General features: G+C 45.8%; 1 protein-coding gene and 1 pseudogene across 1 annotated transcript; one reads left to right on the forward strand and one right to left on the reverse strand.

Moving 5' to 3' along the window:
* Positions 1-6,585: 6,585 nt before the first annotated feature.
* On the reverse strand, positions 6,586-37,101 carry CDRT4 (CMT1A duplicated region transcript 4). The gene is made up of 4 exons (XM_023188082.1): positions 36,950-37,101; positions 22,598-22,686; positions 8,655-8,732; positions 6,586-7,098 (listed from the first exon to the last, which is right to left on the reverse strand). Exons 3-4 carry the CDS (start codon positions 8,683-8,685, stop codon positions 6,671-6,673), a joined length of 459 nt encoding a protein of 152 aa, XP_023043850.1. The 5' UTR covers positions 8,686-8,732; positions 22,598-22,686; positions 36,950-37,101; the 3' UTR covers positions 6,586-6,670.
* On the forward strand, positions 12,128-12,736 carry LOC111523463 (annotated as a pseudogene).
* Positions 37,102-72,089: the final 34,988 nt, after the last annotated feature.

The following is a 72,089-nucleotide window of genomic DNA, read 5'->3' on the forward strand; positions in this document are numbered from 1 at the left end:
GCATCACCACTGCAATGCGATCATGCGCTTGTCTAACGCTCCACTGCTGGGACATAAGCCTGATTGCGTCTCCTGTGTCCACGGCTGGGGCCCTGGCACTAAGCCTGGCACAGGCAGCACGGGGTGCATATTTGTTGAGTGCCTGTTGGCATGCTGCAAACATGGGAACAAGGAACAAGTTAGGTCTGGGAAATTACATCCCTTCTGATGAAGGCTAAAGAAAAGGAAATCTACTTGGAATTCCATCAGATAGGTATGGATTGGTCATTTAAAAGAATAGAATCACTATATGTTAAGTTTTTTTGAACTTGTGCCTCCCGTTCCTTCTCTCTCTCTAATATCCCATAAAGAAGAGTATATGAAAGGAACCTACTGAAGAGTTCACTCAAATCATACTCTTGGGACTAGACGGAACCTCCGTAGCCTTCATAGCAGAGCTGCCTACTCAGTGTTTCAAACTTTACAAAAGCCAAGTGGTTTTTCCAGCCTCTGGACATGATGAAAGAAACCACCTCTTCCCAGTGCATTTTAGATTGGGTGCTAAGACTTGTTCTCACAAATCACTTGCTCAATAAATACTTGAGCACCAACTCTGTGCCAGGGCATTGCAGGGCTCTGGAAATATGACGGCAAACACAGCTGACCTCGCCCAGGTCTCGGGACCTTCAGCCTCACCTTCCTACCTCTGCTGGTCCAGGGACCCACAGTAAATCGGCCACACGAAGAGGGGTCTCCAGCAGGGCTGCTTCACAATTGAGGAGCCATGGCTGAAGCTGGGGTCAGCAGCCACTGGACAAACTCATCTGCTCTACTTGAGGACACGAGCAGGGTTGTCATGGATAACACCAGTGAAGAGGAGATCTGAATTTCGGGGAAGCAGCCTGCACTTGGAGTTGAGAGGCCCAAGTTCCAATCTCAAAGAGGCTCTCCTCCTTCCATAATTATCTAATCAACTAGTGAGCATGGGCCTAAGTCTGTGGGAGCTTAGACAAGCTCCAAAATGCAAAACTGTGAGCAGAGAGCTTGGCACACTGAGGGCCGCCTGTCTTCCTTCCAGAAGTTAGTACTTCTGGGACTAACTTTGCTCGCCATAAAATCCCTCCCCATTGGCAGACACACAGAAACAACCCTAAGGGCCAGGTTTTTAACTTGCCTGAAATCCTGTGGCTTCTCACATCCTTTTGTCTACCAAAAATAATGGAATGCTCTGGGTGACGGACCAATTGAATCTAGAAAGGACGTGAATTGATACCATGAGCTTTGCTGGGCCCCCAATAATAGAAGCTTCTAAGAAAGGCCATAGATGGGGTTGGAATTTCCACTGGCCCTGGAATATAGGGCCTGGGAGAAAAGACAAGGCCTCGGCACCAAGTCGAAGGTCCTTTCCATGCCATCTGCTGCCCTGAGCAGTGTGCTAACAAGAGTGGGTACCTGTATATTCTGGCCTGCCTCATAAAGAAATGAGATCATCATCAAGCTCAAGGCAGAACATATAGGGTGGCTTCAAGCCCCACCTAACATGAGGTATTTCTTCATCTCCATCTGGCCCTGCCCAGCATGCCCCCATGTTCCCACATACATCCTCAGAGCTGGGGACAGGCCCAGCCTAGCCATGCCCTACAGATCTAGGACACCGTTGTGGTGTTTGCAAGCACCACAGTCGCTGGCTGAAGTCTTGGGGTTCCTGGTGAGAGACAGAGGGAAGGGGATGTGGGAATGTGTAGTGAAAGAAAAAGACAGAGGTTTTCCTGGTTGCTTGACAAACATAAGCCCACCCCTTAGCTTCAGCCCAGGCTCTGACAACATCAGATCACAGTAAACCTCAGGTCCCTGTTTACTCCCCTTCCCCGGCTCTACCTCCCCTGGTTTCTCAACGTGTCTACTCTTATCTGGCACTGATAATGTGTGGGCTCTGAAAATATGCCCTTTGGTCTAAAAGTGTGGGGATTCCAAAAAGCCTCCAAGAATGAATGACTCAATCGAGGCTGAAAAGAGCCACATCGTCCAGATACGTACATTTGCTGGGACCCAGCTCGCAAAGCACTTTAACAATCTTTTCGCAACCGCTGTCCACATGGAGTGAGGCTGCAGGGCTGCCATTCCTACTCCTAGATTCTTGTCTTCCTGGATGCATCGTCAGTCCCTGGTTGGGATTCTAGCACCGAGAGCTGCGCTGCTCCACGTAACTCCTCCACTGCCTCTGAAGACCCCCTTTAGGACCCAAGGATCAAAATCCCTACCTCAGGGTGCCCATCTTGTTCTGCCTGTTCTATTAAAAAAAAAAAAAAAAAAAAAGAAAAAAAAAAAAAGACTAAGGGACTGATCCTACTGCTCTAGTCTCATTCCAAAGGGGTTCCTAGACTTGCTGTTGATAAAGTCGACAACGGCTCTTTGTTTAGGTCTCACCCAACCTCCTATTCCAGTTAGAGGGCCCCTAGGCCACCCCAAATATCTGTGGCTTGCCCACATCTGCACTGTGCCTTTGTTTATGAGTTACCTCCTTGAAGACTTTCCTGCAGCCTCTTTTGTTTGGTTGGTTGGTTGTTGTTTTTTTTGTTTGTTTGTTTGTTTTGTTTTGTTTGACAGTTTCGCTCTTGTTGCCCAGGCTCTAGAGTGCAATGACACTATCTTGGCTCACTGCAACCTCCACCTCCCTGCTGAGTAGCTGGGATTACAGGCGCCCACCACCATGCCTGGCTAATTTTTTCTGTATTTTAGCAGAGATGGGGTTTCACCATGTTGGCCAGGCTGGTCTCGAACTCCTCACCTCAGGTGATTCACCCACCTCGGCCTCCCAAAATGCTGGAATTACAGGCATGAGCCACCACGCCCAGCCTCCTGCAGCGTCTTACCTGTCACGCAGACTAATATCCTTTAAGACATGCTCCCAGCCCATGGCTAGAAAGGCTGCAGAATGTGGAACTATTTGATGTCCTAATAGCCCCTGCCAACATGAAAATGACCAGCAGGCTCTGTCATGCTGCCGAGGTTAAACTTCAACTGTTTAAACGCCAACCGTGGAATCTGCAAATGGGTAAATACCATACTCTGTACAGGGAGCCAAAGAATCCGCTCGAAGCAGCTGCTCAATATGTGTCAGACGGGGCCTTAGTTACAGAGCAACACAGACGAACTAACAAAATACATATTCTGATGTTTCATGAACCTGCTACGTCAGGGAGACTAATTGAAACAGCTTTCCTGCCAAGCAGAAAATTCCATATGGAGAAGAGATAAATAAAAAGAGGCTGCGGGCTGTGGAACATCAGAGGAAGGCAGGTCCCTCTGAGAGATGTAAGTTAAATATGTTTAGCGTAATCTGAGATACCCCGGGGCCGCTCCAGCTTGGACAGACAGATGAGGTTACATTAGGAATAACCTGCATTCCACTCCATGGCCTGGCTGCTCGTGATGAAGCCTTAGCAAGGGCTCCATGTCTATTTCTGGCAGTGCCAAGGATGTCTCTTGGTTTCTCATGAACAAAGCTGGTCCTGTCAAGCACCCACTGGGTCTACCAGACCTGGCTGTTTCTTGTCCATATCCAGAGTGGTGGGACCTGCTTGTCGATGCATTGTGAAGTCAAGACCTCTCCCCACTTTGTATGTGTACCCCAGGGCTTTCAAGGATTTTTAGTGAAAGGGCCGCTTGAGAGTTTGAATCATTGATCACCACCCACATGGCACTCAAAAAGAGCTGAACCAAGGGACACATCTGAACATCAGACATGGCAAGTCATCCTCCTCCCCCAGGATCATCCTCCTCCCCCAGTGACCAAGGCTTCATTACTGAATCCAGCTGCTTCTTCTCTGGCGGAATTCACGTAGTCATGGCTGGTTAAGTCTCAGTGTTAGCCAGATCTGCGAGTCCCAGCTCGGGCTTGAGCAGAGTTCCCCATTAAAAGGAATTAGACTCTTTTTCTTTGTTAAATTGCCTTAGGAGGTAATGCTTCTGGACCACAGTCATGGAACACAGACAATTTCTATCACAACATCATATGTTAATGATATCCTAGGCTCATGCTTGTGTTGTTATAATAGACTGAGAATTAATTTAAACAATGATATCTATAGAAAAATTATTTTGCTGGGGGCGGTGGCTCACGCCTGTAATCCCAACACTTTGGGAGACCAAGGCGGGCAGATCACCTGAGGTCAGGAGTTCAAGACCAGCCTGACCAACATGGGGAAATCCCATCTCTACTAAAAATATAAAAATTAGCTGGGTGTGGTGGCGGACGCCTGTAATTCCAGCTACTCAGGAGGCTGAGGCAAGAGAATTGCTTGAACCTGGGTAGTGGAGGTTGCAATGAGCAGAGGTTGTGCCATTGCCCTCCTGCCTGGGCGACAGAGCGAGACTGTGTCTCAAAAAAAAAAAAAGAAAAATCATTTTAATTTCTAGAGTACATACTTTTGTAAAAACTATTAAATGTTTAGAAATTTAAAAAAAAACTGTGCAACCTTCAGTAAATTACCATACCACTCTGCCCTTCAAGGTATTAAAAGAAATAACCCCAAATTCCAATAATCTCTAACACTCAATGAGTCTCTATAATCTATACTTTCCCAAATATAACCTAGAAATGAACAACCATAAAAGAACAAAAGAGATTTAAAAAAGTACTGGAGAAATTTATCGCCTGCCTCCATGTCTATAAACGTTCCATGAGGCCGGGCGCGGTGGCTCAAGCCTGTAATCCCAGCGCTTTGGGAGGCTGAGACAGGTGGATCACGAGGTCAGGAGATCGAGACCATCCTGGCGAACACGGTGAAACCCCGTCTCTACTAAAAAATACAAAAAACTAGCCGGGCGAGGTGACGGGCACCTGTAGTCCCAGCTACTCGGGAGGCTGAGGCAGGAGAATGGCGTAAACCCGGGAGGCGGAGCTTGCAGTGAGCTGAGATCCGGCCACTGCACTCCAGCCTGGGCGACAGAGCAAGACTCTGTCTCAAAAAAATAAAAAATAAATAAATAAAAACGTTCCATGGACACAAAATACAATCATTCAAATTCCTTGGAAACCACCTATATTTTTGCAAGAATTCATTCTGACCAACAGTTGGGAACCAAGAACAGGTCTAGAGCTCCTAATTTAGGCAGCTGTCCCAACACAAAAGCAGAGGAGCCAGAGGTGAGTTCTCCAATGCTGCACCTGTGTCTGCAAACGTTTACACAAGACCCTTGAATGGAGAACATGCCTTGTAGGGCAAATTTGACTTTTCCCAATGACACTTCTATAAGTTACTACATCTCTGTGAAGGATGCTGGATTAGTATTAACTGTCTTGCAAATACACATACAGAAACTCAGGTAAGGTCAGCCTTACTCAGTAGATAAACCCCAAACACGAAACCAACTGGGTCAGCCTGTCATAACTGGATCCCTCTTGCATGTAAAGACAAAGGTTGTCTTCTTGGAGATGGAAAAGAGTTCAGCATAGCTCGCTTTGGGGCCAACTCAGAGCATGGGTGAACCAAGCCTAGCTGTCCTCTAACAAATAACAGCAGGAGTCCCACCAGGAGCTCCTCCCCCAAGCACTCGGCTCCACAAGGCAAACCTCAGAGAATTACAGGGGAAAAGAGCTCTCCATTTATCAGTAGGGGGCACCCTGGTCCCCACCGCCACTTTGTTTGCCCTCCAAGGGAAAAACCTCTCAATACCAGGTCCAGGAGCAGCTGGATGGGATCACTCAGAACCCAGCCAAGAGCTAATTTTCTCTTGGCTTCAAAATCCATCCTATGCTTGGAGATGCTGGGGCTGGGATTCTACAAACCACATTCTGGCTTCGTGCCCTGATAGGCTCTGCCCTCAGGGGGCGCTAGCAGGAATCTGCAAGAATAAGGAGGAAGTAGGAAGTGGCTCCTTGTTCACTTCCTGTTTGCTTCCTGTTCACTTTCTATCAGCTTCCTGTCCCTGCCAGACAGGTTGCTAACCCTAGCAGCACTTTTTCTTCACCCGGGCAGTGGCAACTTCTCCCAGAAACGTTTCAATGCAGTTTTTGGTTTTTCCAACACTCACAAAAGCAGCCTCAGTGGGGGTCCCCTCAGAGACACCAACAAAACAGCTCCCCAATTCAAAGGCGGGGGCACCATTCCCACAGGGGCTCTCCTCAGAGCTCAGAGATACCAGCTGCGTTGAGCAGCATCCCCACTCCCCCACCTCAGAAGTCTGAGATTCAGCCCCGTGTCCCTTCTCCAAGCAACTACCTTTCAATGAGTCCAGCATCTTCCTCTTGTTCCCAAGCCTCAAGTGTGATGCCTGATTCCTGTGGTGCTACCTCCATGCATACCTTTGTATTCCCTTCCTGCCCTTTACTGTCACCTGGCTAATAATTCTTTATATTATCTCTAATAAAATAGCTGGTGTGATTTCTATCTCCTGCCTGGACCCAGACAAATCACCCACATTTTGGTCCTGAGCATCTGTGGCAGAGACTAGAGCCGGGGACTGGCCAACCCCACCGGAGAGCAGTGTGGGAGGGCACACAGTCACTCACCCACCTACAGCTCACATTCTAATCTGGTTTCTCTCAGCCAAGCTCTGCATGAGCAAGAGCAAGTTCAGATTTAAAGGACACCATGAAATGAGTGGTAAATGGAGCTTAATTGCTGTATGTTCTTGGGGGATGGCTGCAGGGACCCCTGGCAAACATTTGCATGTTTCTCCTTGTTGGTCAGTAGCGAACTGTAGAGAGCATCCTCATCACAGGCTTTCGGGCAAAGATGATCTTGTTATAGTTTTCAGCTGGACAGTCTCTGGAATCCGTATGTAAGCGTGTGGGGTCTGGGATCATGGCAGGAGCCATGGCCGATACCGAATAAGCGCCCCACATTGATAACGTGGATTCTGACAGCGTGTCCCTGAATACAGCTTTGCCGGAAGACTTGGACGACTTTCTCCTTTTCGGCTGAATGACGCTGGAAGATTTATTCTGCCTAGGCACCCAAGGGCTTTCCTCGAGGGCACGCATGCATTCCAGTTCTCTAGTTTTGCTTTTCTCAGTGAGTCTTTTCACTGTCTGGGAGGTATAGGTGACATAGGCTGGCCAGGGGTCGTGTTTTTCAAGCAGCTTCTGGGGAAGTCCAGTGTTTTCTGTGAGTCCTACCAGCAAAGAGAAATGCAGGCCATTTAGAGGCAGTCACATGCAATAGCTCGATTCTTCAAAAAATGGGAAGGCATCGGAACCAGATTTTGAAGTCCTCCCTATTTTGCACCCCTGGTATTCAGTCAGAATAAAATCCAATTCAAAGTCGGGGAACAGAATGACATCCTAGAAAGTATATCAATTAAACAATGACAGAATGGTAAGGAGCAAGAGACAGAATCAAACAGACCTGATTGATTTTAAATATTTGCATAACCTCAAATTGTTTTACCCCTGAACTTCTATTTTTTCACCAATAAAAGTGGTTAATCGAAGGCCTGAGAACTAAAGAAAGTAATATATTTCAAGGGCTTGGAACAGTACAGCTTAGTGCTTAAAAGCATGGGTTCTGTACTTACCTGCTTCAGATTCCTACTCTACCTTTTTCGTAGCTGTGAACCTTGAACAAGTTTCTTAACCTTACTAAACTTCAAGTGCCTCATCTGTAAAATGGTGATTAGAACAAGACAAAGTTCATGGAACTTTCTTGTGGATTAAAGATAATTTACGTAAAGCTTTTAGCACAGTACATGACATAATCAGTAAATGGTACCTAAAACTTTTGGCTATGTCTCCCAGCCCAAACTATTTCATTTAATCCTAGTTACACCTTATAAGGTAGGTATTCTCCCCATTTAATAGAGGACGAAACTGAGGCTGACTAGCTTGCACGACTAACAAGTGGTGGGTTTGAACTCAAGCTTAACAAGGCTCAAAAAAAAAAACAAAGCTTTTCACTATGGTTGCTGGCCAGAAGTTTGGGGTGTTTGCCAAGAGGAGTAGGTGTTGCTAGAAATTCAGTCCATTAGTTTATCAAGCAGCCTGTTCCTTTACAGATCCAAAATCATGGGCATGTCAGTCCTTCTGATCTTTCATTTGCAACGTCACTCTATTTAGCAGAAATGATTCAATTTCTCTCCTGCAGCTGCTAGCTTCCTCTCTGTTCTTATGTGGTGCATTCTTTCCCTAATTCTATATTTCTTTGGTCAGTTCAACTGGAGTTTTGCAGGGAGGGGAGTTAAAAGAGTCATCTTGCCATCTCCAAACTGAATGCAGTTTTAAAAAAATGCCGTAAGTGGGGATAATCAAGTGAAGTGTAGGTTGTATTCCCACACTACCTCCTGCGTGTCCAGGAGCTGGAGCTTGTCTGGGGCAGAGCTGTCAGTAAAGAATGTGCTGTAGAAGGATTCCATCTCTCTGTAAAAGTCATGTGTGACATTACCTCTCACTAGAAAAGTCCCGGCAAGGGGTCCAAGCACAGACTGTTCACCTTTGCCTCCTCCAAACAAATGTAAAGATCTTGTGGGATAGGTCATTTGCATGAATCTGGCAGAGTCCAAACTCAAACGCCTGGAGCAAAATGAGCAGCAACCCCCCTTCCATCTCCTGAACATGCTTTGTTCTCTGCCAGCATAACAAGAGTGGCCGCCCAGTGGCCTCTTCCCACTGCAAATCCTCCAACCCTAGACAGCCCCAGGGCAGGAGCTTCCATTGGTAACGTTCCCAACCCTACCTTCCTCTTTCTTCATCCTTCTTGCATCCATCTTCTTTTTAATATTTACTGATTTCTTAACATCACAGGTCCAGATTCCTATGGGAAAATACGCTTGTTAGCTAGAGCCTCCTCAGACTGGCCTGAGTTTAGGAAAGCGATGAGTAGCCACCCTGGTGGGGGAGGTCCTAAGTCCTATATGGTCTCTGCATGAGGCTAAGGCGACTTCATCCCCTGAGAAGAGGACATGTTTTCTGTGGAGCTGGAGACAGGCCAGGTGAGCCCCGCAAAGGCCTGCAGGCATGGCCTTGCTCAAGAGCTGTAGGCTGTCATGACAGTCTCTGGGTTTTCTGCTTTCCAGTCTCCTAGCTTTAAAGGAGAGAGGCTGGCTAGGCTGGGGGCTGCGTGGAGGCTGGTTCACAGAGGGGAAGTGGGGGAAAAAAGGCCCCATTTCAAAACCTTGCTGTCTCCTCTACCAGAGTCTGAGAGTGGTCACATTACTACAAGCATGACATCCAACCTGCACTTCTCAGTCTGGAATCAGGGAGAGAAGGTAGCAGAGATGGGCAGCTGCCAGGAGTCAGCTGCCAGGGCCCCAAGCCCAGGCTGCAACATGGAAGTCTAATGCTCTATGCGGCCATACAGGGGGGAAAATCCAATGGAAACCGTGGTGTAGCAGTTCTCAATCTTGAGGCTGCATCCACCTGGAGAGATTGTTAAAGCCCAGATTGCTGGGCCCACCTCTAGAGTTGCTGATTTAGCAACCACTGTTTTAAACCAAAACGGGGAAAGAAAAAAAAAGAAAAACTACTGGAGATTTGTAAGGTTATATTATTAACTACCTAGAGACAAGAAATGGGTCCAGGAGATCTTTTTGGTTCCTTTCCAGCTCTAAGACACATGCACATACCTAAGAGTTCATTACATTTCTATATTCAATTTTGCCGTCTCTGCGGCATTTAAGCACTTAAAAATGCCATGAAGCATTTCCACGATCACCTGCAAATGCCCATTGAGAAAGAGTCTCAGATGATTCTAAACAGCTCCCAGATGATGCTGGTGCTTTTTGGTCTGGAGGCCACACTTTGAGAACCATGGGTCGAAGGCAGTGCTTCTCAAATTTTAGCAAGTACTAGAATCACCTGGAGACCTTGCGCAACCACAGATACCCAGGTCCCACCTTAGAGATTCTCATTCGGTAGGTCTGTTTTGAGGACCTGAGAATTTGCATCTCTCACTAACTCCTAAATGATACTGATGTTGCTGGTCTGTGGTTCATACTCTGAGTGGCCCCGGTTTAGACTGAGTAGTGAGTGTTAAGCCTTTTTTATCAGCTCTCACATACATGAGGGCTGACTCCTTTCTGCATGGAACACTCCTCTGACATAAGCACTTCGCAGGTTTTTCATCCTCCTTTTTCCCTAATCAAGGAACTATTCTGGAATGCTAGTGAGTGTGTCATTGACAGGGGCAACTTTAAATTCCACTATTTTTATAGAGTAAATTACTCACACATTTCAGCATTTTATTATAGCACATCTAACAAAGGATGGCATCCCGGAGATTCATTCATACTCCAAAAAAAAAAAAAAAAAGGCATTTTTTGGTCAAACCTATTTACAGACAGATCTTACGGAGTCCCTGCTGTGGGTATCAATGGCAATCTTCCACAACAGTGCAGTTCTAGAAGAATTCACAATGTCATTATTCTGAGACTAGGGAAGAAATAATGCTCAAATAGTCATCTAACCTACAGAAACTTTCATGTCATCATTTTTTTTTTAATTGTAAGGTAAAGCATCTTAGTTTTCCTTCTAAGACCTACCATAGGGCCTCAGAATTTAAAGTCACCCATTCCAAGTCCCCCATAACACAGAGCATGACATGCAAGTGGCCACTCAACTTGGGCCTCTCTCTACCTCTAGTGGAAATAGAACTCTTTACTTATCTTCCACATTTTAGCATTGTCAGAAATTTCTTGGCTGGGCGCAGTGGCTCATGCCTGTAATCCCAGCACTTTGGGAGACCGAGGAGGGTGGATCACCTGAGGTCGGGAGTTGGAGATCAACCTGGCTAACATGGTGAAACCCTGTCTCTACTAAATATATAAAATTAGCTGGGCATGGTGGTGCACGCCTGTAATCCCAGCTACTCGGGAGGCTGAGGCAGAAGAATCACTTGAACCCGGGAGGGGGAGGTTGCAGTGAGCTGGAATCACATCACTGCACTCCAGCCTGGGCAATGGACTGAGACTCCGTCTCCAAAAAGAAAAAAAAGAAAGAAATTTCTTCATCTTCTCATATGTAAACTAGGATGCCAGATGGTGGAAATATGTTTCAGCTGGCAGTATTTGGGAGCTTTGGGAGTCATTCCTTTCATCATTGCTTCTAAGTTCCTAGTTGATGAACCCTGAAGCCTGAGGAAAGCACAGTCTTGGTCAAACATCAGTTTCTAGACTTGTGTGCATCCGTGTGACCCACCACCCTGCTCAGAGCCTCTGGCCAGGACTCACCTGACCCCTACAGCTGTGCCGTGTGACTGATAGGACGTGTCTACAAATGGTGGGTTTTTCTCATACCTGCTGAAGCAGGGACTAGGAAACCATAGAAAGAACCAAGGGAGGGAGTGTTTGAGACTGCCTCAAAACTCATGGGAAGGACTTGTTTGTTTGAAAATAACAGGAGACAAATAGTTGACATTAAGTCTGAAGAGAAGCTGTGGGCTTTTATAATTTCCTTCAATTCCAGCACAAAGGTTCCATTTTGTGTCCCTGTAAATGAAATGCAAACCAGCAGTCTATAGACAGAAACAGCATTGACGGGAGGGGCAGGAGGCAGAGTGTTGAAGCGGCTTTCTTGTTTTTCCTGCAGACACAAAGCCCATGTTTAGACCACTGGGCTTTCAGGGCCAGCTCCCCACTCCCCCCACTCAATCTCTCATCCCACCATTTTTCAGAATCTAGTCTGATAGACTGCATTTGGCCTAGATCATTCAATTACCTGGAACGCAAAACAATCCATCTTGATCACCTTCCTTAACTTCTTAGGACCTCAGTTGTCACTTACAAAATGAGGATGAGGATGAACTGCTGTCCCACAGAGATACAGTTCTGTAATGTTTTCTTTTTTTTTTTTTTTTTTTTGTTTGTTTGTTTTAGAGACAGGGCCTCACTCTGTCACACTGGCTGGAGTATAGTGGCACGATCGTAGCTCACTGCAGCCTTCAACTCCTGGGCTCAAGCAATCCTCCTGCCTTCACCTCCTGGGTAGCTGGGACTACAGGAACACACCACCATACTTGGATAATTTTTTTTTTAAAATAGAGACAGGGGTCTTGCTATTTTGCCCAGTCTGATCTCAAGCTCCTGGGCTCAAGTGATCCTCCCACCTCTGCCTCCCAAAGTGCCAGGATTATAGGTGTGAATCATAACACCTACCCCACAGTTGCTTTAAAAATATCTGGCAATTGCTTTCTTTGCCACATCTACTGCAAGAATGAAAACCATTCTCAGCAATCAGACTGCCAACATTCTAGAAAATGTTGACATTACTTTGAAGGGACGCACAGTTATCGTGAAGAGCCGCAGAGGGACTTCAATCACATCAATGTAGAACTCAGTCTTCTTGGAAAGAAAACAAAAAAGGCTCCAGGTTGACAGATCGTGGGGTAACAGAAAGGAACTGGCTACCGTTCGGACTATTTGTACTCGTGGACAGAACATGATCAAGGGTGTTACACTGGCCTTCCATTACAAGTTGAGGTCTGTGTATGGTCACTTCCCCATCAATGTCGTTATCCAGGAGAATGGGTCTCCTGTTGAAATCTGAAATTTCTCGGGTGCAAAACACATCCGCAGGGCTCGGATGAGACCAGGTGTTGCTTGTTCAGTATCTCAAGCCCAGAAAGATGAATTAATCCTTGAAGGCAACGACATTGAGCTTGTTTCAAATTCAGCGGCTTTCATTCAGCAAGCCAAAACAGTTAAAAACAAGGGTATCAGGAAATTTTTGGATGGTATTTATGTCTCTGAAAAAGGAACTGTTCAGCAGGCTGATGAGCAAGATCTAAGAGATGTCCAGCTACAGAAACAAGATGCCGGATGATTCCTAAGACCTGCTTGTGATATTAAAAGATGTAATAAAAGACCAATTGATTTGGAAAAAAATAATGTCTGGAAATTAAAATGCTTGTAAACCAGTGGTCCCCAAACTTTGCAGCACATTGGAATCACTAGGGATCTTGGAAAAATACAAATGTAGGCACCCACTCCCAACATCATGATTTGACTGGAATGGGATGCAGTACAGGCATTGGAATTAAAAGTTTCCCAGACAATTTCTCTGTGCAGCAAAATTTGGGAAATGTTGTTCTAGAATCTAAAACAAAAAACCACTGAAGATTTATAAAATATTATTATTAACTACTTAGAAACAGAAAACGAACCAGGTGCGGTGGCTCACACCTGTAATCCCAGAACTTTAGGAGGCCAAGGTGAGTGGATCACTTGAAGCCAGGAGTTCGAGACCAGCCTGGACAGCATGGTGAAACACTGTCTCTACTAAAAATACAAAAATTAGCCAAGCACGGTGGCAGGCGCCTGTAGTCCTAGCTGCTCGGCAGTCTGAGGCAGCAGAATTGCTTGATTCCAGGAGAAGGAGGTTGCGGTGAGCCGATATCACCCCACTGCACTCTAGCCTGGGTGAGAGAGAGAGAGAGAGAGAACGGGTCCAGAAGGTCTTTTCAGCCCCTTTGCAGTCCTAAGACACATGCTTTCCCTCAAGAATCCCTGATTACAGTTAGCAGTGCATCTCAGGAGCCTTTAAACATTTAAAAGGGTCACGGAGTATTTCCACAACCACCACCTGACAATACCAAAATTGACTTAGATCAAAGAAGAAGAAGCAGTGGCTTTAAAGTCCAGAGCTAAGGAAACTGTGGTCGCCATGGGATTCTCATGCAAATCTAATGATCTCACCCTCTCTGGCCACAAGCTGCATCCTTATCTCAGGAAACCATCTTGCAAAAGGATTTTACGGGTTCCAGGCAGGATTGATGGATTAGTGCTCTGGCACAAATCGACCCCACTCAGACTTTTTACCCCACTAATGCTGTGAAAGTAGTGCCATTTACATAGTCATGACAAGTGGATTATTATCTCAATCTAGTGTTTCCTAAACCGTGTCCCACAGAATGCAAGAATCTCTCTTCAAGATGTTAATAGGTATTACTTAAAGAAAAAGAAGGGGCCCATGGCAAAAGCTGCCCTGTAAAGCCATATAGATTGTTTAACCCAGGAGTCGCCACATCTTGTAAATTGTGCAAGATTTCAGGCCTGTCCTCAGTCAACTAAGTTAGAAAAAAAAATGCCATGTTAAAAAAATTCCTTTGGGGCAGGATTTTCAGAGTCTGTTGTATGTTAATTTGTTCCGTAATTCTCCAAAAGGAAGACTGAATATGCAGCATCCCCTAATCTCATTTGACCAAGGAATCACTCATTCATTCATTCATTCATTTATTGTGTGAGGCGTCTCATGGAGCTAGAAACCAGTGACACGTTTGTGGCGATTGTGAAACAGTGTTCTTCTCCTACCCTTGTTTTCGAATTGCAAGCCTCAGAGAACGTTGTGGAGTAAGAGGATAGAATGATGAACTGCTCGGGGTATAGTTGGGTCTTCAATGAATCACCTCCTCTGAAATCAGCCTCAGAGTCCCCAAAACTGTCCCTATGCAGAAGAACAAACTCCACTAGAAACGAGACCTGTGTTCCGTCTGTTCAGCCTCTTTCCTCTCTTCTCTGCTCCAATCTGCAAGGCTTCTTTTGTTTGTCTCACCTCTCACTTTTCTCCCTGAGCCATCCCTAGGTGTCTTGCCTGGCCCCAGAAGGAGAATCACATTTTCTCAAACAGGAACCTGATGCAAAGCCTCGTTTCACCTCTGCATTTTATCCTCTTTAACCTTCCATCTCCTCCCTGCCCTCAGCTTTTTTCTTTTTTTTTTTTTCCTACCCTCTGGCCACTCCTCATTTATTTTTGGCTAAAGAGGAGGCTGCCACTAAAGCCAGAAGTGTCTTGAAAGGCTCATCTCTGAGATCTGGAAAGATGCTCCTGGGCAAAGATCCACTTAGCAGAACGTGCGGTTTCCGTGCTGATCTCCACCCGAATGGGCTGACAGGAGACCCACAGAACTGCGCATCTCACAGGATCAGCACAGGCACTGACTCCCTGAACTTCAAACTGAGAAACACGGGGAAATAGTGAGTGCACACCTACGGATTCTCAGTGGCGCCCCCTTCTGACTCTCTCCACTTCTTCACCCTGCCCCTATCCCATGGAAATTCACCATGGCCCCACCTCTACCAAATGGGCTCTGCGGGGTGCACACAAGAAGATGACCATTTCTTGTGCCTTTAGTGACACAGACAATGGGGAGCCTTGGGAATCCTAGAAATGTTAAGACAAAGGGGAATAGGAGGGGGGAGGGGCGAGTCGTTCCTTCGGGAAAGAAGGCATCTCTCTCTTTCTCCCTGTGCAATAATTTGCTAGACACCATCTCTTCCTCCCTAGCGCCCCTCCCCAGAAACGACCACACACACAAAGAAGAGGAGAAACAAGCCCATGACCGCACTATCTTTAAAAAGTCATGCTGCATACGGCGGGCCATTTGGTAGTGTTAGCATGTTCTTATACAGACCGTGCCTCTTTCTGGGGGATCAACTGTCTCTAACCACATCAGGGTGGGGAGGTGGGAGTCTAATCAGAATTGTTCATCTTCTAACACAGACTTGGCATTACTGATTCATCACTTATGATGGGAAGGAGGGGATATGTTGCTTCTTGATAATGCTTCTATACTTTATTTTCTGTATCGATTATACGTGTACATTGAGGGCATTTTATTGTCCAATGGTGAAAACAGTTCAAGTACCTATGGCCATTCAACATATATTCATTCATGCACAAATGCACACTTGTACACATTCAAAAAACCTGTCCTGAGCTCCAAACATTACTCTTCTGAGAGGCACAGGTCCTGCACTCACCCAGAACCCACTGTGGATTTTCTGCATTTGCCTTACTTTGGGATCTACCCTTCTCAGTGTCAGGGGTCCACAATCCAGGTTTCCCATGCTGATAAATCCAGACGAATCCTTGCCATCTGTGTTATGAGAAACAAAAGCAGAGGCCTCCCAGTACATAGGACAATACATGTTCCATCAACCACTCTGCAGTCAGGTACTGACTAAGCATCTCATACACCAGGCAGGCACTGAGCCTTGTTTCAAGGAGCTCATAGCCCCGTGAGGAAGACAGACCACCAGTTTCCTAACTCAACCTGGGTGGGGGGGTGGTATCAAGAAGCAGGTTCAAGAAGAGAAAATGTTTGTGCTAAATCTCAAAGGGCAAAGGAAATGATGGGCAGTGGGCATGGTTTAAATGCCAACCTCAGTGTTTCCAAATCCTGAGTGAAATGCTTCCTCATTCAAGATCCATGTTCTCCTTCCAGCATGCAGATAAAATAGGCAGTTTCCAAACAGTGTGTTTTCTGCATGTGAATTATAATGCTGAATTGGCTGAAGAAACACTTTACAAATTCACTGCAAGAAAGAAGCATTAGGCATTGTATACCTATCAGGTACAACCATGAATCTGAATTTTATATTTATCCAAGGAATATTCAATTATAAATATTAAACTCCCACTTTAAGATGACATTGGAAGGCCCAGTGAGCATAAAACACATGTGGCCATTATCTATTGATCTATTATCTACAGATCTAGTTCCAAATTTAAAAATCAAATTTCCAAAACAAGCCAGGCAGGAATAATCAGAGGAGAGATTTTCAGCCTTTTTCTTCCATGGACATTTTTGGGGTAGGCTTGTACACTGGCAGGCTGGACACATAGGAAAGATATGGAGAAGCAGGCAGCAAGAAATAGCCCTACAACCTCATATTTAGGAAAACAAACATGAAAGGCTTTAAGTAATTTGTGCCCAGAGACCCTCTCTCTGCCTGACGGCTCCTGAGCAGTGTGACCATTAAAATGTGTGGCCTCACAATGTCTAATCAATCAGAAAAAGGAAGTCCTGCTCCGTTGAAACAATAGGGACATTGTGAACCTGGAGAACACTTCAGGGAAACAGCCAGGCATTTCCCAGGACTGCGCTCAATCCATGGGCCAGGCCACCCCTTTTGAAATGCTCAAAGCACTAGGAATCAAGGCCAGTGTTTGTCTTGAAGAAGATGACTTGTATTTGAGATTTTACCTAGAAGAAAAGAAAGTAGCTGCCTCCTACATGATTCAGTTATTCCATCAGCCTATTGTCAGCTTGTACTCAGTGGCACACAGTTCCCCAGTGCATGTCAGAATGTGAGAAAATGCATGCATCACCCATTGCACCCAACTCTTGAGTAATAAGCATTCCCCAAAATCTTGTCTCCCCATTCTCAGCTCCCATCACCAAGACTCTCCCCCTACACACATACATACACATTCACACACTTATGTATCTGCACGCACACATGTACATACACATGTTTACTTGCATGCACATGTGTGCACATGCATGCATACACACATACACACACACACTCAGCTCTCAACGCCCCATCACTCCCCATGCTAGCCAAGCTCTCATACCTTTACCCCTTGGCACATTCTGTTCTTTTGCCCTGAATTCTCTTCCCAGTCTCCACTTCTTTTTTTTTTTTTTTTGAGACGGAACGAGATCACTCTGTCACCCAGACTGGAGTGCAGTGGTGCCATCTCGGCTCACGGCAAGCTCCGCCTCCCAGGTTCACGACATTCTCCTGCCTCAGCCTCCCCAGTAGCTGGGACTACAGGCACCCTCCACCATGCCCAGCTAATTTTTTTGTATTTTTAGCAGAGACATGGCTTCACCATGTTAGCCAGGATGGTCTCAATCTCCTGACCTCATGATCCACCCGCCTCGGCCTCCCAAAGTGCTGGGATTACAAGCGTGAGCCAACACACCCGGCCCCAGTCTCCACTTTTAAGGAACTGCACATCCTCCAAATACCCCGGACCATAGCATGACCATGCAGAAAACACTTTCCTAACCCTTCCAGGGAGGGAATCACTCATGCGCTCTCAGAGAAAGGTGAGAGTGACTGTATTATAAATAGTGTGTGTCACAATTATGTTGACAAATTGCCAGAAAGCAAAAAGGTGTGGGGCTTTACTTCGTGCCTTGGGTAAACTGATGAAATTGCATTCAAAATCTGAAAAGCGGAGGATAAGAAGCTGAAATATAGAGACACACACACCCTTTCTCCTCTCTCCCTTCTGCCGCAGACACCCCTGGGACTTTCTGCCAAGAGCACTCTGTCAGGTCATCATCAGGGGATGTGCTGTCTCTCCTGGGCCTTTGCGGACCTCTCAAGGAAGGGTTGTTCCGGAGCCTGGAGGCAGTCACTTTCCCTACCCACAACTGCCATCCTCAAACCATTTCTCCTCCCCTGAAGCTTGTGCCCGGGCTACATCACCACCTCACCTGCCTGGTTGCTACCAGCTTCTGAGCACTGTCCTCTGCCCCTCAGTCCCTGGCAACTTGAGCCCCAGGCACGCTGTCCTCCTCTGCGCTGTTACCCTGTCATCACTGTGGCTTCTTCGTCATCTCCTGAATGATCCATGCAAACCTCCAGCCCAGCAGTCCTCGACCTGCTCACTTCCAATCACCAGGTCTTCCTCTCAGTCGCCACCACCCCTGCCTCTGTGATCAGCCCACTGTTCTTATCGTCCCCAATAACCACACTACGTCCAAAATCTAAGCTGCAAGCATCTCACTCTTACTCTTCCCTCCTCCATCTCTCCAGCTCACTCCCCAAGCAGTTCCCAGTCCAGCAATTCCTGGATTTCAATTCACTCACCCCACCTTCCCCTTAGTGTCCCCTTTGTGTCCCAGCTTCCTGCTTTATCTTGTTGATACCCCACAGCTCCTCCTTATGGTCCCTTGCAAACACCCTTAACCCCGTATCCCTCTCCCATGTGCCGGGCAAACACATATTTGCATGGCAAAGCCTTAATACCAGTTCAGTCCACCTGTGGGGCTCTTTTGGGTGCCGTCATCTCAGCAACTAAACATAATGGGAGGAAAATGCCACCGTGCCGATTGGTCCCACGTGGAATAACAGCTAATATTTCTATGGCATGTGGTGCGACCAGGGCACAGGCTAAGCGTCTTACCTATAGTAACTAATTAAATCCTCACAAAACCCATATGCATTAGGTACTATTGTATTAATCTCATTTGACAGGCAAGGAAACTGGAGACTGTAGGGACATTAAGCAGTCTGTCCAAGGTCACACAACGATAAAGTGACAAAAAAAAAAAAAAACAGGATTTGCCCTCAGGCAGTCCAGCTGCAGAATCCTTTTCTTTATAATTCCACACACTTGCTCCTCAATCTCCAACTCAATCAACAGAGCTAGTCCAACCAACACTTCCCCCTTCCTACTCTTTTAACTCTTCCACTCCCCAAGCAACTCTTTCTTTTTTTAATATTATATTTATTTTAGATTCAGGGGTCCGTGTACCTGTTTGTTACATGGGTATATCGTGTCATGGTGAGCTTGGGCTCCTAGTGAACCCATCACCAAAAATATTGAACATTGTACCAAACAGGTAATTGTTCAACCCTCACCCTCCTCTCATCCTCCTCCCTTTCGGAGTCCACGGTGTCTATTGTCTTCACTTTTACGTCCATGTGTACACATAGTTTACCTCCCACTCGTAAGTGACAACATGTGATATTTTATTTTCTGCTTCTGGGTTAGTTTACTTAGAATAATGGCCTCCAGCTCCATCTATATTGTTGCAAAGGACAGTCTTTCATTCTTTTTTATGGCTGCATAGTATTCCATGGCATATATATGCCACATTTTTCTTATCCAGTCAACCATTGGTGGAGATTTAGGTTGATTCCATGATTTTGTTATTATGAACAGTGCTGGGATAAACATATGAGTGCAGGTGTCTTTTTGATAAAATGATTTCTATTCCTTTGGGTAGATTCCCAGTAGTGGGATTGCTGTGTCCAATGGTAGTTCTATGTTTAGTTCTTTAAGAAATTTTCATATTTTTTTCAATAGAAGTTAAATATTTTATATCCCCATCAAGCAACTATTTCAAACCTCCTCTTCACCTCCTTCTCCTTCCATTGTAGGTTAATGGCTTTGTCTTGCCCTGCTTTGAGAAAAATCCAAGAATCCATCAAGAACTCCCTCATCTCCCGCCATCACTTGTACCAACTCTCCACCATATGCTCCCCTGCACTTTGCCTTCCTTCCTGCTACAATGAATGAAGCATCCCTTTTCCTGTCAAAGAACACCTCTCCACTTGCAACCCAGGCCTCTCTCCCTCCACCTTCCAAAATGCAATGGTCATGGATAGAGTTGAGCACTCACTCTCACATTCTTGAAATGTTCTCCTACCTGGTTTCCATGACGCCACAGGAGTAGAACCCCACCATCACTGAGCAAGCTCCTTCTCAGTCTCCATTGAGGATTTCTGGGTCCCCTTCTTTTTTTTTTTTTTTAATCTCCACATATCCCCAAAGTGATGGGAAACCAGTTTTGTGGCTTTATATCTCATCAATTTGCCAAATCTAACTAGACTGACTTCTTTCCCACAGTCCAAATATATATATCCAACTGCCAATATACTACATCTTTATTTGTATATCTAATAAGCTCTCAAACTTTTCATGGTTCAAACAAACTCTTGACCTTACTCCATAAAATGCTCCTTTCTGGTCTCTTCCATCTCAGAAAGAGGCATCATCATTCATCGAATTGCCCAATTCAAACATCTAACATCTCTTGCTTCTTCATTCAATATCTCCAGCCCATTATCCTCCCCAAAGCCACCATGATTTAACTTCTCTACGCCACCAGCCTCCTCTAAGACGTCAACGTCTGTTAACTGAACTACAGAACACCTGCTACTGGTCTCCCTGCTTCCACTCTTGTTCTCCTATGATATGATTTGGCTGTGTCCCCACCTAAATCTCATCTTGAATTGTGCCTCCCATAATCCCCACGTGTTATGGGAGGGACCTGGTGTGGGGTAACTAAATCATGGGGGTGGGTTTTTTCCATGCTGTTCTTGTGACAGTGAATAAGTCTTACAAGATCTGATGGTTTTATACAGGGCAGTTCCCCTGCACATGCTGTCTTGCCTGCTGCCATGTAAGACATGCTTTGCTTCTCCTTCACCTTCCGCCATGATTGTGGAGACCTCCCCAGCCATGTGGAACTGTGAATCCATTAAACTTCCTTCCTTTATAAATTACCCAGTCTCAGGTATTTCTTCATAGCAGTATGAAAATGGAATGATACACCCTACAACTCCTTCTCCAAAGAGGATCCAGAGTGATTATTTTTAAACATGATCAGATTAAATCATCCCCCTGCCTAACATTCTCATGGCTCCCCCTCCATTTAGAAGCCAATGCAGTTCCTTATGTTGGCCTGCAAACCCTCTTTGATCTGGCCCCTGCCTCCCCTCCCAGCCTTAGCTAGAGCGGCTCCCCACATCACCCACTGTGCCCAGCCACACTGGCCTTGCCACTCTTCTTTAAAAACATCAAGCTTGTTCCCACCTTAGGGTCCTTCCCCAGCTACTGCCTCTGCCTGGGATGCATGTGTCCCTGATCTTCACATGGGTTGTTCCTTCTTAGAAGTCAGGATTCAGCCTAAATGTCAACTCCTCAGCCTTCCCTGACTACATAACAGCACCACCAGTCACTATCACATCTCCTATTTTAATACTCTGCCTAACACTATCCCTGCCTGACATTTCTTACGATTTACTCATTTATTTTCTCTTAACTAACTAGACTATACGCCACATGACAGCGGCAATCTCATCCATCACATTCATTGCTCTGTCCGCAGGACCCTGGGTCAAAATCATCAGATAAATGGACATTCCTGCAATTGCCATAAGTAACTTCTCCTGGAATCTCCAGGGATCACTGGAAATCCAAATATCCAGCAGCTGCACACTTGTATGGCACACAAATGAAAAACAGACTGGCTCACTTGGCAGTAGCCACTACTAGAGAAGATAAAATGGCAAAAGGTGGGACATTATCCTGAAAAATATGACAAACAAATAGGATTAATGGAGAGGCCTGGGTTCAAATCCTAGCACTGCTCTTTACTGCGTTTAAGTGGGCAAATCCCTTGTGCCCTATCTCTCTCTGAGTCTTAAAGTTTTCCCCTATCCATAAAATGGGAATGATACATGTCCCAGTAGGTTTATTGTGAAGATTGAATGAGACATCGCAGGTGCCTATTAAGGAGCAAGAATTCAAGCACATGGACCCGTGACAGTACAGGATTCAGGCTTTGTTGCAAGAAGAAATGAAACCTTGTCTAATATGAAAAAGTCCATGGCACCTAAATGTACCAAATTCTAACTCAAGCTCTACTCCACTTTCCCTTCGAAACTCCATTTCTAGTCTCACCTGGTCCAATATGTGTTCTTACCAGGGCCAGGTGTCATCACCACCAAATGCAGCTCCAGGGGTATCTTCTGTATGTTGTTAATGGATGTTAACTGCTTTTTCAAATGCATGAAGTTGCTTGCCTCATAATGATTTTAAATTCACACACATGGTCCCTCCTCTATACGCCCTTCATATCTCCTTCCAGGACTGCTCCAGTGATACTTCTTTTGAGAGGCTGTCCCAGGCCTCTAGGTGGAATAGACAGGCCCTCCTCTCTGCTCCCAAGTATCTTATCTGAACCTTATCTATCAGGGCCATCTATCCTATTATGTGTTATTTAGTTGGTATGTCTCTCTCTTTCCCTCTCTCTCTCTCCCTCTCCCTCCTTAAATTGTGTTTTTAAGGCTCAGAGGTGAAATCCTTACATTCCAGACAACTCTTGGCCCACTGGGAGGATAGACTCTGGTCAAAACCCAAGGCCATATTCGCTTACCGTGTCCTGATATCTTGCCTTCCTCTCTTCTCCCAGCTGAAAACTCTTTCTTCAAGTCCCTGGTGCAGCTCATTTCACTGGGTTCCTGAGAAACACAGAATGAGGAAGGTTAACTGGCAAAATTTTAATATAATGTAACTAAGATGAATGATTTGGGGATGGGGAGAGAATCGACACTTAAATATATAAAACATTGTTGCCTATAATTAAAAATTAAAATAGCAATTGTCCATTCCCCAGAAGTCACAAAAGAGGCCTCTTGACATTGGGCAGAAACCTTTAATTATTCATTTCAAACGAGTCTTTCTAGGCACAAAGATATCCCAATAGTATACAATGAAACATAACTATCCACATAGAAAATATGTGTGGGTAACATGCCAGGAAATCCTGAAGTTCTGACAAAAGGAGTTTTTGTTGAGTCAGAAATCCAATTAGACAAAAAGGGTTTTAATGTGTCTTCTTGGCATGGTGGAGAGATGCATCAAATACTTTTAAAATCCGGGAACGGGTCCTTCATGAAGCGTGTTCTGTGGCATCCTCTCCTCAACAAAGGCCTGGCCTTTAAAAACCACCCTCGTGCAGCATTGCAGAAAAACCACCCTCTCTTTACTGTTCTAGTGAGGTTCTGCAATATTATTGTGTATGAATTTCAGTATCTGAAGATGGCAATTGATAGGAGAATTCACCCAAGTTCCCAAAACAGTAAAACTGCATATTAAACAATTGTTTTGGGGAAAGTATAGCATAGAATTCAGAGCTCGAGTTCAAGACAGGTCAGTGACTTAGCTGCGTGACCAGGAATGAGGAACAAGACAGTTAAAATTCAGAAGCCTCTGTGTTCTCATCTGTAAAACAGAGGCAGTAAGAGAAACTATCTTTGGAGTGCCATGAGGATTTAATGAGATAATTCATATACGGCATTGGGCAGAGGGCACAGGCACATGGTAAGAGCCTATTGGCTGGACTGTTATCATCATTAATATGCAGGGTGGCAATGTCTGCTGCAATGCCAAACAATGCAGTCCAATGTTCAGGCTGGAGAAATTAGTACCAAGACACATCTTGCCAAAACTGAGTCACTGCGTTGAAGATCAGGGAAGGGATTGTAGTCATAGGAGGTCAGAACACATGCTCAGGGGACTCTTCAACACAACTGCTGCCACAGTGGTATCCCTACATCTCACCCATCCCTCCCCAGCCACACTACTTTTCACATCCCAAGAGTCCTGTTTATACCATCTGCTCACTAAAAGGCATTCTCTAGAGCTCATCCCCCAGCCCAGATGGGTCCCAGCCATCTGGCATTGGTCCCAGGCGTTGCGTCCACTTGCAGCCACATATGTGCACATGTTAACTGAGGAAGGTTTCCAGCCAATAGACAGCAATACACACAAGTGCACATATACACACAGCCCTGAGCAGAACATCCATATGGTCCCTGGCATGAGAAAGAGTCTACAAGCCACACACACATGCATGCACGAATATGTACACACACAGGCACATGCATACACACACAGGCACACACCTGTGTAACTCCCTAAGTCACCAGCCATGTCCGCTCTCCTTCACCCCAGCTTTGACATTCCTTGTCCCAGCTTTGACATACCTTGTCCCAGCTGAGCTCTATTTCTCTTCTCAGATCATTGCAGCCCTGGTCTAGAATGACTTAAGGAGCAAACTGAGCCAAGAAATCTTGCCAGATTCCTACTGGAAGTCATCTGGAGACTTAGATCTACAAACAGCATCAAGTGGCTGTAGGGTAGAGCACAGAATTTGGAAGTAGCATAACTCATGTTGAAACCCAGCTTCACCTCATTATGTCTAATCTTGAGCAAGTTCCTTAGTCTTTCTGAACCTCAGTTTCCTTATCCCCAAGGTGGGAAACATCCTGCCCCATGGGATGTTATGATGATCCAATTGATGTAAGTAAAAGTATTCCATGATCCATAAGGAGCTTTGTAACCATTAGCTTTTCAGGTAAACACCAAGAACCCTGAACTATTGGTATATATTCTATTCTATGATTTATGGCTGGGGGTTCATTCTGGACACAAGAAAACTAGATAACATTGGCATCCAACTTGAGGACTAGATGAACTCTAGACAGAACAAAAGTGTCACATTGTTCAGAGACTGACAGAGACCACAGAGAAAGGGAAAACCAGTGTGGTTGCTGTCTTAGGCTCATCTGCTTTCCTTGGAGTGGAGCTGGGATGGGATGGGAGAGTGGAGGGTAGATGTAACTATTAATAGTTTAGAAACTCAGAATTTTTTGCCCCTGAGAAAACTCTAGATGCTCTGCCAACAAAGCTATCTACCTCCCAGGAGGAGTCAGGGTGAACATGGAAATGGTTTTCCTCTGCCCCTCACAACTCATGTCTTAACAGAACTGCAAGGGTGACAGAGCCCATAGGATGAACAGCAGTTGGGCCCATAAGGCCCATCCTAGGCAGGCTGTAAGATGGCTCCCAATAATCTCACCTCTTGGTATTCACTTCCTTGTGAAATCCCCTCCCCTGAGTATGAACTGCATCTAATGACTCACTTCTAATAAACAGAATATGGTCTACGTGATGGAATGTCACTTCTGAGATTAGGTCACAAAAAAAGTTGGTTTCCATCTTGAGCACTCTCTCACACTCTCTTTCTCATTCATCTTAAGGGAAGCCAGCTGCCATGTTACAAACTGCCCTATCGAGAGGCCCACGTGGCAAGGAACTAAGGGAGTTTTCCAGCCAAGAGGCAGCAAGAAACTGGAGTTTTTAGTGCAACAGCCTTTGAGGAGCTTAATCTTGCCAATATCCATGTGAGTGAATTTGGAAGTGGATTCTCCTCCTGTTGAGCCTTCGGATAAGACCACATCCTCGGCCAAAATCATGACTGTAGCCTCACAGAGAGACTCTGAGACAGAGGCAGACAGCTAAGGCATATCCAGATTCCTGCCCCACAGAAGCTGTGAGATAACAAATATTTGTTTAAAGCAATTAACCTTCGGAGTGCTTTGTTACCCACCAAGAGATAACCAATAGAAAGCCCCTACCAGACATACCAAGGAAAAATCCCACCCACAAAACTGAGACAGAGAAGGGCTTCTAATCTGGCAGCAGTGGGAGAAGTTTCACTGCGTAATTCCTTCTTCCCCATTCCATCTCCAGAGGACACCATTTCTACTAACGTAAGGGAACCTATGTAAGTAAAGAATTTAAGCCTATAACATAACACAAAAATGAAGCTGTCCTTCCAACAAAGCAGATTTTGACAAGGCCATTTTGAGACCGTGGATATACTAATATGGCCAGAGGGGTTGCAGGTGGGGTATGGATGGAGGGCAAGATACAGGAGGAAGTATCCAAGATACTCAGAGGTGGAGTTAGGCTGCTTGCCTTGCACATTACTTGAGAGGTATAGATAGCTGACGTTTTCATGGTTACTTTTGAAAACTAAGTAAAAATGTTCTTGGCACCAAAATGGTTTTGTGAAAGTAGCCAGATCAAAATGTCAGGTTCTGTCATGGGACTATTTTATTCAACCCTACCACATAAACACTGTTTGGACTCCACCTAGGCACTCAAGCCAGGAAGATTGCCACTAATCTTCCTTTCCTTACACACACACACCCGCGCGCACACACACACACACACGGGGCTCAGGAGTAGGTTTCCAGAATCCAACAGCACAGGGTCTAGAATGGAGTAAGTTTTAAGGCCATCATCCGTCCCATGCCTGACTTGGATTTGGGCTGTTCTGATTCAGAGGCTGACAGCTACCTGCCTAGAGGCTGGCGCCCCACCAGACTCTACGGAGCCCCGGTCATCATGGGGTCCGATGGGAGATTTCCCTGAATTGCTCACCAACCCAGAACACAAGAACGCAGAATCTATTGTGCATGGTGGACGCAAAGAGTGCCTTAAATTTGGAATCGATCCTATTTGTTTTCTGAAGCTCTCTGTATCGTTAAAGCCATTGATTTACCAACACTTAATAAAGAGGAGAATGTTTCCTAGAGCCCTGCATGGTTGTGTGGTCAGAGGTGGGATTACCCACTGCACAGCACCAAGAGATGGAACCAGCTGCACTGGTGATGGGCCCTTCCAGTCCAACATCCCAACCCTCACGCTGCTTTGCCTCTCTGTACCTCGGTTTCCTCCTGGGTAAAAATGAGGGTTGAGGTCTGCTGCACCCTGTCTCCCTTCCAGCTCAAATCTCCTGTATGTCTCTGAAACCTCTTGGCACAGCAGTCCCCAGGAAATGGAATGTACTGAAGTTTCCTAACATCCCACCAAATGAATTCCTTATGAGCCCAACTTCTGGGTTTGTACTCACCGACAAAACACTGCAAGCCCTGACCTTCCAAAAACTCAGCTTGTTCTCATTCCCGGATGCGTTTTCAAAAGCGAAAAGCTAACTTTTGCCCTCTAGGGTGGGAAATGTGAAAGGCACAAGTGCAGAGCTCTGTGAATTGAGACCACAACAAACCCCGCCTGGGCATGGAGCCCACAGAGCGGGCGCTAAACAGCCTTTCCAACCACAGAGTGGAAATTCTAGACGCAGAAGGTGCCCAGATGGGCCCTGCTTTCGTTCTCTTGCCAACTGCCGTAAACCCGTTTCTGTCCCGTTGGAGCTGCAACGTGGAGCCAGAAATCTGGAAGAATTTAACACCCAGTCGATTCAGACACAGGAAAACATTGTTCAAAGTAAACACTGGAATCCCTCCCTCATCATCCAGGAATGTGGAGCCAGCAGGGTCTGAGCTCAGCAGCTTCTCAAAAAAGCCCCCGCTAAGCTGCTCTGCTTTTGGGGCCACAGACTGGGAGGGCCAGGAGGGGCTCCACACGCTCCACACGCTGCCAAGACAGGGATGAGGCTAGGAGGTCAGTGCACCGGGCTTCTCCTCTCCCATGGAAACATGGGCAGTGCTGTCCACAGCCTCCAGCTAAAGAACCCTGTGTTCCCCCAGAGGACACAGCCTGTGTGCAAAGGCCGCTGAACTTGTGAAAGCCTGAAGGAAACAGAGAGGGGCTCAGGACGCTGCGAGACTTTTCCATTTCCTTTGCCTCCCGTGAAAGAGTCACTTTTCCTCGAGGAAGAAAGAAGGCTCTGTGTGCAGGGCGAGGGTACAGTCCTTCTAACCAAAAGACGTGTGTGCTGCATGGATTTGGCCACCGACATTCATTTCGCTTTTACTGGGACTTAACGAATTCCATCTCTCAATAGCCGTATGCCAGGGTCCCACCCTGTTTCCTCTGGCTCTGGAGGGTGGAGAGGAAGGACTTGCTTTACCCAGGGGTCTATGAGGAATCTCGTAGACACTGCACCTTAAATCACCTCGGTGTCACTGTGTCACCTCTGTGTCACTGTGTCCCTCTGCCTAAAATTCCACTAAATTCCATTCACGAAGATGCAGGCCTGAACCGAATTGTTGGACGATTTCTCACAGTCAGAGTGGAGGGGGCAACCTTCAGATTAGGAACGTTCAAGGAGAAGAATGCAGAGTCCAAAGATGACCACTTGGCCACCAGAAGCTCTGAGTAGAGTCCTACTCAGTGGCAGGGCGGCTGGGCGGCAGCAGAGGCAAGTTGGGTCATTGTGAAGAGGCCAAAGAAACAAACCGCTAAATGTCCAGCATGACAGTCTGTCTCGTCCTGGCCGTCACTCCTGTCTCTCCCTGACAGCCACGGCATTCACCCATTCCTGATCCCTGAGGGACCCACGACCTAAGGCTTATTAATCCACTCATTTAATCTGAATTATTGAGGGCCTCCTACTGAGCCAGGTGAGCAAGAGGGATACAGTCCCTGCTCTGGGGGAGCCTGTATCATCCAGACCAGAGGCTGTCAAGGGGTGGTCCTGGGACCACCACCACCCGCAGCAGCAGCACCAGGGAGTTTGTTGGAAATGCAATTTATTGGATCCCACCTTAGCCTGAACTAGAACTAGAAGCTCTGGGGGCTGGGCCCAGCAATCTATTCTCACAAGCCTTCCTGGGGATTCTGTTGCTCATGAAAATTTAAGAACCATTGAGCAGGTCTGTCACTGCCTCACTTGATAATAAACAAAATCTGCAAGTTTCATGATTTGCCTCGGGCAGGTCACAGAAATGGCGTGAGGGCTCCTATGCTCCTAGACTCAGAACAGCTATGCCCAACTGAGCTGTCATTTGGAAATTTTCGGTTCCAGTTTCAGGAATATTTTTGCCACCTCAGTTTGGCCACTGTTTCATGGTGATTTCTAAAACTTTTTTTTTTGCAGAAGAGGCAGGAACCTCTCCTCCACTCATGAACAACAAGACAAATGGGGCTTCTTTTGACCGGTAGCACCCATCCCAACAGGGGCTCTGCCATCCTTTCTGAAGGTGGCTGTGAGAAGGCCATTTCCACTGTTGTCTTCAGGCCCCTCCCCACACCATTCTCTCACTCTTGGTAGGTGTCAGGGAACGTATACAGCCAGGTTTCTCTATTGAGTTGATTTCTAAAGAGATGCACCAATCAATGAGGTAGAATTCCATTCATTCACTCGCAGATGACTTCCATGCTGCCAAACGGAATAATCTCCTTTGCCTCTTCTGCTTATCTCATCTGACCTGTTGGCAAGGGAGCCAGCAGGCCCCTTTCTCCTGAGTCCTAGCACCTCACAGGCCTCTCTTCTGAGGCCCCATGCTGGCCCCTGCTCCTCTGCTCCACTTAGGATGAGGGAGCCCCTGCCCCGGCACCCTTCACGTCTTCATCTGCAAACTCATCACAGTGCCCCAACTCCCAAACGTGTGTCTCGAGCCATGGGCTCTTCCCTGAACTGCAGGCTCTTATATCCAATCCCCACCAGACACCTCCTCACAGATGTTTTATAGGTACCTCAACCTACCTCATTCCAACAGCTCCTGACACCTCTCTCTCCCACCGCATTCAAAATCCTGCTTCCCCACTGGTCTTCCTCCAGTTTGTTAACCAGCACCCCTAATGAACCTGTTGCCAAAAAACTAGGAATCCTCTTTTCCTCTTCCTCTCATCTTCAAAATCCAATTTGCCAGCAAGTCATGTCAACGCAATCTGTAAATATCCTAAATCCTTCATTCTCTTCATTCTACAATTATGACAACTACTACTGCTGCTGATAATAATAATACAAAAATCACTCACGCCATAGGTGTTTATGTTTTATATTTATTAACTCATTGAGCCTTCCCAGCAAACCTGTGCATTAAGTACTGGATTATTCCCTCTTACAGAGGGTAAAATTGAGGTATATAAATGTTCAGTGACTTCCTAAAAGCCATACATCTAATACAGTGAAAGCAGAATTCCCTGTGATCAAACGTGTTGCCCCTGTGCTGCCCCCATATCCATCTGGTTGCCCCCACAGCCTCCAAACTGGCCTCCCTGCTCCCACTCTTGCCCCTGTATAATTTGTTTTATCCACACAGCAGCCCGAGTGATCTTTCTAAAACCTGCACCAGTACACACCACTCCCCAACATAAACATCCCTTTCCAGGGGTTCCCCCAGAGCCCTTGGGATGAAATCCAGACTCCTTCCATGGCTGCCACTGTCCACCTCTTAGATCTCTCTGTTTCTATCTCTCTCTCTCCGTCCCCCGCCTTCCCCACCCACAACCACCCTCCAGCCACATTGCCCACCTCTCGGTCCTCAAACTCACCAAACTCCAACCATTCCCTCCCTCCAGATTGACTTTCACAAATTTTTACATGGCTGGCATTTGATCATTTAAATCTTAGCTCAGCGCTGCCTTCTCAGAAAGGCTTTTTCTAACTTCCTACTCTAAACTAGCCACTCAATCCAACTCTATCACGTCACCTTGTTCTGTTTCCCTGACAGCACTTACTGCTATCTGGAATTATTTCACATTTGTTTACGATTTATTTTCTGCCTGCTCTCTTAGAACTTGAATTCCATGAAAGGAAGGAATTGTTCTGTCTTTTCTCTCATGTATATCCCAGGACCTAAAACTATAATACGGAGCTCTGTGCCAGGCATAGGGATAGCAAGGCGAAGGCAGCAGAATCCCTGCCCTTAAGGAAGTCGGCATCTGCACTTCCACTACAGCATGCGGGCTGCCACGAGGACAGGAGCAATTCCTCGCCCATCCTAGGAATGCTGGGAAGACTTCCTGGGGTGGATGATCTGAGTTTATTTTATTTCAACATTTATTCTGGACCAGATCTGCCAGTTACAGTGATGGATGAGACCAGTGGTCTGCTTCCTTAGTACCAATATCACCTAGAGAGCCTTTTAAAACACAGACTGCTGGGTCTCATGCCCAGAGTTTCTAATTCTGGAGTAAGACCTGGAGTAAGCACCAGGAATCTGCATCTCTAACAGGTCTCCAGGTGAAGACCAGTGTCATCTAGGGACCACATTTTGAGAACCACCAGATTGGACCATTTTCTTGCCACCGCTCACCATCAGTATGGCTCAGTGCAATGCTGTGTACCATTTGCTGTGATAGGAATATAGGCTATATATAAATATAGGCTACAGATAAAAGGAATCAGTAGGTACTTCTTGGAGGAGCCGGAACCTAGGTTTCATTTTGAATAATGAGTAGGCATTACTGAAACAAATAAGGGATGAAAAACAGAAAAAAACTTGAGAAAAAGGACAAAGTAGTATATAGTCTTAAAAATTAAAATATATTTCAATATTGCTGAAGCATAAAGCATAAAACAAAGACTGGCTGAAGGTGAGACTGAAGTAAACAGCAGATTCGAGTCTCTTAAAAAATTAATAGCAGGAGGCCAGGCTGCATGAAAGACGGGTGAGCACAGCACACTTAGGGAACTGCAGAAACGGTGGCCAATACAGACGGTGCTCAAGGGTCAGGGGAGAGGTCTCTAGCAAGAAAAGATTCTAGGCCGGGTGCACACCTGTAATCCCAGCACTTTGGGAGGCCGAGGCGGGCAGATCAGGAGGTCAGGAGATCGAGACCATCCTGGCTAACACAGCGAAACCCCGTCTCTACTAAAAATACAAAAAATTAACCGGGCTTGGTGGCAGGCGCCTGTAGTCCCGGCTACTCAGGAGGCTGAGGCAGGAGAATGGCGTGAACTCGACTGGCGGAGCTTGCAGTGAGCCGAGATCGCGCCACCGCACTTCAGCGACAGAGTGAGACTCCATCTCAAAAAAAAAAAGAAAAGAAAAGATTCTAAAGAAAAGCAGAAGTGAAACCATGAAGGGACCCTACCTTGGGGCTGGGTCCTAGGGGAATCAGAGGGTTCCTTAGCTGGAGGCTGCAGACAGAATTGCTCATATATATGGGCACTCATTCAGTGGAATACTATACAGCAATGAAAAGGAACAGGCTATACATATGTGCAGCCTCATGAATGAATCACATAAACATAATGCTGAGTGAAAGAAGCCAGGCACAAAATAGTAAACATGAGTCGATTTACATAAAGTTCAAAAAACTGGCAAAATATAGGGTTTAGAAATACATTTAGTGTAAAGCAAGTGTGTGACTCCCATAAATTCAGGAGAGTAGTGACCTCTGAGGATTAGAGAAAGGGGTTATTGATGGGAGGAGGAAGGAAGGAAGTTTCTAGAAGCTAGCAGTGTTGTATTTCTTGTCATGGGTGATTGTTACTGAGTTCACTTTAGACACATCACCAAGATGTAAGCTGTATGCCTCACTTTGAGCACTTTATATTTCAAATTTGTTTTTTAAAAAATTAACATATTAAGATAGTTGAGCAGGAGATGGGGGTGGGAGGAGGTGGACAGGAATGGAACAAAAACTGCTAGAAGGAGGGAAATGGAGATTGTCGAGAGCATGACTGCAGGGCTACGCATGCGTGTGTGTGAGTGTGCCATTCTCTTCAGTGTCAGTCAGGAGCCCTGGATTGAGTGTGAGAAGAGATCAGGTGTGTTGGGAAACAATGGAGAAGTAGCTAGGGGAGGGCTAGGGTCTTTATGAGTAGGGCTGAAACCTTGGATCACTGGGCTGGGGTGGAGAACACAAAGCCTGGAGATGTGCCACCAGGCAGTCGCACCTCTCAATGAAAGATCCCACCATCAGACACTGACTTTTAGGCTGTAATTAGCAAGTTGGCTGGTGTCTCTCTAAGGCCAAAAGTAAGTGTCTAAAACCAGAACAAAATCATTCTTTCCCATGTTCCTAAAAACCTTAAATACAAAGGTAAAATAAACATTTATTTTAGAAATAAATGATGAAAACTGAAAAGCAAAGTAAGCCAACTATTTCCCAGGCAGCAGGCCTGACCTGCTGCAAATTCTTGGTGTCCGGTTTCAGCTAGGCGCTCGCTGTAACTTGGCCAAACTTTCCTCGTTGACTTTCCCCGCACATTCCATGCAGCTCCACCCTCTGAGCCATGAAGCTGCTCCCAGCCGCCCTCTCTGCGGTGGGCTCTCCATCGTGCCATGTGCCAGAGGCTATGCTGGCTGATTCCAACCTAAAGTACCTCCTCCTTAACACTATCTTCTGAGCATCCTCCTGCCTACCTGCCTGTCATCAGAGATGTGGGTGGCCTGAGGAAATGGGGTCTGAGGGAGCCCCCAGAAGGTCCTGGGGAAGATACAGGGCTAGGGTCTGGCCGGGGCCAGTAGCTGGTAGGGAAGTCAGAGCTGAGACTCACAAGCTGGGTGAAATCAGCAAGGGTCCAAGTCAGGCGGGCAGAGGAGCCAGCAAAGTGATATTCAAAGGTCAAGCAAGTAACAGAGTCAGAAGTCAGACAGAGCACGGGGACCAGGAACCCAATGCCCTCTAGGAGTATGGCATGGAGGTGCAGACCTCGAATGTTGGCATCAGGCAGTGCTAGGTTTGAGTCTTGGTTCTGACCAACTGTGTGACCTTGGGAAACTTATTAATCTCTCTGGCCTCATTTTTCTCTGGTGACGTGTCACTGAGCTTGGGCATAGGGCCAGGGATGGGGACGGAGATGCCAACGGGTAGAGGTGGAGACCCCTGGGCCAGGCAAGGCTTCAAGTTTGACAGCTGACGTATCCGTACTCCAAACAGACCTTAAATCCATCACAGGCAGAGACCAGCACCTGCACTAGGCTTGGCCCCTGGCACAAGTCAAAGGAGGAAATCATTAACACGGGTCCATGAGCATTACATATCACCCTCACTGCAGCAGCGCCTGCCTTTTCCGAGCTTGCTTCTTCCCTTCCCACCCCTTGCTAGTTGGAGCTGATTCCTCAGTGGCAGCACTAGGTTCTGGGCATTAGCAATCTGAAAGCTGGGTAACAAGTCCTGGGGTGGGGTTTCTGTGTCCTTTCCTGCGCCCTCACCCCAATCCCTGCTGGTGCACCTCCCTGGCAGCCTCCCTCTGCTCTCCTCTCCAGCCCTTTTCCAAATGTCCCTCCTCATGCGCCCTTCCTCTTCCGCTTTCAAACTTTGCCAAGTCTCCCTTCCTCTAAAAAGCTCTTCCATTGACCCCCAAGCTTCCGTTACTTCTATTTTGCTCCTTTTCTCTGCCAAAATCCTCCAGGAAATGGCCCATACCAGCGGTTGCTCTTTCGCTTACTCCAGCCTGGCATCCACACTCACAGCTCTGCTGACAGCCGGCACAGGAAGGAACCAGCAGGGATAAGGGAATAGAGGCACAGACATCAAGCGGGGTTCAAGAAAGTGCAAGTGGGTATAACACACACACACCAACACACAGACACACACCAACAGATACGCCAACACACAGACACACACACCAACAGACACACCAACACACAGACACACACCAACACACAGACACACACAACACAGACACAACACAGACACACACCAACAGACACATCAACACACAGACACACACACACACAACACAGACACACACCAACAGACACGCCAACACACAGACACACACAACACAGACACACACCAACAGACACACCAACACATAGACACACACACCAACACACACGCACAACAGACACACACCAACAAACACACACCAACACCAGACAGACCAACACACAGACACATGCAACACAGACACATGCAACACAGACACACACAACACAGACACATACCAACACCAGACACACCAACACAGACACACATAATACAAACACACACCAACACACACACACAACAGACACACACCAATACAAACATACACCAACACACAGACACATAACACAGACACACGTCAACACCAGACATACCAACACAGACACACGTAACACAGACACACACCAACACACACACACACAGACACACACCAACACAAACATACACCAACACCAGACACACCAACACACAGACACACACAACACAGACCCACACCAACACCAGACACACCAACACACACACAACACAGACACATGGGTACATACACACTCACACACACACCAACACAGAGACATGCACACACCAGCACATACACACCGAGACATTCATACAACACACAGACACACACGCACAAAGACACACACAACACACAAAACACACAAACACACAGACACATCACAAACACCCACGGAGACACATACACCACATACACCTACACATGCACAGACATGCACACTAACGCCTTCCAACATGGCAGCCAAGGGGCTCTTGCTGTGGTCGGAGAAGACGGGGAGGGAGCCTGGCCATCCACCATGGGGAGGACACCCAGTGCTCAGCAGGAGGACTCCAGACCCCTAAGGGAGGATCCTGGAGTTGCTACACCTGGGGGCAGGTCAAGTTTACAAGGCCCAAGCGTTCTACAGCTGGTGGGGAAACCCTCTTTGTGCCCTGCACAAGCAGTAAGCACTTAGAAGACATCCCTGAAGGAGAGACGGAAAGGGAGGGGGAGGGAGGGAAAGGGAGGGGGAGGGAGGGCAGAGCCTACCAGGAAGCCTGGAGGAAGCCTGCGACCTAGGACCCAGAAGGTCAGCTCCCTGACCCAGACCGGTGGGTGAACTGACAAGTGGCAGTCTGGATTTGAACCCAGGGACTCGGCTGCCCATGTTCTTAACCTGCGTCACCTATCTGCTTCTCTCATACTGACTCAATGCAGCCCAAACAAGTGTAAAGCAAGAGCTTCTAGCACAGTGGGCTTGGGGCTCAGGCCTTCAGAAACACTGCCTGGGCTGGGAGCCTGGGCGCCGGGCCGGCCTCCACCCAGATGGGGAGAAGGGAAGGGCTGCCTCATCTGCAGAAACGAGTCTCTTCTGTTCTCTTCTCCCCACCCCTATCTACACCAAGGTGCCTTCATGGATCATAAGGTTTCTTACAAATTTTTTGTTTCATTCACTGGTGTTTTTTATTCCTTGCTCTAAATTACTTTTTTTTAATTTTTATTTTTATAGAGACAGTCTCACTGTCACCCGGGCTGGAGTGCAGTGGCACAATCATGGCTCACTGCAGCCTCAAACTCCTGGGCTCACACAGACACACACAACACAGACACACACCTGGGCTCAAGGGGCCCTCCTGCATCAGCCTCCAGAGGAGCTGGGACTACAGGTGGACACCAATGTCCAGCTAATTTTTTTTTTTTTTTTGTAGAAACGGGGTCTTGCTATGTTGCCTAGGCTGGTCTTGAGTTCCCAGCCTCAAACAATCCTCCCGCCTCAGCCTCCGTAAGTGGTGGGATTACAAGCATGATTAATTATTTTTAAATAAGTGACTTGATTATTATTGCTTTGTAAAAATCCTCTTAGCTATCTTTGTCCCTGTAGGTTTCTATAGGTGCTTAACAATTTTTTTTTACAAGGCATTTGCCAGTTCTGGCTAAACATTCCTTTGGTCCTGAGCTCTGTGGAGAGGTCATACATCTATAGGAACATCATCACCCTTGTCCCCAACGTCCATCACCCCCAGGGGAAGGGGGGGAACGGGGATATATTTTGTGTGTGTGTTTTGTTTTGTGTGTGTGTTTTGTTGTGTGTGTGTGTTTTGTTGTGTGTATATGTTTTGTTTTGTGTGTGTGTGTTGTTTTGTTGTGTGTGTTTTGTGTGTGTGTATGTTTTGTGTGTGTGTGTTTTGTTGTTTGTGTTTTGTGTGTGTGTCTTGTTGTGTGTGTGTTTTGTGTAAGTAGAGTGGTCAGCCGTGTGTGCACAATAGAATTACCTGGCTGTCATTATAAACGCACTTGAGCTCAAGCCCTCTGCAGACACAGTAAATCAGAATCCCAGGAACGGGACGAGCTTGTTGGCAGGCGTTGGGCATCAGTACGTTTTACAGAGTCCCGAGGGGATTGAGTGACCAGGATTGGGATCCACTGAAGGGAAGTAATGCTGGGGATTCTGGGGACCCTTTAAAGGCAGGATCATCCTTCAGTGAAGGACCTGACCTTCTCCTGGAAGTTGAGTGTGAGCCTTTCCGCTTTCACCCTCGACTTCCCTCTCTGGGGACACCCAGTGTTCCAGCCCAGACTGTTACCTGAGAAGTTTCTGTGATTCCCCATCCTTCCTTCACTATCGTGGCTATTTCCCTGCTCAGCGTTTATATTTTGTCTCCAGCTGTCCCCTGTACTCTCGATCCCACTTCTCCTTGGCCCTCTCTTTGCTGCACCTAACCATCCTCTTGTCCCTGCCCCAAAGTGACCCACAAGCCAGAAGTCAGGAGTCAAGGGGGCACTGTGACATCAGAAGTTGCCATGCATCCCCTCCTGAATCTTCCGCCCTGTTCTCTTCCTCCTCTGCAGGCTCAGTGGGCACCAGCAGTGCAGTCTTCAAACGCGGACGTTGGAGTGATTCTTCCCACCCCCAAGAGTGAGCACCTACTATGTGCTGAACCCTAGACCAGACACACACACATAAAGATACATAACACACACACGCACACACGCACACCCCAACATGCATGACCTCATCTGAGATATCTGATCATTTCAACAAGCAGTTACTCTGGGCCAGACATGGCCCACTACAGAGATAGGCGAGAACTGTGGTCTCCTTCCTTAGCGCCAGAATCTCCTAGAAGGTCTGTTAAGACAGATTGCTGCGTCCCACTCCCAGGGTCTCTGATTCAGTAGATGTGGGCTGGGGCCCAAGAACTTGCCTTTCTAACAAGCTCCCAGCCTTCTTCTGAAACCAAATGCACTTTACATAAGCTGCAGAGAGAATGACTGTCACTAACAGGCTGTTGAGAATTAGCCTCCTTCTCCCCGACTCCATTGACCAACCCGTGCTTGCTTGGTAATGGAAAGAGTGAGAAGCTTCTAACCTCCCCTGTGGCCCCGTGAAAAAGTCCCCAAGATGCCAGGAGGACACAGTGCAGGGCAGGCTGTAAAGTCTGGCAGTTTCATTGTGGTCGTTAACTCGGGGCAGTACCCAGGAGACAGGCTGGACTTGCTCTCCCTGTGTTATCATCAAGCCCTGTTGACAATCCTTTGCAATGTGTCTGCCTGTGTCTGTTCCTCTCCACTGCCCCATCACCTCTCTAATCCCAGAGCTCAACCTGTCCAGCCAGGAATGTAAAGTCCCCTCACCTCTGTGCAACCACAGCAAGCTCTTGCGCCTCCTCCAAATCATACTGACTCGATCATGTATTTCCCATGATCTCCCTTTCTTCATAGTTCTCTATAATCTTCAGAGAGAGGTGCATTCTAGAAAAAGACCAGGCAGAAAATACCTGTGTTCAGCTTCAGTTTTATCATTTAGTTGTAAGAGAACATACATAGGTGGTTCCCCAGCAAAAATCTACTTCTCCTCACTGCCCATGAGTCAGCACCTAGAGCCTCATGCAGAGCCCTCATTGCTGCGGTTCTCGAAAAGCCTTTCTGTATCCTCTCCTCTCTCCAAGCTCTAGTTCCTCTTCAAGTCCAGCCCTAAACTCTCTGAATTCATTCTCGCTCTGGAGCTCCCTTGTCAGCGGAGCCATGCCTTCAACCTCTCCATGGGCCTCTATTTTGTGGCTCAGTGTCCGTGAGCCCCGCGTACCTCCATTCGGTTCTTCAAGCAAGCTCTAAATGAGGGAAAGATCTGAGCAAAGTCACGGAGGTGCGGGGCGGCCTGGGCGTCTGGAAATACTACAGGGAATGCACAGATGAGAGGGATGAGGAGGGAGTTGGGGTGGTCCAGTCTGACAAGGTTCTGCTGTCTCTCCCAGCAAGTCTGGGAAAGACGGTGGATATCACTGAGGGCACAGGCCAGGTTTGAGGTGTAGTGGATGAGCAGGGGACCTACCCTGTGGTTCCACAAGAACCTCCAAAGACTCACCCCAGAAGTCTTCTGCAGCTTGAAGTGACTCTCTGAGCTGCTGATACCTAGCACTGTTGTGCGACAGTCCAGGGCCCAGCAGGGAGTCAGAAAAGAGCCATTTGAGAGTGACATCAGCCCACCACCTGCTGGTGTGCACAGATGGTGTTTCAGGAAGCCATGAAGCTAATCGTGTCTGTTTCTGTGTTGTCCATGGCAAGACTCCAAGCCCAGAAAAGAAAATCTGTAGCCCGAGTTATGTTCCTCCCACAGGGCTTGTGTGGCCTATGATTGTTGACTTTGGGGAGGTGCATTTTTCCCTCCTCTGTGGGGAGCAAATTCCCCGCGAGTCGGCAGGCCCTGTATCTGGGCTCACTATGAGCTTCTACTGGCACTGAGAAGGGGCAAGCTGAGCAAACGTGCAATGTGACCCCAGTGCTGACCACCCCGGAGATGCCCCATGGGACTCCAGGACTTGACCTCAGTGCTTCTAGGGTCCCTCAGTGTCCCTTGCTGACCTTAGCACCGGGCTGCCTGGTAACCTCCCCACAGGCAGGTACTAAGCGAGGCTGGCCCCTTCATTCAAGGCAGAATGAATTTAGGCCGGGCACAGTGGCTCACGCCTGTAATCCCAGCACTTTGGGAGGCCGAGGTGGGTGGACCACAAGGTCAGGAGATCGAGATCATCCTGGTTAACACGGTGAAACCCCGTCTCTACTAAAAAAAAATACAAAAAAAATTAGCCGGGCGTGGTGGCAGGCGCCTGTAGTCCCAGCTACTCGGGAGGCTGAGGCAGGAGAATGGCGTGAACCCAGGAGGCAGAGCTTACAGTGAGCCGAGATCGCGCCACTGCACTCCAGCCTGGGCGACAGAGCGAGACTCCGTCTCAAAAAAAAAAAAAAAAAAAGAATTTAAAAGCTGGGGTTCCAGAGTCAGCTCCAGGTCACCCATGCACATGCCCCGTGCCAGGTACTGCTGTCAACTGTTCACACGCTAACTTACTCCAGCTCAAAATTCCCAGGAATACCTATAAGGCAGCTTCCACTACTCTAATCCCCATTTTACAAAGTGATGCAACTAAGGCACACAGTTCAGTAAGTTGCCCATGGATACACAGTTCCCAAGTAGAAAACTCAAAGTGCAAACTCCAGAACATACACCGCTAAGAAGGGGCCACCAGGCAGCTCTCCCCGCCTGAGAATCCCCCTGAAATCCATGGTGAGCCTGCCCAGAGCCCCCACCCCTCCCCAACGCACATGGGCTGCTCTTCCTCTTGCCCCACAACCCCAAACCACTGGCCAAATGGGCTCAGGTGTATCCCTTTGGCCTCCAGGCTCAAGCTGTATATGAACAAAAAAATCACAGAAAAAACTCAATGTGTTAGATCAGTTTATTAACTCTCCTTCTTGGTCCCCAAATTGCCTTTCAGGGTGTTGAGCAGCTGCACACATCACCCCTTCCTCATGAAGTCCTGTTGGCCCTTTGCCTCCAGCTGAGTTAGTCAAAGGAGGACATATGATCAAATCAGGCAGTCCACCGGCTGACCTCTGACCTATAGCCTAGAACAAAAAGAGGACCTGGGCCAATCCAAGTATCTCTCAGTAATGCAAAAGGAGAAGGAAAAGAACAGGCAATTGACCGCAGAAGCCAAAGCACAGAGGATGCTGTGAGGAACACGAAGGCCACGAGAGGTCTTGATAAACCAAACCTCGATGCAAACTGGTCTATAAACTTCTTAAGTCTCTTTGCCTGTACAGTTCGCCCCTCGCTCTCTGATACTGTGTCCTTATCTGTAGAAGGAACTGATTTTTCCATGGTCTGTATTGCACTGATTACATCTTCATAGTGTCCTTTAGCAAGTGTCTCTGTCCCCCTATAAAGCAGCTGTTATGTCTAGAGCCGTGACCAACTCTAGGTTTGCTTTTCATAAATGATGGTGTAAATATTTGGAGGTACAGAATCCAGGGCTGTCTCTCCTTTTGCGGTGTTAGCAGCTATTAATGATTTATTGACTAGAAACACTATTTTATTAACAGTTGCAGACTGGTAATATTCTCAAGCTATCATTTCTTTTTCATTTTTTATTTGGAATACTTCTAAAGGAGACACTTCTCATCAACTGTTTGATTTCATTGCAGTTTATGAGAAAGGCAACATAAATGTTGCGTATTTTCTCCTTTATTGGCCAGTTTTCAAAAGAATATATTGAATATTTGCAAACTCCAAAAGTAGCTAAAGTGATTGAGGATTTTTGTAGTGAACTCTTGCAGTGAACTAGTTTATGGCAGCTATTAGATTTTCTGCCACTCACAACTAAATTTAATCCTAGTTGATACAACACATGTAAAGGAGGAAAAGAGGCAAAATGCAATGCAGTCTTTTCTCCACTGAACTATGTGTTCCTTGAACACAGTTTCTATCCCAGTCAATCTCACATCTCCAGAGCCTACAGGGATATCCAGCTTATAGTACATGCTCAATAAACATTTTCTGAATTAAAGACAAGAACACAACCATTTAAACCTATCAAAATGAGTGAAAATGGATTATATGAGCCTTTACTAGAACTTGTAGGTATTGGTGAGAAATGCTAATTCTACCAGATGGCTGACAGCCCAGGCAGGAGAACGGGCACCTCTAATAGAATATAATGGTATAGGCCGGGTGCAGTGGCTCACGCCTGTAATCCCAGCACTTTAGGAGGCCTAGGTGGGTGGATCATGAGGTCAGGAGATTGAGACCCTCCTGGCTAACATGGTGAAACCCCATCTCTACTAAAAATACAAAAATTAGCCAGGTGTGGTGGCGGGTACCTGTAGTCCCAGCTACTTGGGAGGCTGAGGCAGGAGAATCGCTTGAACCCGGGAGGTGGAGGTTGCGGTGAGCCCAGATTGCGCCACTGCACTCCAGCCTGGGTGACAAAGCGAGACTCCGTCTCAAAAAAAAAAAAAAAAAAAACAGGTAATATAATGGTATAAAACTGATTGTACCTGGTGACATGGCTTATAATGTCAAGAATCTGGAAATAATCTAAATGCTGATCAAGGGGAGACTGATTAAAATATGGAATATCCATATAATGGAAATTCGATGTCTCTAAACTAATGAGGCAAATCTATATGCGTAATGATCACCATATATATTTAAATAAAAATGGCAAGATCTTCAAAATACTGCAGGACCCCCCAAAACAAGCAAAGTCAAAGAAAGTACATGGCAAATTAAATAAGATGGGCAAAATTGGACGACTTTTGGGGTGCTGAGTGATGAGTATGTAGATGTTCATTGTACCAGTCTCTCTATTCTTGTGTATGTTTGAGAAAATTCTGTAATAAAAATGAAAATAAAAACAAAATCACTTGTTCTGAGCCCTGCTTTTTAGTGTGTTTTTCATTTTGTTTTCATTGTTTATTTAAAATATTTCAGAATTCTTCCCATGTGAAAAATGAAAAGGAGATTAAATCTACATTTAAATGTTTGGATATTCATAGAAGACAGGTCTCTGGAATGCTGTGAAATTCCAACTGGAACTGTGATACTGTGAAATACATATTTAGTCTTCAACCTGCTTCCTGACGTACAACTCCTAAAACCGTTACCATTTCAAAAGTGTTGTCCTTTTGTATGCTAATGAGCTGACTGAGGGTTAGCATCCTCTAGGTAGCTTCAGGATGAGACTGGTCACCAGACCAAGGCAGGATTAAACAGTTGGGACTTTCAGCTCCCAACCTCTGGAAGGGGAGAAGGGCTGAAGGTTGAGTTGATCACCATTGACCAATGGTTTAATCAATTATGCCTAAGTAATGAAGTTTCCACAAAAACCCAAAAGGACAGGGTTCAGAGAGCTTCCAGACAAATGAGTGCATGGAGGTTCCTGGAGGATGCCCCACGGAGGGCATGGAAGCTCACTTCCCCTTTCCCCATACCTAGCCCCATGCGTCTGTATCCTTTGTAATATCCTTTATAATAAACTGATAAACTTACATGTTTCCCTGAGTCCTGTAAGCTGCTCTAGTAAATTAATCAAACCCAAAGAGGAGTTCTTGGGAACCCCAGCTTGAAGCCAGTCAGCCAGAAGTTCCAGAGGCCCAGACTTGTGACTGGTGTCTGAAAGGGAGACAGTCTTGAGGGATCCAGCCCCTCACTCTGTGGGATCTGACGCTGTTTCCAAGTAGACAGTGCTGAAACTAAATTGGAGGGCTCCCAGCTGTGGCCACTGCAGAACTGGCTGCTTGTTTGGTGTGTGGAGAGAAACCCCCTCCCCCCCATGTTTAGTCACAAGTGTCTTCAGTGTTGATTGTTGTTACTGAGTCAGGGAATAGAAAAAAGCACTTTGGGTCATGTACTTTTCCACTCATAGTAACTGATGAGGAAGAAATGGGATGCTTGCTCCTTGTAGGAATGTTTTACCACATGCCTGTGTGACATATTGATTATAGAAGACTAGTATTAAAAAGAAAGTATGAGAAAGAGTGACGCCAATCACCTTTTGCTCTGTCTGGCTAATTCAAAGCCAACCTTTAGGTTCCAGGTCAAAGGTCACCTTCCACCGTGGGGCACAGAACTCAAGCAACATTAATGTCCCTAACAAACCAGTTTGGTCCATTAAGGAGTGGCAGGGGTGGCTGCCTGCCTACAGGTGTTGAATTTCAAAATCTTTACAACACAACAGTAGTCCCCAAATGTATTTTATAGACCACATCTAGATCTAGGCTCCAGATTGCAATCCCACATAAAAACGGTTCTGCTCCCTGACTACCCACCCAGTGTAGAATTGCTGTTCCCTCTGCTGTGCCCCATGGCCCTTTGATCATACTTCTTTTCATGCACTTATATTGTATCGGAGTATAGTTCTTTGAATAATGAACGGTAATCATTGCCAGCCTTTATTGAGGGCTTATCAGTGGGCAGGCAACATTCCAAGAGCTTTATGTCCATGATCTCACTTAGCCCTCACAGCCACCCTCGAAACTAGGTACAATTTTTGAATCTCCATTTTTCAAATGAGGAAACTGAGCCCCAGAGAGGTTGAATAATTTGTTCAAGTTCATACAACCAGCAACAGGATGGGCAGACAGAGCTAGGATTGGAACCCAGGCAGTTTGGCTCCACAAACTACCTGCTTGACCAGCATTTTATTTTGAAAGACAGGACTTGTGTCCCAATCCTATTGGGAGATTCAGTGTCTAGCACCTTAGTTTAAATAAAGCAAAATTAATTCAACAATACTTCCTTGGGCAACTACAGAATGCAAAATTTCCTTCTCTACTTCCATTAAGGCAATACAGAGAGTCATGTCTATTTGCGTCTTACCTTATCCACAAGCTCTTTTCAAGAAAAATGGCTACTGTGCAGATAAACCTTGAAAACATTAGGCTAAGTGAAAGTAACCAGTCACAAAAGGCCACACATTGTAGGATTCCATTTATATGAAATATCCAGAATAGACAAGTCAATTGAGACACAAAGTAGAGTTCTTAGTGCTGGGGCAGGATAGGATATTTGGAAAGTGACTGCTAAAGGCCAAGAGGTTTCTTTTCAGGTGGATGAAAATGTCCTAAAAATTGGTTGTGGTGATGGTTGTAAAGACACTAAAAACCATTAAATCGTATGATTAAATTGTAAAATTATATGGAATGTGAATTATATCTCATGAAGCTGTTTAAAAAGAAAATATCTATTGAACTCTCTTTTTCCAAATACATGCTGCAAGCAAGATGAGAAAGAAAATAGATGAAAAATACAATGAGAAAATAACACAAAGCGATAAATTATATTGCTTAGCTAAGTGGATTATCTAGATAGATGATGGATAGTTTTAGACATCAGTTTCCTGTTGATTTTTCTCATGTTCTCCCTTCCAAACCAGCAACCTGAGAGGATAGGAGATTGATCAACAAATTATGTAAGTTACTAAGTTATTAAGAAGATGGCAAACAACAAACAGAATTAAACACCAAGCCACATATACACAAGTGCTCCCTCCATTGGCTCCTTCAGCACTTTTTTACCCGTTCTGGAGACCTAAACCTTTTGAGTTATTTGTTACTTCTCTTAGATGTACATCAAACACCAGCTCTGAGTTGGGTTTTCATGATGGAGTACAAGACAGATTTTACCCAGTCAACCCTTAACTCTCAACTCAAGAAAGAAAGAATGTGGCAGTGTAGTTATCCAGAAGGGCAGGCAATCCCTTAGGAATTTCTTTCATCTTTGGAACACATTACGTAATTTATTTTGCAAGACAGTCTCATAGTTAATTCCATTTTTCATTGGCAACTAATAATATGAATTCACGCTACCCAAAGTAACTCTGGAGATACATAGCCTGCTGAGACAGGAGGAGTCGAGCAGGCTGTGAAATGTTTTCCATGCTTTTAATGCATACAGTGGGTAATGCACATGGAAATGTGTGTGGAGGTTCACAATCACATCCACACATCCACACAGTTTTCTAGATAGACCCACGAGATTTTCTGTTCCTTCCGTAAAATCCGTAAGCCAGCATTTTCCTTCCAACCATAGGTCACCCAGCCCCAAAATGTGCAAATTTTTAAGGGTTCCCCTGGGTCTTATATCTTGGACTCTTGTCCAGTGTTTCTCCATCCTTGCTCTCTGTTTCATTATGATAGCCCAGTGTTCCCAAATGTCACTCCACGAAAGGTACTTCTAAATTACTTGGGAGCTATTTACAGACACCCGTTTCCATAAGTCACACACTGGAATGCAGGTTTAATAGATCTGGAGTGAAGTCTTAGAGGCTGTATTTTGTTTGTTTGGTTTGTTAGATTTTGGTTTTTGAGTGTTTTCTTAAATATTTTTAGTGCATTGATGTATTTATCAATTTTAGTTGATAAATAATAATTGTGTGCATTTATGGAGCATAATGTGATGTTTTTATCTATGTAAACATTATAGAAAGATTCAGTTAAGCTAATTAACATATCCTCAGCTCACCAACTTACTTTCTGTGGTGAGAACGTTAAAAAATGGGCAAAGGATTTGAACCAACATTTCTCAAAAGAACAGCCAACAGGCGTATGAAATAATATGAACAGCCAACAGGCGTATGAAATAATGCTTAACATCTCTAATCATCAGAGGAATGCAAATTGAAACCACAGTGAGATATCAACTCACACTTAATGTGTTGGTGAGGATATGGAGAAAAGGGAATTGTACACTGTTGGTGGGAATGTAAGTTAGCACAGCTATTAGGAAAAACGGTACAAAAGTTCCTGAAAAAACGAAAAATAGAACCACCATATCATCCAGCAATTCCACTTCTGGGTATTTATCCATAGGAATTTAAATTCGTATATCGAAGAAATAACCGCATCCCGATGTTCATCACATCACTATTCACGACAGCCGAGATATGGAAGCTACTAAGTATCCATCATCAACAGATGAATGGATAAAGAAAACATGGTAAGGCCGGGCGCGGTAGCTCAAGCCTGTGATCCCAGCACTTTGGGAGGCCGAGACGGGCGGATCACGAGGTCAGGAGATCGAGACCATCCTGGCTAACACAGTGAAACCCCGTCTCTACTAAAAAAAATACAAAAAACTAGCCGGGCGAGGTCGTGGGTGCCTGTAGTCCCAGCTACTCGGGAGGTTGAGGCAGGAGAATGGCGTAAACCCGGGAGGCGGAGCTTGCAGTGAGCCGAGATCCGGCCACTGCACTCCAGCCTGGGCGACAGAGCGAGACTCCGTCTCAAAAAAAAAAAGAAAAGAAAAAAGAAAACGTGGTGCATACACACAACGGAATACTAGCTAGCCTTTAACAAGAAGGAAATCACGTCATTTTTCAACAACATGAAAGAACCTGGAAGGCATTATGCTAAGTGAAATAAGCCAGATTCAGAAAGACAAATGCTATGTGGTCTCATTTATAAGTGGAATCTAAAAACCTTGATCTCACCGAAACAGAGTAGAAAGCTGATATCAGAGGCTGGGGTAGCGGCAGCAGGGGTGGATAGAGGAAAGAGGCAGAGAAAGGAGAGATGTTGATGGGGACACAATTTCAGTTAGACTGAATTCATTAGTTTTAGTGATCTGTTGCCCTGCATGGTGACAACAGTTAATAATAACATATTGTACATTTCAAATTTGCTAAAAGAATAGGAAGCTGTATCTTTAACAAAAGTCTGGGAACCATTGGCCTAGATTACCACAGCACCACCCAATTGTCCTTCTGCTGTAATAGTCTAAATCTATTTTTTTTGACTGTTGACAAGTTTTTTTTTTTTTTTTTTTTTTCTGAGAGGAGGGTCTCACTCTGTCACCCAGGCTGGAGTGCAGTGGTGCGATCACAGCTTACTGGAGCCTCAGATTCTGAGTCTCAAGCGATCCTTCCACTTCAGCTTCCCAAACAGCTGGGACTACAGGTGCACACCATCATGTCTAGCCATTTATGTATCTATTTATTTATTTATGTTTATTTTTTATTGTTTTGGAGAGACAGGAGTCTCAATATTTTGCTCAGGCTAGTTGCAAACCTGTGGGTTCAAGTGATCCACCCACCTAGGCCTCCCAAAATGCTGAGATTACAGTATTTCAAGTCACCACACCCGGCCTGCTAACAACTTTTAAGCCTCCCCTTTCCCTAACCCCCTTGTGCCCTACATCTGGGCAAGCTCGTGTGAAAGTCTGGATGCTCTTTGTTGGTGCAAGCAGGAAATCCAAACCACACAAGCCCCTGCTCATACTGCAACCACTATTAAAAATTCCAAGCCTTGGCCAGGCGTGGTGGCTCATGCCTGTAATCCCAGCAGTTTGGGATACCAAGGTGGGAGGATCACTTGGGCCCAGGAGTTCAAGACCAGCCAGCCTGGGCGACATAGTGAGACCTCATCTGTAAAAATAAAAATAAATGAAAATCAAATCCCAAGCCAGTCTTTTTTCTCTCTCCCAAGCTGTTTTGAACTAGCTTGGGATGTCTACCCTGTTCTTCCCCAGAAAGCCTCATCATGTAAGTCAGGGGAGTCCAATCTTTTGGCTTCCCTGAGCAGCACTGGAAGAATTATCTTGGGCCACACATAAAATACACTAACACTAACAATAGCTGATGAGCTTTAAAAAAAAAACTAGCAAAAAAAAAATCTCAAAATGTTCTAAGGAAGTTTATAAATTTGTATTGGGCTGTACTCAATGTCATCCTGGGCCACATGCAATCCACAGGCTGTGGGCTGAACAAGCTTGATGTAAGTAATAAACATGTGCATGTTCTCTTGGTATGTGTGATGGCATCAATCTTGACATCCAAACTGAATTTGGGGTGGGGATCCACCTTGCTTCTGCAAGGTAACCACAGCATCTGGTCTCTCACCGTTAAAAGGAATTCTCCACACCACTGCTGGAGTTCTTTCAGAAAACTCGCTTTGCTCAGGTTCCAGATTTGTTTGATGATGTCCCTCGGTTCCCCCCGCTACACTCCCAGTACTACTCTGCCCCACTTGACCTTGTCAGCCTCATCTTCCTCCACCGTTCCTCTCACGTGCTTCAAGCAGCAACCACACCACGGTGCTGGTGCTATATTTCAAAGCACTGATAAGTTTATTTCCAATGTATTCCCACTGCCTTCTTCTTTCTCACTGAAAAGCTCAAAGAAACCACAAAGAAACCAAAGCACTTCTATAGCTTTAAGAAAAAAAAAAAATCTGAAAGCAGACTTTGTTTTTCCTCCCTCTAAGACCAGACAATAGTGGGGCTAGGGAAGTGGAAAGGATCTGGTGGAAGGAAAGTGAGGAGACACAGGAAGAAGGGAAGAGGAGAAAGAGCAGAGCCTCAATCAAGAGGCACTTCCCCTTCCTCCCAGCCCAGCTTCACCCCTGTCAGGCCTTTTCTGATCCTCCCTCTTTGGGGCTCCACTGACATGCCACTCACACTTATCTCGTTGTGATATTTTAGTTGTTCACATGTTTGTTTACTCCAGTGGGTCAATGACTTCTTAAGAGTAGGGAGTGTGCTTTAGTTGCCCCACATGCAAGGTACACAGGGCTGGCAGGCCTCCTGCCATACACTATTAAATTATTAATCTTTAGAAATCCTGTAATTAACTTAAGACCGTGCAATTATATGACACTGCGTTTTCAGTAGACTGAGAAGCATTATTTTTCAATGTAAGCATTGTGAACATCACAGTGAGTTTGGAACCTTGTTTTCTTGTTTCTGCTTTTCACAGTTCTAGGAACTCTGAAGTGACCTGTGGCTCTCTTGATCTCCAACAACCCCTGTGCATACATCGAAGTCCTATGCAGAAAATGTTCAGGAAATAACCACTGATCATTTGCTACTTCATTGCAAAATTCCTTAAAGATGAACCAATGCCAGAAGCCAGTGGTTTCCCTACAGGAAAAGAAACTTGCTACCTCTCCCTGTCTTTTCCAGCCCAAGATGAAAGGGCACCATATGCCCATACTTATCCCATAAAGCAGGTCCCAGACTCCTGAGCCACGCTGCAGTGATTTCTTCCTAGCGTGTTTCTCCCATGGCTACTGACCACCTGTGAGACCCAGGCAGTAAGTATTTCAGTTCCAAGCAGTTTATGGCACAGCAGGAAGTAGGTTCTGCCTTTGACCATGTGTGAGCCTTAGGAAGCTCCCTTTCCTTCTCTAAGAGCTCAATGTCTTCATTATAGAAGGAAAATTATAATAACCTCTGCCCTAGTCACCTTGCAAGAATGCCTTTAGTATTAAACTAGAGAAATAGTTGTGGAGAGGTTCATAAACTGTCCAAGGGCCATGCAAAAGCTTTACTCTTAACTTCTCCTTTATAAGTGGATGAGCCTGACTTGCCAAGGAGAATAGTCCCGTTTGCATGCCAGAAACACTTGACACAGCGTATACTCCCTACAATATGATGCTAGAATTAATAACGCACAGAGGTGTAGGCAGGCCCAAGTGTATTCTCTAGTAGGACAGGCTTTTGCAACCTTTTTTATAAAACAATCCATTTTTTGAAAAAAAGAAAATCTCATTCCTTCCTTTAATCTTATTTGAAATTCCAAATAAGTAAAATAATCATAATCATTAAATATCATGATTCCGAGATGACCCCCTACCACTCTCCCTCCCCAGCTGAAAACCACTTAGGGGGTTACTAGCTCTCTTGTGTCCAGATGAGGCATTTATAACACAAGCTAATAATACATTATTGCAAATGCATGATGTGTCAGGCCCATTTCTAAACATTTACAAATCCTAACTCAGGATATAGCAGCACCTGTATGAGATCCGTATTCTTACTTCTCCCATTTTATAGATGAAGGACCTGATGCCCCCTCAAAAGAGGAAAAGTTGGCCGGGCAGAGTGGCTCAGGCCTGTAATCCTAGCGCTTTCAGAGGCCTAGGTGGGAGGATCACCTGAGGTCAGGAGTCTGAGACCAGCCTGGCCAATATGGTGAACACTGATCTCTACCAAAAATACAAAAACTAGCCGGGCATGGTGGCGCACACCTGTAGTCCCAGCTACTCGGGAGGCTGAGGCAGGAGAATTGCTTGAACCCAGAAGGCAGAGGTTGCGGTTAGCAGAGATCATGCCAATGCACTCCAACCTGGGCGACAGAGCGAGACTCCGTCTCAAAAAAACAAGTTGAAAAAAAGAAAACAATTTTTTTAAAAAAGGGAAAGTTATTTGCTTAGACACACGGCTAGAGCATGGCAGAGCCAGGCTTTGAATCCCTAAACTCTTGACAGGTTTAACCCACTCACTAACATAACACTCATCATTTCAATACGTTTCAATTTGATTTTCATCCAGCAATGGATAAGCCATTTTGGAGCATCTCCAGATTGAACTTCTACCATGTGAAGCCCACCTGGCAACCGGATGCAGCAGCGCTCAGCAGAATAGCTGCCCTGGGAGGCATTGATTCTAGAAGCCCCTGCCTGTACCCACTCAAACACCATCGCTCTCGTGGAGTCCCTCCTGTGTCACCCCTAACAGCCCTACAAAGTAGGTATTTTTTTAAATCAATGTTTCCACATGAGGAAGCTGAGCCTAGAGAGATTGTCCAGCAGGTCTTCCCCAGAACCACAGTCTTTTCCCACCTTACTGCACCCCCTTCCCAGACAGAGCCTTTGAGAGCCCTGGGGCTGTCCACTCCCGCCACAAATAAACTTGCATAATGCCGGATGAGAAGCTGCTCTCAACTTGCATTTCCTGGAACAGGCACACATCATTTCTATTTTCCTAATAGCCCAACTCCCTTCTGAGGAATCAACCTCCACCCAGCCTGAAAGCTGAAGAGATTTTTGTAGAAAATTTCAAAAACATCCCATGTTTGAAGCATGTATTACATTTCCAAATATGTCTGTACTACATTTAATGACTGAATTTTTTTCTTCAGCCATGGAGCTACAAGCTGCTGAACATAAAAGAACAAAGACATTCAGGGTCTATGCTGGTTCCAGGCATAGAAAGCCCTAGAAATATGTTAAACCATTAAGAGTATAGGAACCACAGCAACCAAAGAAGAAAACTAAAAATCAGCGTTGTCACTGGGTTTTGTGTCCTTTTGGAAGAGTGTCTAGGTGAAATGAAATCCAAAGAAAGCCTGGTAAGAGACATACCAGGACAGACCCCCAACCCCTGTTTATGACAAGTGGAAATGACAATGGTGACAGGAAATGCTGCCTTGGCACGAGAAGGATGACATTTACACCCACAGCTGGATAGAGGGCACGCAGGACTGGTCCCCACAACTTCCCCTAATTTGGAGGTATACAGGCTGGAGGCTTCCTGATGGAGAAAATCAGAATTATCCATACCATGCTGGGAGACCAGCCCCATCACCCCAAGAGCAACATCAAAGCAAGGCTTCTCCCTTCTCCACCGTTCTCCACCGTGTAGTGACTTCTCACTAAATATGATGAGGTCAGGCATCTTTACAGTATTGGACTGGCTTCCCCAACTGAAATAGGAACTCTGTTAACCCTATCAAAACATAAGCTCTGTAACATTCAAGTCTGTGTATTCCTTGCACACTGTTGTGTTCTCACACCTAGAAAAGTGCCTGACACAAAAGAGATATTTGCCATTCTTTTGTTTACTCTCTAAGAAACCAAACAAACAGAGAAGTGAAGACATAAATTTATACACCCGGCACCTGGGGCATCTGTCACAGAGAAGATGCCAATGGGGACATCGGTTCCTCATACTGGGGCAGCTTCCAGCTCCAGCCTCTGTCCCTCCCTGTGTAACTCTGAAGCTGCTGGGCTGGGAAACCAACAACTTCTGGGGAGGTTTTAACAGCATCCAGGTAAACAAGGAGAATCGCTTCTGGGGGAACCAGCCGGAGTCAGGTTAGATATGGTTTTTAGTTCAGGATAAACACATGAGGAAGAAAGCATAAAAACTGTGAGACATTCTATATTATAAATGTAGAGATGATTGGAAGATGACGGGTAGATAGATAGAATTACATAGATAGAATTCATATATATATGCGTACACATATGTATTTGCATGTATATGTGTACATATATGAAGATATATATGGTACAGAATGCGAGAAATATACAATGTCGCCTTCTTCCCCTCAGATCATTTGTTATGTTTCTGGCCAATGAAAAAATTATATGAAAAAAATGGAAATTCCTTCTCTTTATTTGAACGGCTTCCTATTAAATACAGGATTTGCTACATGGAACTGAAACGTTAAGCATTAAGGCTCTCAGCTGCAAGAGAGAGTGTTACGAGTTGAATGGTGTTCCCAGAAAAGATGTTGAAGCCCCAACCCCAGGACTTGTGTATGGACCTTATTTGCAAACAGGGTCTTTACAGAGACAGTTCAATTAAAATGAGGTCATCAGGATGGGTCCTAATCTGGTATGGAGTCAGAAAAGGGGCAAATTTGGACAAAGAGATGTGTACATGGGGAAAATAGCAGGTGAAGACAAAGGCAAAGATTGGGGTGAAGCATCTGTAAACTAAGGAATGTCAAAAAACACCATCACACCACCAGAAGCGAGGAGAGGGCCATGCGACTGGTTCTCCCTCGCAGCCTTCAGAAGGAACCAATCCTGCCAACACTTTGATCTCAAATTTCCAGAACTATGAAGCAACGAAGTGCTGTTGTTGAAGACGCCCAGCTTGTGGTACTTTGTGATAGCAACCCAAGGAGAAGAATACAGATAAGCGCTGGCTTAAGCACAGAAAGCAGCAGCCTCAGGACTCAGTTCATCTAGGTTTCTCTAAGTTCTACTTTCCTCAGTCTGGGCTCCATTCCCTGGCAAGTGGTCACTACGTGGTGGAAGTGGTCACTATGTGGTAGCCCCAGAAGCCCTTTACTTACAACTTTCCAGTTTCGAGTCCCCTCTGGGGAGGGCTTCTCTTCCCAGGAGTTCCACAAAAGACCCGGAATCAAGTTTTAGTGACTTGAATCTTGGGGAAGGGGCCAGCCTCTGAAAGGAGTCTGAAAGGGAGATGAAGACTTTTCCCTGTGGAAAACCAGGGTTCTATCACCAAAGAAACAGCGGTGGAGGCTGAATGCCAAGCATACAGACACACGAATACATTGTATCTGGAATACATTTTAATACAAGGGATCTGTGCATCCATCCAATCAACAGGTATTTATTGAGTGCAAGACATTGTTCTAGATATGTCAGTGAGAAAAACGGACAAAGACCTTTGCCCTCATGAAGCTTATACTCCAGTGGAAAAAAAGGACTCAGTGATTGAAGGTCAAGAAAATTACTGTGGCCAACATGCTAACTTGTGGGCTCGGAAGGTCTGTTGAAAGAGTACGTGAACAGAAATGGGATCTAGTGGATCTGCCAATTGAATTCCAGTTACTCTCAGAAGCCCACAGCAGTGGGGAGTGGGGGATTATAGAACTCTCAAATGCTACATAGCATGGGACTTCAGTGAATAAAGAGGCAGGTGGATCTGTGAGTCCCAGGAAGGCAATAATAACTTCTCTCACACTGGAGAACCTGATACCTAGTGATGTGTCATTCTTAGACAAACACATGGAAAAACAATTTAAAAATTGGCCGGACACAGTGGCTCACACCCACATCTGTTATCCCAACACTTTGGGAGGTCGAGATGGGTGGATCACTTCAGCTCAGGTGTTCGAGACCAGCCTGAGCAACATGGCGAAACCCCGTAGCCACAAAAAATACAAAAATTAGCCAGGCACAGTGGCAAGTGCCTGTGGTCCCAGCTACTCCAGAGGCTAAGATGGGAAGATCAGCTTGAGCCTGGAAGGTGGAGGTTGCAGTGAGTCAAGAGCTGCCGCTACACTCCAGCTTGGGTGACAGAGTGAGACCCTATCTCTAAAAATATATAAATGAACATGTATGAACCCTATTACAGTGGTCCTTTTATAGAATTGAAACTGCATGCTCCTGGCTGGCACGGTGGCTCACGCCTGTAATCCTAGTATTTTGGGAGGCCGAGGCAGGCAGATCACGAGGTCAGGAGATCGAGACCATCCCAGCTAACACAGTGAAACCCTGTCTCTACTAAAAATACAAAAAATTAGCCAGGCATGGTGGTGGGCACCTGTAGTCCCACCTACTCAGGAGGCTGAGGTAGGAGAATGGCGTGAACCCGGGAGGCAGAGGTTGCAGTGAGCTGAGATCATGCCACTGCACTCCAGCCTGGGTGACAGTGTGAGACTCTGTCTCAAAAAAAAAAAAAAACTGCGTGGTCCTTAAGTACTGTTTTTCTATTCCTTCAGGGAACTCCTCGCCAGGCTACCCCAGCATCAAGAGAATTGTGCTTATTCTAAGGACAAAAGAGGACATGAAGTCACCATATTTTGCTATCGGGTTTCTTCAACAGCCAAGTGTGTTTAAATCCAAAACGCTCCCTCCCTGAATGAGATCACCGATGGAGTCAGCACTTGCAGCTGAGTTGGTGAGCTTTCAGAAAAAGAGAGTCCTAAAATAACAGCTTCCTGAATTCTGCGGCTCCCTGGGAAAGTCTGAATTACCTTGCTTCCTGAGCAAATAATGCAGTCTCTTTGCTTTAATCCAAGGGTAAAGACCTTTGGTGGAGGCCTTAGTGCATACTTATCATCTTCAAAATCATCAGAGACTTTTTATTCATTTATTTATTCACTCATCAACAAATATCTTTTTTCATCATGGTGTCGAGGCTTGAAAGGCAAAACCAATCCCAGTCCTACCCTCTGGGTCACTAAGGCCTTACCTAGCCTGCAGTTTGCACAGCTGTCAATCAGTCTCACAGATAAACATGCGATTTCGAGTCACATGGGAGCCTAAATATGGAGATTTGGTCCAATCAGGGGAAGTCATAGAAGACTTCTCTAAAAAAGTGATAACTGAACTGAAATTTAAAGGATTGAGTGGAAAGTATCAAGTGAAGAGAAGAAATAAGAACATTTCCAGGATAAGAAACAGAATGTACAAAGGTCTGGAGTGAAAGAGAGCAAGATTCAGCAAGTCTCAAATGCACAAGAGGAGTGTGGTGGGAAATGAGCCTGGGAAAAACCATGAGGAAAAGTCACATGAGGAAGCCTTGTCCTCATCCTAAGGGCATTAGGAAGGCATTAAGCATTTTGAGCAGTCAGTGACGCACTCAGATTTGTGTTTTGAACCCACAATGGATTCCACACAGTGGATACAACATGGTCAAGAGTGGCAGCAGGTGGAACATTCAAGAGTTTCTTGTAGCAGCCCATGTGATGGCTGATGAGCTAGAAGGATGGGGGAAAATATGAAGAGAAAGGGATGAATTCCAGAATTGTCTAGGAGGTCAAAGTGGCAGATCTTGCCTTATTAGATGCAGAGTTGAATGTGAGGAAGATATCAAAGTTAACTCCTGGGTTTCTGGCTTCCATATTTGTATACTTGGTGGAACCATTGACTGAGGTAAGACAGACTGAAAAAAGAGCAGTTTGGAGAATTTGGTCAGTGAGTTTGATTTTTTTAATTAATAGACTAATTTGTACAGACGTGTTAGTTTTATAGAAAATTTGAGAAGTACGTAGTGTTCCCATATACCTTATCTCCCAGAGTTTTTTGTGTTTGATATCTGCCATTAGTGTGGCACATTTGTTATAATTGATGAATCAATACTGGTATGTTATTATTAACGAAGATTCCTGGTATGTTGTTATTAACTAAGGTTCATAGTTTACGTTGGGGTTCACTCTACGTTGTACAGTTCTATGGGTTCTGACAAATGCATAATGTCAGGTATCCACTATTGTGCAAAGTATCACACAACATCATTTCACTACCCTAAAAACACTCTATTCTTCATCTATTCATCCCTCCCTCCCTCACCCCCTTGACAACCACTTATCTCTTTTGTCTCGACAGTTTTTCTTTTCCAGAATGTCATATGGTTGGAATTATATCAATAAGTAGCCTTTTTAGACGGGCTTCCTTCACTTAGAGCTATGCACTTAAGGTCCCACCATATCTTTTTGTGGCTTAATAGCTCATTTCTTTTTATTGCTGAATAGTATTCCATTGTATGTATATACAAGTGTTTGCTTATCCATTCACTTACTGAAGGATATGTTGACTGCTTCCAATTCTTGGCAATTATGAGTCAACTGTTACGAATATTCATATGTTGAATTTTATGTGGACATAAGTTTTCAACTCATTTGGATAAATACCAAGAAATAAGAATAATAAATATTGTTGGATCATGTGGTAAGAAAATGATTAGTTGTGTAAAACTATCTTCCAAAGTGGCCATACCATCTTGCATTCCCACCCAGCAATGGAGAGTTCCTGTTGTTTCTCATCATCCTCACCAGCATTTGATGTTGTCAGTGTTTTGCGCTGTTGCCATTCTAATAGGTATGTGATAGAAGCTCCTGGTTGCTTTAATTTGCAAATCCCCTGATGGCATATCTTTCTGAGCATCTCTCCAAATGTGGATCTGCCATCTGTATATCTCCACTGGTGAGGTGTCTGTTATTTTGCTGACTTTTCATTGGCCTGTTTGTTTTCTTATTATTCAGTGTTGAGTTCTTTGTATACGTTGGATATAAATTCTTTATCAAATATCATTTTTGCAAATATTTTCTCCCAATCTGTGGCTTGTCTTTTCACTCTTTTAGCATGTCTTCTGCAGAACAGAAGCCGGTGAGTTTTATTTTGACATTGTTAACCTTGTAGGGTCTTTGTGGCATCAAGGGGAAATGTCAACTAGGTGGCACAGGACAGGAGGGAGCATGGTGAGTTCCAGGAACTCAAAGAGTGTGTGGCTGGAGCAAAGAGACAGTAGGACATAGGCCAGTCTATGAAGGGGCCTGCAGACCGTGGTGAGGAGTTTGGTCTTCGCCCCACTGAAGAATTAATTCCTGAAATTCTGGTGGATCATCTTTGAAATCAAGCTTTTCAAGTTATTCTGACAGAGAGTAAATATCATAGCCAAATCCCTTTCTTGAAAGCAGTGAGGAGCAATTTGCTTCTGGGGGTTTAATCCAGTGCTTCAGGTTGAGCATATGTTTACTCAATATTTATTGAATAAATGATTTAAATGTCTAATATGTTATGTGGTGACATTTATATAAATATCCATGTGATAAATTCATTCATTGAGTCATTCATATCTCATGAGTGACAATTATGTGCCAGGTACCATACTAGTAGCTAGAAATAAAACATATGATGATCCTGGCTCTTATGGAGTTTATATCCCAGCAACGGGAAATAGTTGATAAAATACAAACTTAAAATGTAAATTATATAGGATATTAAAGGTACTGTTCTAAGAGAAAAGAAAATGTATAGCAACTTCAGGAAAGTGTCCAGTTTGTGACGTTTGGTAGGCAAAATATAGCATGCTTCATTAAAAAGGAACAGTGAAATAAATATCTTTTTTAAAAATGAGCTGGAATAGCCATATGGCTATTCCTCCTGAGGAAGGAGAATTGCTTGAACCCAGGAGGTGGAGGTTGCAGTGCTACTACTAGTTTTACTAGTAGCAAAACTAGTAACCCCTTTTCTCCTATCAGAGAGAAGAGTGTTCCAGGCAGAGAGAACAGCTTGTGCAAAGGCCTTGAGACAGAGAAGTGCCTGGAAAGTTCAAGGAACAGCAACGAGGCCAAGCAGCTGAAACAGAGAAAGCAAGGAAGGAAAAGAGTGAGAGATGAGGCCCAAGGTCACAGGAAGCCAACTCACATAGAGTTTTACAGGCCAATGTGTGGACTTGCACTCAACTTGAACGATATGGGGAATTGTTGCAGAGTTTTGAGCAGAGGAGTAGCGTGACCTGACTTCGGTCCCTTGAGAAGGACGAAGGAAGAAGATCATTTAAGAATATTTGCACTGATTCAAGCAAGGGATGATAATGGCTCTGTTCTAGACATGTTGAAGATGAGACTGACAAATTTCTGGATGAATTGGATATGGGATGTGAGAGAGAGAGAAATCAAAGATGACTGCAATGTTTTCAGCCTGAGTAACTGGAAGGGTTGACTTGAAATCAATGGAAACAAGAAAGGATGCAGGGAGAGCAGATTTTGGGTGGGATTGGATTATGAGTTCCGTTTAGAATGCATCAAATGTGAGGTGAAGCAGTTCAGGAAATGCCACTCTGAAAGCTGATGCTTTGGTGTGCTGATTACTTTGAACTGAGGGCATTTGGGGAGCAGCAGATGCAGGCAGAGGCTTTCTCTGAGCTCCCCTTATCTGCCTAAGGACAGATCCTCCAAAAGCAATTCAATTGTCATGAATTCCTTCCCCAGGAATCTCATCAACCAGGGAAGAACATAGGAAAGGAGATAAGATTGACACCAGCACTGACAGACCATCACTTACTCTTCTGAGGGCTCCTCCCAGGCAACGTTTATTACCTGAGAGACGTTTAACAACACCACCTTTATTTGCCATACATTTCCTCCCCTCACCCTCCCATAACTTGTTCTGCCACTGCCCCCCAGAAGTCCCAAGTCCCTATTCCTTTCTGTAGCGGAGGATGCTATACAAGCTTCAATCACTTCACCTCTCAAGTCTCATATTTTGTGGGACTCCCATGTGTACATACATAATTAAACGTGGTTTTTCTCCTGCTATTCTTACATCACTTTAATTCATAGCCCAGCCAAGGAGCCTAGAAAAGTAGTGTCTACCAGAGAATTGGTGAGTAGAGAGGTCAAGCAAGAAGAAGTAAGCAGCTAAGGGCATATGGGCTGCAGAGATGAAGTTGTGAGTCATTCATATATTGAAGTGTCTTCATCTCCTATAACAAAATACTCCTATAACAAAATACTCAGCCCAGGAGATGTATAAATAACACACATACATTTCCCACAGTTTTAGAAGCTGGAAGTCTGAGATCAGGGTGCCAGCGTGATTCTGGCAAGAGCTCTCTTCCAGGCTACAGACTACTGACTTCTTGTTGCAGAAAGTGGGCAAGAGAGCTCTCTGGGGTCCCTTTCATAAGGGCACTAATCCCATTCATGAGGGTGCTATCCTTATGAGCTAATCACCTCCCAAAGGCCCCAGCTCCTGATGAGGAATTCAACATATAGATTTAGGAGGAACACTAATGATACAGCTCCGATGAGTGGAGGAACACCAGAGCTCTTGTCTCACGTTGAATTAGATAAAACAGCACAGACACACGTGGAGTGGTTTTCAGGAGCAGAGAGTTTAACAGGCAAGAAAGAAGGCAGAAGGCAGAGGAATAGGCTTCCCTGTACAGAGACAGAGGGAGGGGGGCCAAAACCGAAAGAGGAGACACCAAGTGCCACCGATACCAGCCAGTTTTATGAGTAGGCTGGAGGAGGTGGTGTCTGATTTGCACAGGGCTCAGGGGATTGACTTGACCAGGCATGTCATTCACGTAGCCCAGTGAAAAAGCTGGCCCTCCCACCCTAGCCTTTTAATATGCAAATGCAGGGTGCCATGATGTTCTACACACGTGAGGATATGTGGGGGCAGCCATGCTGCTAGGCACATGTTGGGGCAAGGGCAAGAGGACAAGGGTGGGAATCGCCATGTTTGGGTGCACCCAGCTTCTAATGACTGGCATTTGCCTATCAAAGGTTGCTGGCCCAGGTCTAAGAGCCAGTGGTTTTCTGCTAGACAAGAAACGTTTCTGGAGCTGCTTTAAAAATGAAAACTTTCCAAAGACCCCTTTTCCTCTCCGTCTGCCTAAAATAATTTTTTTTCTTTCTTTTTTTTTTTTTTTTTTTTTTGGGACGCAGTCTCACTCTGTCGCCCAGGCTGGAGTGCAGTGACATGATCTTGGCTCACTACTAATTTTCAGTACTTTTAGTAGAGATGGGGTTTCACCGTGTTAACCAGGATGGTCTCGATCTCCTGATCTCGTGATCTGCCTGCCTCAGCCTCCCAAAGTGTTGGGATAACAGGCATGAGCCACCGCGCCGGCCTTCTTTTTTTTTTTTTTTTTTTGAGACTGAGTCTCGCTCTGTGCCCAGGCTAGAGTGGTGCGATCTTGGCTCACTGCAACCTCCACCTCCTGGGTTCAAGCAATTCTCCTTCCTCAGCCTCCCAAGTAGCTGGGATTACAGGCACCCACCACTACACCTGGTTAATTTTTTTGTACTTTTAGTAGAGACAGGGTTTCAACATGTTGGCCAGGCTGGTTTCCAACTCCTGACCTCAAGTGATCTGCCCGCTTTGGCCTCTCAAAGTGCTAGGATTACAGGCGTGAGCCACTGCGCTTGATCCTAAAATAATGTCTTAATTACTCCTACCATGCTAGCATTCAGTCCATTACAAGAAGATATTCAAAACTTAGAGACTGGGTGAGGTCATCTAGGAAGTATATATAGATAGAGAAGAGAACCCAGGTCTGAGTCCTGGGGTGCTCCAACATGACACTATTTACCACCTCCAATGCTATTATCCAGGCCCAAAACATCCTCAGCTACATTTCAGTAGCCTCCTAACCAGCTTCCCTGGTTCCACACTTGCCGATCTCCATTTTTCTCCACACAGCAGGCATAGAGGTCCCATCAAAATCAGATCCCACCACTCCTCTGTTCAAACCCTACAAGGGGCATGCAGATGTGGTACATTCATATAATAAGATCATATTTGTCAATAAAAGACCCTGTATCCTGTGGTCCATTTACATGATGTGACCAACATAAGGAAATCTGCAGACAGAAAGTAGATTAATAGTTGTCAAGGGTTAGGGGAGAGAGGAATGGGTGTGACTATTAATAGGGATGAAGTTTCTGAATTTACATGACGTTGATGTTTACATGACTCTGTGAATGTACTAACAACCACTGAATGGTACACTGTGCATGAGTGAACTTATGGTACATGAATTCTATCTCCATATAGTAATCTCGACTTATCCACAGGGGTTACCTTCTAAGACCGCCAGTAGATTCCTGAAACTGTGGATAGCACCAAACCTGACTGCCATTAGTCAGAGAGTGGAACATGTTTCTGTTCATGTCTTCTACCCACAAATATAATGCCTTTCCACCTTCACTAAGCACTTATCATATACCACGGCCATACTTTTGCAGTTTGAGTTGCGATAGCAAAATTAGTAACCAGATTTCTTTTCTGAGGTTGTTGTTTAGGGGGTTTTTGGACCTTGCAAGTTTTGTACAATGAATATACATTACTTAGGTGGTCAGGAAAATATGTTATATAAGGGGAAAAAGTCCTACTACTGCTCCCACTGCTTGCGGGATGCAATCCTAAACTCCTTAGCAGGCCCAGCTTTTCCAAAGTCAAAGCTGTTCCTCCCCTCCCTTTCTGCTGCCCTAGGCCAAAATGAATCCGGTGGAGTCCTGGTTCCCCAAGATGAAAGGAGATGTTCTCTGAAACAAAAAGAGAGGATTCCCTGTGCTTAAAAACGGTTAAACAGGTTTTGTCCTGTTTGTTTTGGTTTGCGAAGAGCCTGCAGTAAGATTTGCGCATCGTGGAACTCTAAGAAGGCCACATAGTGGACTACCCACCCTGACATATTTGACCCCAGAACCTCCTCTTTTAGTGGCTCATCTCCAAGGACTTGAGTTCGAAGGAACAAGTCCCAGGGACGTCGCCCCCATCAGACAGGACTCTTGGCTGTGCAGCAAGTGTCTCCAACTCTCTCCAGCCCAAGCTGCTGGAATCCTCTCCCCTCCTCCACCTGTAGAAACCCTACCCATGCTTCACAAGCCAGTCCTACTTGTGCCCTATCTGCAAAGCCTTCTCTACTCTCAGCCCCTCATTCCCCTGTGTTTCTACAGAACATCCCATGTATGATGAAAGCTCTTATCATGGTCATTGCTCCAGCTGTCATCAACTGCTGAGATGTCTTCAACACTGATTTGCTTTATGCGACCACCAGAGCCGGCACCAGAGGAAAAGGCAAGTAGGCAAGATAAAAAGGAAACGTTATTACGTAGCCAATGTAAAGAAAGAGGAGACGAGGTTCACCAGTCTCCGGCAGCAGAGGCCAAGGAGGTCGCTCCGGCGTTCTTGGAGGAGGTTCTTGGGTCCCGCGTATGAGGAGGGGCCGAGGAAGTTCACGCCGCCCGCCTCCTGGGATCGGCTTTTACGTTTTGGGCCTGGGAGTGGGAGGGCAGTAGGCGGGACGCGGGCGGGTCGAGGGCCGTGCGGTGGGCGTGGCCAGGTAAATCTCGGTCTCTTCGGATTGACATCACCTGGCACATGCCCGGTTGATCTGCACCTTCCCAGGCGCCGACTACATTTTCGCACACGTGGGAAAAGTTGGTGATGAAGAACCTGGAAGTAGGCCATCTTAGTCACCTTTGTTCTTTGTTTCCCTCTCCCTCCCTCCAGACAAACACCAGACTGCAAGCCCCTGGGGTGCAGCAATAGGGCCTCCTCCACATGGGTTTCCCAAGGGCATGGTGTGAGGCTGGGTTCTGGGAATGTTTATGCCCTGGAACTGCCACTTTGGAGGCAGGTGGGCCTCCCTTCTTGGGGCGAGCCGCCCAGCAAGCAGGCCGGCAAAGAGCTTCATGCAGCATCCTTTCCACTTCCCCTTCTCAGTATCTCTTCCTCGGGACAGAAAGTCCCCGGAAACTTAGGGGTGAGGATTTTGGGTGTCTTTTTCATAGCTGTTCTCTTTCTTTATCTTTGGAATTTCTTTAAAAGGCTGTTTTTTAATTTAATTTTTATTTTTTTAAAAGACAGGGTCTTGTTTTCTTGCCCAGGCTGGAGTGCAGTGGCACAATCATAGCTCGCTCTAGCTAATTTTAAAAAAAAAAATGGTAGAGGAAGGGGTCTCACTATGCTGCCCAGGCTGGTCTCAAAATCCTGGCCTCAAGCCATCCTCCTGCCTCAGTCTCCCAAAGCACTGACATTACAGGAGTGAACCACTGCACCCAGCCAAAAGGCTGTGTTTAAATCAGAGGACCTGGTATCTGGAATTAACCTGTGGCCTGGCTATGATGATGTCATTGAGTCTGACATCGTCTATTAACTTACTGGTTGGCAAAGGAGCTGTTTGGAAAATAAAAACTGCCTTCTCGGTGGGAAGAGGGTCAATCTGCTGTGGGGGTTGTGGGGAGTGGAAAGCACCCCAGATTGAGAGTCAGGAAGCTTAAATTTGAGTTTTAACAATGTCACTAACATTATAAACGTTTAGGTCAATCACCTAACTCTTCCAAAACTCTAGTTCCTCAATTCTAAAGTGGAAGAATTGTAGGGATCCTTCACAGCTCTAAGACTAAAGATCAACTTAAAAAGAATAACCCTTAGGATATCTATTTGTAAAGAACTGTCTTTCTTTTCTTTTCCTTTTTTTTTTTTTTTTTTTTTTTTTTTTTGAGACAGAGTCTTGCTCTATGGCCAGGCTGGAGTGCAGTGGCCCAATCTCAGCTCACTGCAAGCTCTGCCTCCCGGGTTCACGCCATTCTCCTGCCTCAGCCTCCTGAGTAGCTGGGACTACAGGCACCCACCACCACGCCCGGCTAATTTTTGTATTTTTAGTAGAGACAGGGTTTCACCATGTTAGCCAGGATGATCACGATCTCTTGACCTCGTGATCCACCCGCCTTAGTCTCCCAAAGTGCTGGGATTACAGGCGTCAGCCACTGTGCCCGGCCTGCAGAGAACTATCTTTCAGAATGTTCTAGTGCATATAGTACAATCTCACACAGGAAGGCTCTGTGGTCTCCACCACCAGCCAGCAACGTCAGAGGGGATTGTTCATGTCCTTGCTAGTGTCTTCCAAGATGATTGTTTGAGAGGTTTGTAGTAAGTTTGTAGAATACTGGTGAGTCGAGTCAGGGACAGCTCGAGTGTGATTCGCACCCCCTAAAACCACCTCCCTATGGGCAAACCATATCCACAGAGCACATTCATAAGGCTGATTTAGAATACTTGGTGGTTGTGCCTCATCAGTTACCCTCTTTCTGTCCAGGCCTCTTATTCTGACTTAGTGGAAAATAAGGTTGTTATAGCAATGGCTCCATTTGTCCTGTGGGCAAGAAACTCAGGGGGAGAATTAGTCAATTCTTCCTGGACATTCGAGAGCTTCTGGGTGGAGGGAAAACAGCAAAGCAGAAACAAACAGAAATCCTAGAGAGGCAGTCATCTGAGCATTCGTCAGAGGGGTAATCCTAGGATCCACCCTCAGGAGCCGTGAAAGGCCCATTGATCTGGCTGCGGCAGGGAGTGGCCCTGAGCTGGTGACATCTTAGGTGAGGAAAGGCACAGATGTCTGTGCTGGCTGTGATAAGAGGCTTCTCAGGAAATCTGAGTCACCTCGGGCTGGCTCTTCGAAGCATAGAGGCCCCGCAAGCACCACGGCCTGGAGGCAAAGCTTCCTGCTAGCCCTGGGACCCTGGGACTTTGCATTTCCTGTTGGTGTCCTTTAACCTGGGCAGCCACCACCCCTGGGAAGTTTTCCAACACCCTCACCCATGCGTTTTGAACCTGGTGTTCACAGCTCTTTGTCTCTACTCATCTCGCTTTTGTTTCCTCTGGAATGTTCCAAGCCCCCTGCATCACCCCATGCCAGGAATCTGACATCCCAGGGTGGAAGCCGGTTTCACGTTACTCACCCCACCCTGTGATTTCCTGATGGAGGATCCGGAGACCTGAACTCTGGTCCAGGTCTACAGACGACTCGTAATCATGGTTGAGGCCCCTTTCTAGGCCTTACTGCTCTCATACTCCTAACTGGGGATGGGGGCAGGATGGGAAACGTTTGGAGAAACAGACTTAAAACTGGAATGATGCTAGATGTTTATTTGCTACTACCTGCTGGCTGCTGCCTGTCATTTCATCATTACATAGAAAAGAAATGCTCCAACCTTTTCTCATGCATTTACTCCTTGGTATAAGGGAAGGATCCAAGAGAATTCTTATGGAAGCAAAAATAAAAGTAAATTATGCAAACCCACTAGTTCCCTTCAGGGGCTGAAGTAAGACTAGTGAGAGTTGTGGGAAAGGAAGAAGCACAGAGAGAAGATTCCACTTCATGCATATTTTTTAGGGTTTGACCTAAATAAACGGACTTTCAGAGATTATAAGAGAATATTTGTGTTTAAAAATAACACTTTAGATAAATGTAACAGAGTTAATTGAGCAAAAAATTATTCAAGAATTAGACAGACTCAGGCCCCGGCAGTGACTCTGGCACATGGTCAGAGAGGATTTATAGACAGAAAAAGAAAGTGACCTACAGAAAACGGAAGTGAGGTACAGAAACAGCTGGGCTGCTTACAGCTCTGTGTTTGCCTGATTTGAACACAGTTTGGGCAGTTGATTGCCTGTGATTGGCCGACACTCAGCTGCTCTGATCGGCTGACACTGGGCTACTTGCTACAAGCCTCCGTTACAATCTCTGTACACATTCCAGTGAGGTTACCATCTGCACGGCGGAACGTTTAGGTGGAACTTAAAATATGTAAGGAGGCAGCTTGGGCTAAACTTGTTAACATTTGCTAGAGAAAAATTTTTTTAAAAAGCATCTGGGAGTCAACCAATCCATCTTTGATTTCTCAACTATGGAGACCACCACCTTGAGCATCTTCTCTAAGGTCCTGTAGCCAGGAGTAATGCCTGGCATCTTGACTTTACAGTCCACGACATTGGACAAGCCTCTCAACCTCTCAGGTCTCTATTTCCTCAATCGTCAAAGAAGGATGACGATAGAATTGTGGGGAATTAATGAGTATATTTACTCAACTTTGAGACAGTAGGTGTGCAATACATGTTATCATCATCATCATAATCCCGCTATCACTACAGCTGCTGTTCCTGCCACCCAGGTCTCCCAGCAGCAGTTCGTCCCCTAGAACCACACCCAAACCATCCTCCTAACCAATGCTGTACATCCTTCAGTAAAACTTTTCAAAAATGGACACAAAATAAAACAGTTCTTAAATGAGCCTACTTCTATTTTTCACATCCCCATTTCCCCAAGACGTACCTGTGCACCACATGGAAAACCATCAATTACAATCCTGCTCCTTCTGGGGCAGGGCAATGGGGAGTCACCCAAAGGAGAAGCGATGTTCAAGCCCCCCACAGAAGGACCCCCAAACTCCCAAAGAGAGATGGACGTGAACGTGGGTGGAGTCCTGGGCTGATCAGACAGCAAGCAGGGCTAAGGGACATGAAGACAGGTGCGTTCTTGGAGACTTGTCACAGGAAGGAGCAGACTACCTCCTCCCTGGCCCCCAGTCCAAGCCTGGTTCTAGGTTAGAAGCGAATCAGCTGGAAGAGGAGCAGCTGCTGACCAGAAAGCACAGCCTTGTGCCCTCCCAGAGAGCAAGGCATGGCGTGCACAGCCTGCCCCAGGCTGCTGCCAGGGCCACCGCGGGGGGTCAGCTTCCATTGCTGAGCTCTGCTACGCCCTGGGAGCACCAGTCTCTGTCAAAAGATGGATTTGTGCAGCTAAACCCCACAGGGGCTGCCCATTGTGGACCTGTCTGTCTGCATTTCAACTCTGGGCTTCACTCTTTGGTGAAAGTGAATCTCCAGTGGCACAGGCAGCCAGAACAGAAACGCCACACAGTCTCACCGTCATGCCAAGAGCTTCGTCTGCTTTGGGACAGAGCCCTGTGCTGGGAGCACCGGGGAGACTCACAGGGATCCGGAAACCTGCTGCTGCCCTCAGGGAGCCTGCTGTGTAGCCTGGAGAAGGAACTCATAGGCATTTGCAATACTGTCTATCTTGGAGTCTGTCATCCTCATCGAAATTAATGTTAACAGCACTAACTGAGCCTTTCTTACATGGGTGTGGAAACCACCAATATTCCTGGTATTAGGAGGTGGGCCTACGGGAGATCATTAGGTCATGAGGCTGGAGCCTGATGAAGGGAATTAGTGCCCTTACAAGGGGATGAAGAGACCAGAGCAAGTGGCTTGCTCAGTCCCCTTCTCTCCCTCTCTCCCTCTCTCCTACCCTCCTTCTCTCTCTCTCCCACTCCTGCCTTTCTCCCTCACCCCCCCCCCCACTCCCTCTTTTTCTTCCTCTCTCCCTCCCTCTCTCTCCCCCTCCCCCTCTCTCTCTTCCTGTCTCCCTCCCCCTCTCCCTCTCTCTCTTCCTGTCTCCCTCCCCCTCTCCCTCTCTCTCTTCCTGTCTCCCTCCCCCTCTTCCTCTTTTCCTTTCTGTTTATCCCTCCCTCACTCTCTCTCCCTCCCTCCCTTCCTTTCTCGCTCCCTCGTCTCTCCCTTCCTCTCTCTCTCCCTCCCTCCCTCCCTTCCTCTCTCCCTCCTCTCTCTCCCCCTCCTCTCTCTCCCTCCTTTTCTTTCTCTCTCTCCCCCTGCAGATGCCTGGCCATCTGCAAGCCAGGCAGAGGGTTTTCACCAGACATAGATCTCTACCTTCCCATCTTTCAGAACTGCAAGAAACGAATGTCTGTTGTTTAAGCCACACAGTCTATGGCATCCTGTTACAGGAGCCCACACCGGGCAAAATAGTGCTATCCAAAGAAAAGGTAACAAGTCCAATTATTCACTACATGTTCACATATTTGAAAGGTGGATGCAAACAGTGTGTTCCCAGTAGTTCTTTTATTTCTTTTCTGGTTTTTTTTTTTTTTTTTGGAGACTGAGTCTCGCTCTGATGCCCAGGCCGGAGTGCGGTGGCGCAATCTCAGCTCACTGCAAGCTCTGCCTCCTGGGTTCATGCCATTCTCCTGCCTCAGCCTCCCGAGTAGCTGGGACTACGGGGGCCCGCCACCACACCTGGGTAATTTTTTTGTATTTTTAGTAGAGATGGGGTTTCACCGTGTGAACCAGGATGATCTTGATCTCCTGACCTCGTGATCTGCCCGCCTTGGTCTCCCAAAGTGCTGGGATTACAGGCGTGAGCCACCACGCCCGGCTGTTCCCAGTAGTTCTTACAAGCTAACTTGTTCAACCTAAAGCCTTGGCACAAGTTACATGAACTGCATTATTATTCACCTTGGCCAGCATTCATCTGATAAGGTATAATTTCTCAGTCACCATTTTCTCCTGATTTGCATGTTATTGCTTATATTATTTAAATTTTCTTTTGTTATTATTACTGTTGTCTCATGGGATAGCCTCAAATCACAAAATGAATGGGTTTAAAAATGTTTTATTTTAAACATCACTAAAAAATAGTGATGAAAGCAGTGACAGAGTATATACTCAGAATACCACAATAAATATAATAGAAATAAAAGCTACATATTAGAATAACATAACAATCATTACAGTACATATGACTTCCATGGGAACATAAACTGAGAACTTATGTGTCCTGGAATTTCCTACATATTGCCAAAAAAATTGTATAGGAATGGGCCAGGTAAGGTGGCTCACACCTGTAATCCCAGCACTTTGGGAGACTGAGGTGGGCGGATCACAAGGTCAGGAGATCAAGACCATCCTGGCTAACACTGTGTAACCCCTTCTCTACTAAAAATACAAAAATTTAGCCGGGCGTGGTGGCAGGCACCTGTAATCTCAGCTACATGGGAGGCTGAGGCAGGAGAATGGCATGAACCTGGGAGGCAGAGCTTTCAGTGAGAGGAGATCGTGCCAGTGCACTCCAGCCTGGGCAACAGAGCAAGACTCTGTCTCAAAAAAATAAAATAAAAAATTGTTTAGGAATTATGACAATTTATCTCTTATGATTGAATATCATTAGAACAATGATCCACTCCTATCTCCAGTGGATTGTTAGTTTAAACATTCCATTAAATAACTCCCTGGGAAGTCAATTATTTTTCTGTAGAACAGGTGCAAAATAATACTTACCAGGAAAAAAGCTCGTTGCTTTGGTCACTGAGAGACCAAAATATAGACACATCTTCTAAATTATACCCAAGTGGCAAAAACAGTTCACACTTGTTTCTAAAATGCCAGAAGAAGAGACTCCATGATAAATGTTGAGCTTAGCATACAGCAGGTGGCTTTTACTCTAATTTATTAACAGGCAAATTCCTTTATCAGATGATATTGTTGGACACTATAATATCAGTATAAGAGCACTTACTACTGACGGTGACCACAGACATTTTCATCTGTAATTTGTCTAAGCCCGTGCTTCTCAACAGGGGTCAATTTTGCCCCCCTGGGGACATTTGGCTAAATCTAGAAATATTTTTCATTGTTATAGCTGAAGAGGAAGAGGGACAAGAGAGTGCTGCTGGTGTCTGTGTGTCAAAGCCAGGAAATCTGCTAAAATCCTACAGTGAAAAAGCCAACCGCCACAAAGAATTTTCTCACCCCAAATGTCAGTGGTGCTGAAGTTGAGAAACTCTGATCTCAATCACGAATACACAGAATATGAATCAGCTGTATGAGGAGAGATGGGGGGGTGAAGGAGAGGAGGAGGGAAAATGATAAACAAAGGGCTTGAAGACTTTTTGTTCTTTTAAGATTGATGCTGTAGAAGAAGAGATGTTGTTGTAGCTAAGATAATGATTACTGTCTGATTCATGAAGCTCAGAAGGCATCTTGCCCTCCATATGATGAAGAGCCAGATATTGGTGCAGGTTGCTTGATTAGCAGAGGTCAGGTCAACAACTGACTGTCGAAATAAATCACGAAAACCGGTAATACAGTCACATTGTGATCACTGAAAGTTCATCTTTTAAATTTCTCTTGTGAAGAAATGAGCCCAAGGTCACGATTCTCCTTTCCCACTCTGAAGAATGCAGTTACTCAAAGGGAAAAGTACTTACGTGGGGTTTTAAAAAGAGAACTCAAGTTCAATTTTTTTCTTGATGAAAGTTATGTCAGGAAAGGCCATTTTTACCATTTCAAGATAGCTTAACGTGGGTGATATATCACACTGATATTTTATTTTATTTTATTTTATTTATTTTATTTTTGAGATGGAGTCCCGCTCTGTCGCCCAGGCTGTAGTGCAGTGGCGTGATCTTGGCTCACTGTAAGCTCCGCCTCCCGGGTTCACGCCATTCTCCTGCCTCAGCCTCCTGAGTAGCTGGGACCACAGGCGCCTGCCACTGCACCTGGCTAATTTTTTGTATTTTTAGTACAGATGGGGTTTCACCGTGGTCTTGATCTCCTGACCTTGTGATCCACCCGCCTTGGCCTCCCAAAGTGCTGGGATTACAGGCGTGAGCCACTGCGCCCGGCCCACACTGATATTTTGAAGATGGATTTTTCAAGGCAAAAGCAACATTCCCACTGGGAGGGAATGGACTTCAGAGGTGGGCCTGCTGCCATCTGGGGGCTCGCTTATCCACCTCCCAACCTCGTGCTTTGGAGTTAACCCTGTGAGAGAGGGCAGTGGGCGGGGCCTTCTAACAAAGCTGAACTGTGTTAAAATAATTAATTGGGAGGCCCAGGCAGCTGCAGCATCTTGGGTTCCTAATTAAGCAAATCAGAACCCAACTGAATGCAAGCAGTGAGACAAAATGTAAGCCTAACCAATCAGAAACAGCCAACTAGGCCGGGCGGGGTGGCTCAAGCCTGTAATCCCAGCACTTTGGGAGGCCGAGACGGGCGGATCATGAGGTCAGGAGATCGAGACCATCCTGGCTAACACGGTGAAACCCCGTCTCTACTAAAAAATACAAAAAACTAGCCGGGCGTGGTGGCTGGTGCCTGTAGTCCCAGCTACTCAGGAGGCTGAGGCAGGAGAATGGCGTGAACCTGGGAGGCGGAGCTTGCAGTGAGCTGAGATCCCGCGGCTGCACTCCAGCCTGGGTGATAGAGCAAGACTCTGTCTCAAAAAACAAAAAAAAAAGAAAAAGAAACAGCCAACTAACCTCTATCTAGGGACTCTCCACTTTAACAAATCAAATATTTTCTTCGTCTTGCTTTCTTGAACACTTTATGAAAAGTTCTCCTGAAGCCCCTGCTGTGCTGGTGCTGCCCAGTTCATGAACTGCTGAATGCTCACATAACTGTGTTAACATTTTAACGTGCCTGAGTTTACCTTTTAACAACTGTTTTGCTTCCCTTTCATCTTGCTCTCCTCCATAAGAAACTTCTAATCTCAAGTGAGAATATTTCCACCCCACAATGGGAAAGAGGCTAGCCACCAGGAGAGTGGAGCAGACAATCCTGCATGGGGTACCCAGGCTTCTGAGCCTGAAGTAACCTCATAGAGTTCCACACATCCTTCAGGGTTAGGGAGCAGCCACGTGTTTGTTCTCCCATGTAGCACAGAGGGGAGCAGGGATGGAGCTGAGAGCCAGCAGACCTGATGTGCGAGGGCCAGGATGCCAAAGCAGACACAGTGGGGACCACATGACTCAAGACCAGATAGGGATAAAGACGCATCACTGGGTACATGCGGAGACTTATTACATCCCTATGACTGACATCTCTCACCACTACCCCACTCCACTCCTGCCCCAGTGTTAGATAATAGGTGTCTGAACTCAGATACCTTTCCTGAAGGACACTGGGAGGTGGAAGAATTCTAGACTTAAATTTAAGAAAGAAACACAGGAAAGTATTGAAGTGACTGAGTGCTCAATTGGTAAGACTGTGCTTTCTGGTATCAGGTGAAACTGAACCTCAGGATTGAGACTCTAGTCTCTAGCAATAATAGCAATACTATATTGATTATAATAAACAAAGCTTCCTTTCTTGCAAAGCCAAGTTACAGGGCTTGAAAATGGGAGCCCACGCCCACCCACCCTACACATCAAATTTGTGCAGAAATGTAGAGGCTGAAAATAAAATGTGGATTTTTATTCTATAGATGGCGCAAAGGTCAAGTGAGCGAATACTTACCCTGGAGTCACCAACATCAGGCAATTAAAAGCCAAAACCTGAGGATAGTTATTTTTGCCTTGGCTTTCATTCTAACTACCATACAAGCACATACTCAGTGACTATGCAAGAAGTGCTTTGGCCTCAGAGACTTTTGGAGAGCACTGAGAACAAACATCTGTAACTTAGAACATTTCCTTGGAACAGATCCTTTGGGCGTTGGGGTCTTCAGAAGCACCAGAATTTCCTTTACAAAAACCAGAGTAAAGGCAGGAACTGGAAAGAGGAGGTGGTTAAAAGAAGATGGAGTTC

This window comes from Piliocolobus tephrosceles, chromosome 16, assembly GCF_002776525.5.
Source record: "Piliocolobus tephrosceles isolate RC106 chromosome 16, ASM277652v3, whole genome shotgun sequence".
Taxonomy (NCBI): Eukaryota; Metazoa; Chordata; class Mammalia; order Primates; family Cercopithecidae; genus Piliocolobus; species Piliocolobus tephrosceles.

Coding starts and splice junctions, on each gene's coding strand:
- CDRT4 (XM_023188082.1), bottom strand. CDS start 8,685: ATGGATGCAAGAAGGATGAAGAAAGAGGAAG. Junction 7,099..8,654: donor AAGGATGAAGAAAGAGGAAG/GTAGGGTTGGGA, acceptor CTTTGCTGGTAG/GACTCACAGAAAACACTGGA.